Source organism: Hibiscus syriacus, unplaced genomic scaffold (assembly GCF_006381635.1).
Source record: "Hibiscus syriacus cultivar Baekdansim isolate YM2019G1 unplaced genomic scaffold, ASM638163v2 tig00110402_pilon, whole genome shotgun sequence".
In the NCBI taxonomy this organism is placed as follows: domain Eukaryota; kingdom Viridiplantae; phylum Streptophyta; class Magnoliopsida; order Malvales; family Malvaceae; genus Hibiscus; species Hibiscus syriacus.
The window spans coordinates 356,460-407,403 of record NW_024062722.1 but is presented as its reverse complement, the minus strand read 5'-3'; the positions used below and the strand labels follow the sequence as shown (position 1 = coordinate 407,403).

The 50,944-nt window shown below is 35.3% G+C and overlaps 7 protein-coding genes and 2 pseudogenes across 7 annotated transcripts; 2 read left to right on the top strand and 7 right to left on the bottom strand.

The window, feature by feature from the left end:
• Window positions 1–2,031: 2,031 nt before the first annotated feature.
• LOC120123625 (glucuronokinase 1-like) lies at window positions 2,032–3,260 on the bottom strand. The gene is made up of 4 exons (XM_039142473.1): window positions 3,040–3,260; window positions 2,786–2,902; window positions 2,483–2,673; window positions 2,032–2,354 (listed from the first exon to the last, which is right to left on the bottom strand). The coding sequence occupies exons 1-4, from the start codon at window positions 3,040–3,042 to the stop codon at window positions 2,111–2,113; spliced, it is 555 nt and encodes a 184-aa protein (XP_038998404.1). The 5' UTR covers window positions 3,043–3,260; the 3' UTR covers window positions 2,032–2,110.
• A 9,437-nt stretch (window positions 3,261–12,697) lies between these two features.
• Window positions 12,698–14,183, bottom strand: LOC120123687 (glucuronokinase 1-like). The gene is made up of 6 exons (XM_039142522.1): window positions 14,175–14,183; window positions 13,937–14,086; window positions 13,628–13,816; window positions 13,374–13,490; window positions 13,071–13,231; window positions 12,698–12,941 (listed from the first exon to the last, which is right to left on the bottom strand). The coding sequence occupies exons 1-6, from the start codon at window positions 14,181–14,183 to the stop codon at window positions 12,698–12,700; spliced, it is 870 nt and encodes a 289-aa protein (XP_038998453.1).
• A 7,242-nt stretch (window positions 14,184–21,425) lies between these two features.
• On the bottom strand, window positions 21,426–24,098 carry LOC120123611 (annotated as a pseudogene).
• A 2,328-nt stretch (window positions 24,099–26,426) lies between these two features.
• On the top strand, window positions 26,427–28,480 carry LOC120123614 (beta-1,4-mannosyl-glycoprotein 4-beta-N-acetylglucosaminyltransferase-like). Its single transcript, XM_039142465.1, is given in 4 exon segments — window positions 26,427–26,648; window positions 27,091–27,250; window positions 27,253–27,490; window positions 27,648–28,480. Coding segments are annotated over 4 exon segments (1,149 nt in total). The 5' UTR covers window positions 26,427–26,585; the 3' UTR covers window positions 28,336–28,480.
• Window positions 28,481–29,810: 1,330 nt separating this feature from the next.
• LOC120123676 (SUPPRESSOR OF GAMMA RESPONSE 1-like) lies at window positions 29,811–33,032 on the bottom strand. Its single transcript, XM_039142515.1, has 6 exons — window positions 32,983–33,032; window positions 32,660–32,792; window positions 32,372–32,558; window positions 30,880–31,361; window positions 30,344–30,652; window positions 29,811–30,261 (listed from the first exon to the last, which is right to left on the bottom strand). The coding sequence occupies exons 1-6, from the start codon at window positions 32,988–32,990 to the stop codon at window positions 30,208–30,210; spliced, it is 1,173 nt and encodes a 390-aa protein (XP_038998446.1). The 5' UTR covers window positions 32,991–33,032; the 3' UTR covers window positions 29,811–30,207.
• Window positions 33,033–35,200: 2,168 nt separating this feature from the next.
• LOC120123615 lies at window positions 35,201–38,481 on the bottom strand (annotated as a pseudogene).
• A 548-nt stretch (window positions 38,482–39,029) lies between these two features.
• LOC120123669 (serine/threonine-protein phosphatase 7 long form homolog) lies at window positions 39,030–41,065 on the top strand. The gene is made up of 3 exons (XM_039142509.1): window positions 39,030–39,736; window positions 39,812–39,899; window positions 39,988–41,065. The coding sequence occupies exons 1-3, from the start codon at window positions 39,069–39,071 to the stop codon at window positions 41,053–41,055; spliced, it is 1,824 nt and encodes a 607-aa protein (XP_038998440.1). The 5' UTR covers window positions 39,030–39,068; the 3' UTR covers window positions 41,056–41,065.
• Window positions 41,066–42,155: 1,090 nt separating this feature from the next.
• On the bottom strand, window positions 42,156–44,060 carry LOC120123633. Its single transcript, XM_039142479.1, has 4 exons — window positions 43,796–44,060; window positions 43,634–43,707; window positions 42,817–43,122; window positions 42,156–42,721 (listed from the first exon to the last, which is right to left on the bottom strand). The coding sequence occupies exons 2-4, from the start codon at window positions 43,645–43,647 to the stop codon at window positions 42,283–42,285; spliced, it is 759 nt and encodes a 252-aa protein (XP_038998410.1). The 5' UTR covers window positions 43,648–43,707; window positions 43,796–44,060; the 3' UTR covers window positions 42,156–42,282.
• Window positions 44,061–45,099: 1,039 nt separating this feature from the next.
• Window positions 45,100–48,029, bottom strand: LOC120123645 (serine/threonine-protein kinase D6PK-like). Its single transcript, XM_039142487.1, has 2 exons — window positions 46,912–48,029; window positions 45,100–46,057 (listed from the first exon to the last, which is right to left on the bottom strand). The coding sequence occupies exons 1-2, from the start codon at window positions 47,760–47,762 to the stop codon at window positions 45,181–45,183; spliced, it is 1,728 nt and encodes a 575-aa protein (XP_038998418.1). The 5' UTR covers window positions 47,763–48,029; the 3' UTR covers window positions 45,100–45,180.
• Window positions 48,030–50,944: the final 2,915 nt, after the last annotated feature.

The window sequence follows — 50,944 nt, the reverse complement described above, 5'->3', positions numbered from 1 at the left end:
TGAGGATCAAATTTTATCATATCTAATTCAACAGGTTAATGTCCAACTTAGACGATCATCTATTTTTTAACAAAAAAATGAATTTTAAATATATAAATAATCGAGTGATTATTTTATAACTTTTAATGATTAAGAGATTCAACAAAATAATACCGATCATTTTGTAACTTTTAATATTACGAAGATACAATTAACACCTATTCTCGGTCCGTCATGTTATGATATATGCGAAGATATTGACTTTGGAGATTTTGAGGATATATGCGTCATTTGAATGATTTAGATCAATTAATATTAAGGCAGCTAAAGTTTTCCTAATAAATTTTAGAAAATAAATTATGTAAAATAAATTATATTTTTGGAAAGTAAATTTTGAAAATTATTTTACGGTGTCTGGATAGTGCATGTAAATTATTTTTCATTGTTTGATAATTTTTTTTATAAAAACAACTAATTTTATTCAAAATAGGAAATATCTCAAATTACAATCAAAATTTACAATCAAAATCGTAAATTAAATTCATAATTAGAAAAATTTCCTATAATCATTTAAACAAAACTAGTAATGTGAGATCACATAAGAACAAAATATTAAAAATCTAACCAAGAAACTTGAATAAAGATGATACAAATAGATCTTATCGCATCGGCAAACGAACCACAAAAATGGATCAAGCTATTGAAATGTCACCGACAAACTGCAAATCATACTCGATCTACATGAAAAGCTATTCAGGAACACAAATCGGTTATCCAAATCCAATCTAAGAGTCTAAAGCAGAGAATATCACAAGATATTAGATAAGCACCATCTTGATCAGTCTTGGCGATGTCAAATCAATTCTTAGAAAAAAGATAAATAAAAAAGGTCAAAGAACCAAAAAATATGTCAAAAGGTAAAAGAACCGAAAAACATGCCAAAAGACATAAGAAAACGTGCCATAAAGGCAGATGAAAACGTGCAACACATGCAAACTTATTGAAAAAAAGAAAATAAAGAAAATAAAGATACAATATAGAAAAGAAATAGAAAATAAAGAATATCAACGGTCGACTCTCTGATCAACAAAGACAAAAAAGAGTTGAACGACACACTAATGAGAGAAATTTGGTTGGTAATTTTTTTTAAATTACTTATTATAAATATATAATATAACAAATAATATTATTTATTGAAAATAATTTATTTAATATTATTCATCAATATTATATTCTAAAAATTATTATTAAATTTTAATAATTTAATAATATTATTTATGAAATTGATAAACAAAATAAATAATATATTATTAATAAGATAATATTATTATTATTATTATAATAATATAATATTATAATACTAAAAATATAATATTATATTATTAAAATTATTAATAGTATATTTTAGAGATTTAAATAACGGTGGAATAAAAAATATTTATGATAAAGTACATAAATGGTTATTGCTTTATAATATTAAAAATTATAAAGTGATCTTTTAATTATAAAATATTGTTCTGTTGAGTACCTCGATTATTAAAAATTATAAAGTAGTCACCTGACAATTCATATTTTTAAACTCATCTTTTTGTGTTAAAAAATAAATGATCGTCTGATCTTTTAATTATAAGATATTATTTTGTTGAGTACCTCGATTATTAAAAATTACAAAGTAGTCACCTGACAATTCATATTTTTAAACTCATCTTTTTGTAATGATCGTCTAAATTTAATGTTAGTTTATTAATTGAAATATGATAAAATCTAATCTCAAATAACTATACAGTTCAAACAATTTTAAGATCAAATTTTATCATATCTAACTCAACATATTAACGTTCAACTTAGATGATTATCTAAGTTTTAACAGAAAAGAATGCGTTCGAAACATATAAATAGTCAAGTGACTATTTTGTAGCTTTTAATAATCAAGAGACTCAACAAAACAATATTCTATAATTAAATGATAATTTTATAACTTATAATAATAGAAAGATTCAATAAAGCAATGCCCTATAATATCAGGGACCATTTTTGTACTTTAATCTAATATCTATCATACCGCTAACAAGTTTTTATTTAAAAGTTCCATTACCAGTATTTCTATAAAAATGTTCTTTCATCTGTGATCCTACTTCGATAATGTCTGTAGATCAACATCATTCAAACACGAAGGAACAACTTGTATAGGTTCGATGATAAATCCGGCTTTCCGACATTTGTCTCCGAGACGCTTCACTTGCGACGGCCCGTCTGGGCAGAACACAACCACAGCCCCTCCGCTCCCGGTGAATTTCGAAGCTGCACCGACCCCCCGAGCCACCTCCACCATTTCTATGTTCAAATCACCTAAGCATTTGTCCCCGAACATGCGCCTGCATAAGATCCGCATAATGACAGCATTTAGCCGAAACATGGAGTTCTTTCCGATCTTTGGTTTCGAGTAATATGAACTTGAATGGAGAATCGTAAGATAGAGTATAATCGTCTTTCCGATCTTTACCTTCGGAGGTCGAAGTTGCGATTCATGAGTTCTGCAAGCCTTCGCCAATTCTTTTGGAGTATTACACTCTGCCCTTTTGCTGCTATATCAGCAACTTCTTTCATTGTTGATATAATAAATTCATCACCATCATGCCACCTCTGCCACACCGTGCTATGTACCTGTATCCGAATCGATATACCCTCATTTTGCTACTTCGGTAATAGACTCAGAATTCAGAACACCGTATGTCCGATTTAAAAGTCGTATTTATTATGTCAGAAAGTATATAAAAATCAGGTAAAATGTAAAACAAACGCTAACCTTTCCTGAATCGCTCGGATTCTCGGCGTATATGAGATGGAGAGGCGGTAGAAGAGTAACATCCATGGGTGTGTAGATGCCATGTCCCAACTTATCCATGTGTTCCTTGCTGAAATCCTGCAGCAGGCATAGTACAGTTACAATGAGCCCCTCAATTCATAAGTGATACGTCATCTAGAACCGAGACGAATCGGTGTTCGATATAAACGTCAGACGAGGCCTCCATAGACTTGGTTTACACGAAGAAAACATACCATGTAGACGAGGCCTCCATAGACTTGTGCCACTCTATCCTGAAGGCCGGCAACAATTCCGAGCTCTTTCTCTGCACCAAGGATAAGGTTGGGCCTGGTTTCTACTTTAATCAAATGCCGGACATTGTAAAAATCAAGAAGGCAGCCAAGTGCAGCGGCTACGATAGCGCTGGACCCCGAAAGTCCGGCCTGAAAATTGGTAAGTGTAAGCCATACATTGATGTAAGATTAACACAAGAACATTTAAAACAACATTATGTGTTCAATCTAAAGGGTATAGGAATTTCTCATATTGCTATTCCTAGCTACCTGGCGAGGGATATTAGTATCGTACGATAGTGTGAAGTTCTCCGGTCGGAGATTTATGCCGTTATCCTTACAATGCTTATAGAAGTGTTTACAGATCAACAAAACCAGTCGCACACCTCCGTAGTAGCCTTCGCTCCGCAACCGGCTAGACTGCAAGCAAAGCGAATGGTTGTTTTAGCTCATTCGTATCGGATACGAAATGTAGATATCTACGGCTAGAAATGCTAGTGAAACCAGACATAAATCATGGTGAAATTGGATTTTATCCCATTACTGCAATTAGAATCTCAGTACATACTAAAGTATCTCAAAAAAGAACAAGCAAAAGCATGTGATGGTTTGCATTCAATAATTTGTCAGACCAAAGATAACAGAGAAGACAAGCACAAATGCATGCATACATGTATTGAAATTAAAATAAGCATCTCAATAGTTTACATGCATGCATACATACATACCTAAATTCATACATATCTTGAGATTCATATTAGCATCAAAAAGTCGAACTACAAAACCAATTCCAAGCACCTTACCAAATAATGAAAGACATACATACATACATATATTGAGATTCATATTAGCATCAAAAAATCAAAACTACACAACCGACTCCAAAACACCTTACCAAACAATGAAAGACATACATGCATGCATGCATGCATACCAAATCCAAACATACATTTTATCAAACACATAGTAACCAAGGAGGTTTTCTTATATGATCTACAACTCTGTAATCATAATTAGCATCGGGTGCAAGAGCTACTTTCAGATCAGAATGAACAAGATCATTTTTAAGAAAAAAAGAAAGTTTAAAATCTAGAACTTTTAACTTTTTTTTGTTGCCCTCCCAGTTCCGACTAATTCGAACTGAACTGCGTCGCACACCTGACTTTGGTAAGTGAATCTCCCAACAAAAATTTTCTACATACACAATGATTTAAACCCGAGACTTTACTTAAACAATATCAAGTTACAAACCCATACAAAAATAATGAAATGTCCATTAACAAAAAGTGACTCTACACAAAGAATGATTTGGGCCACCAATTGAAGCGTCCTCCCGTGTAACCTATCACAATGTGCATGTTCTCAATAACAAATCAACCATATATAATGGGCAAGCCATGTTTTCTCTCTTCTTTGTGTGTGTATACATTCAAAAGTATAGCTTTGTTTTGGTTTGGATCGGACTCCGGCATATCGGACACACTCGGAGGCCCTCGGCACATTCTTCACAGGTCTAAGAGAAGAAAAAAGAAAGAGGGAAGAATTATGTTAGCATCTTCGTCTACGATGTACACCAAGAACAGACGAGAACAAGTGTGTCGAGATGTTTTACCAGATGTCCGCAACCGAATGCCGTGTCTTTCGAGTTAACAAAGCAGATTTGACAAAGCTGTTAAAATCATTTGCAACAGAAAATAAGTATTAAATATGCAGTGAACAATTTCAAGTCTTTGCTCCCTTAGGATTTCGGATCGGAAATCGAATGCTAAGGACATTTATTCTCAATAGAAGACGGAAGAATTATGCTAAAGGTTTCGTACCAGTCTATCATAAGTAGAACTTGGGGATGTGGTAGCTGAGCTGTCGGTATGACTATCCTCCGGATACGGCGGGGCACTCGGGGAGAAATCAGTATAAGTTAAACCGTATGTAGGAGGAAGTAAGGGCTCATAATATGGATTTCCTTCACCATAATTGGGAATATAAGAATCCCAAGCGGATGGATCCGAACGATGTCGATCTATCTCCTCCTTTGAACAAAAGGCCCCCATAATCTAAAATATCTGTGGAAATTCTCGATTCCTAAACCAAAATAGAACCGAAATCAAACTAATTAATTAAAAAAAAAAGGCGTAAATTCACTTGCCGAAAAAAAAGAAGAACATCGCCGTTTCATATCATCAAAAGAAGAAGAAGCTAAGAACCCATTACCCTACAAGAAGAATAAACAGAGAAATTCGAATACCTCTAGTTCGTGCGGGAGATCCAAATAATGCTCGATGGAAACGAAAAATCTGGAATGATTAAATTTTTTGAACTCGTTTCGTTTTTAAACGGGAAGTTCTGGCGCGTGTTTTCAAATGGGAAGTTTTCAAACGGGAAGTTCTAGCGCGTGTTTTCGAATGGGAAGTTTTCAAATGGGAAGGAAGTTCTAGCGCGTGTTTGTCTCTCACATTCCGCTTAGGACACTTGTCCATATTTTATTATTTTTGGGTAAACTACACGAATTAGTCACTTTTATTTATTTATATTCAATTTTATCATTGATTTTAAAAAATATATATAATTTTATCATTTATATTCTAGATTTATTACATCTTGATCAGTGAAATTTAACTATTTGAGTAAAGGATAGGGGTGTTTATCGAGCGAGTCGATCGCGAGTTGGGTAGTGCTCGACTCATGCTCGTTAAAAAATTTTTGCTGCTCGACTCGACTCGTTGCTCGTTAAGCTCGTTAAAATTATGCTCGACTTGTGCTCGTTAAAAAAATTTGATGCTCAACTCGACTCGTTGCTCGTTAAGCTCACTAAAAAATTTACCTTATTTTTTAACTAAAAATAAAATTTACTAATACTATATAAGGATATTAGGATTTGGTTTTTTTGTATTAAAATAATATTATTAATTAATAATATTTTATTATTTATTAAAATAATAGATTAGTTAACTTATTATTTTTTTATTTTTTATTAATATATTAATAATTATCATTTAGATTTATTTTTTGAAAGAAATAATTTTGAAGTAATTACTAAAAATATATTTTAAAAAATTAACGAGCTGCTCGCGAACTTATCGAGTCGAGTTAGACTTTTCTCGGCTCAGCTTGTTAAGGCCTCAAGTCGAGTTTGAATCGAACTAAATCAATTCAAATGTATTTTAATTAAGTCGAATTCAAACTGTTCACGAACTGCTCAACTCGTTAAAAACCTCGTAAAAGATGCTTCGGATGTGATAGAAGATGTTTTGAACTATATTCTTATCTTGTCTTTGTATTGGTGGATCCCAGATCTACCAGTCATGTATCTATTAATCCGAGAATCTAAGTTCGTTCTCGAACCAACTAAATCTGAGATTTTAGTCAAATTTTTTTACGGGATAGTGTTTTAACTAACCGGATTTGTAAAAGATGTCCTTTAATGATTCAAAAGATATTATTTTTGTGTCTTTAATTATTAAAATTTATAAAACGATCATCTATTATTCAAATTTTTAAATTCGTTTTTTTTGTTAAAAAATAAACGGTTGTCTAAGTTGAACATTGACTTATTAACTTAGATATAATAAAATATGATCCCAAAATCTCTAACGACTATACGGCACAAATGGTTCCAGGATCAAATTTTATTATATCTCATTCAACAGATTAATACCCAACTTAGACGATCGTCGATTTTTTAACAAAAAAATGAATTTGAAACATATAAATAGTCGAGTGACTATTTTGAAATTTTTAATAGTTGATAGATTCAACAAAACAATATCTTATAATTAAAAAAAATTATTTTATAACTTTTAATAGTACGAAGATACAATTAACACCTATTCTCGAGACATCATGTTGTGATATATGCGAAGATATCGACTTTGAAGATTTTGAGGATATTTGCGTCATTTGCAAGATTTAGATCAATTAACATTAATGCAGCTAAAGTTTTCCTAATAATTATGCCTGTCCATAAGGATTTAAATTATTTCCAATATGGAGGGTCTAAGCATCTTTCTTGCTTCTAAACTTTGGGATAAAGTTTTGTTTGTTTCACGGAAAATAAATTCTAGAAAATAAATTATGTAAAATGAATTATATATTTTGGAAAGTAAAATTTGAAAATTATTTTACGATATTTGGATAATGCATGTAAATTATTTTTCATTGGTTGGTATTTTTTTTATAAAAACAACTAATTTTATTAAAAATAAGAAATATCCCAAATTACAATAAAGATTTACAATCATAAACGTAAATTAAGCACGTAATTATGAAATTTTCCTATAATCATTGAAACAAAAGATTAAAAATTTAATCAAGAAACTTGAATAAAAATTTAACCAAGAAACTTGAATAAAGATGATACAAACAGATTTGATCGCATCGGTAAACGAATCATAAAAAGGGATCAAACAATTGAAAGACCACTGACAAACCGCAAATCAGACTCGAGCGACGTGAAAAGCTATTCACGAATACAAATCGGGTATCCAAATTCAATCTGAGAGTCCAAAGCAGAGAATATCACAAGATATCAGATAAATGTCATCTTGATCAGTTGTGGAGATGTTAAATCAATCCATAGAAGAAGAAAAAATAATGGCCAAAGAACCGAAAAACATGCCAAAAAGTATAAGAAAATGTGCCATAAAGACATATAAAAACGTGCAACACAGATAAACTTATTGAAAAAAAAAATACGATATAGAAAATAAGTAGAAAATAAAATATATCAACGGTCGACAACCAATATTAAAGTTGGTGCCGCCTCCGATAAACAAAAGAAGAAAAATAGTTGAGCGGTACACTAATGAGAGAAAATTGATTGTTAATTTTTTTTAAAATTACTTATTATAAATATAAAATATAAAAATAATATTATTTATTGAAAATTAATTAATATTATTATTTTTCATATTTTAAGATAATTTATTTAATAATATTCATCAATATTATATTCTAAAAAATATTATTAAATATATAAATTTAATAATATTATTTTATGAAATTGATAAAAAAAATTATTAATAATTTCTTATATATCATTAAAATAAAAATATAATATTATTTATTATTATAGTATAATTTAATATATTATTATAATACTAAAAAATATAATATTATATTATTAAAATTATTAATAGTATATTTTAGATATTTAAATAACGGTGGAATAAAAAATATTTAGGATAAAGTACATAAATGGTTTTTTGTTGTTTTGTAATATTAAAAATTATAAAGTGATCTCTTAATTATAAGATATTATTTTGTTGAGTATCTCGATTATTAAAAATTACAAAGTAGTCACCTGACTATTCATATTTTTAAAATCGTCTTTTTGTGTTAAAAAATAAATGATCGTCTGAATTTAATGTTAGCTTGTTGATTGAGATATGATAAAATTTAATCTCAAAATCTCAAACGACTATACAGTTTAAACAATTTTAAGATCAAATTTTATCATATCTAATTTAACATATTAACGTCCAGCTTAAATAATTGTCCAATTTTTAACAGAAAAGAACACGTTCGAAACATATAAATAGTCGAGTGACTATTTTCTAACTTTTAATAATTAAGAGACTCAACAAATTAATATTCTATTGTAACCCCCACAGACCGATAAGGGTAGCCCGATCCGATCCGGGAAGTCACATTAGGGCCACCGGAGCGACTCACTGTAAAAATAGCGGAAAATTTAAAACTTTTTATCGGAACAAGTAAACTTATAAAATCAGTTTTCGCTATTTAAAAATAAAACAGATTTTCAAACACGTATATAAATCAAAATACAATTACATGCCCCCTAATCACATGTACCATACTCTACAACAACGCCGGACGAACTCCCTTACTGAAGTCGATAGATGCACTGATACAATTCTTTTAACCTGAAAAGGTGAGTAATAGAGTGAGGTTTGGAAAGCTCAGTAATACAGAACTACCAGATGATGCTGATGAACGTGCAGATACAGATAAATATTTATTTCCTTATTGTTTCCGAACATTTATATATTTTTATGCTGAGCAGAGATCCTACTGATATTTCAGGTGGTAACGGACAATGAGCTTTCAATTCAGAGAAATATTTCGGATGACTGAGTTTAGGAGATCAGAATAGGTTATCTAATGTGTTCCCGCAAAACATGTGAAAATATACATATCTTTTCTTTTAAAACAGTGGCAATTCAAAACATATTTTTATTCAAAAACCATATTAATTCATCCAACCAAACACACAATAATGTGTAGGTTCCCCATAACCATACACCACCAACACACCAAGTAAGGCCCTGAGCACAAAGCAGAGGAGCCTGCAGTAATGGTAACGATAACTTCCTCCAACAACACCCTCCCATAAAACATTTATCAAAAACCATAGTAATCCCTCCAACCGAACACACCATAATGTGTAGGTTTCCCAGAACCATACACCCACCAACACACCATAATGTGTAGGTTCCCCAGAACCGTACACCCACCAACACACCAAGTAAGGCCCCGAGCATAAAGCCGAGGAACCTGCATATGTAATAACCTCCAACAATATCCCCAAATAAAACATGTTCCGTCCGTAAACGGATATATCAAAAATCAAAACATAATTCAAGTCAAGTATCATATCAGAATCCATGTCAGATATCATATCAGAATCCATGTCAAGTATCAGATCAGAATTCAAATCGAAAATCAGATAAAATATTCATGTAATTAGGGAACACACCAAAGTTTACAGGTATTATTTAGAGGTATTGTATCAGGCAGAGAAACACAGTTATTCAGTATGTCGATAGAATGTTGGAATTTAGAATCACCATTGGAAGAGTTCATTTAGCATTCAAGTCTATTCCAGTTACTTCGGGATTTTCCAGAGTAATTCCGGACGTTTCTGAATTTCAGATACATATTGTACTCCCGTTCAGTTCAGTTTGGTCTTCGTGGTTGATTTGTCTAACAAATATCCAATTCTTAGTACCGAATGCAATCTAGAGTTTAGTTGAGCTGAATACTTCCAAAATTATCATTGAGCTAAACTTGAGTAGACGAACATGCATTCAAGTAATATCTATGTCATTCAGGTACAGACATATTATTAAGGTTGATCGACTCACTTAAGTTATGTTCCATAACTTTTAAAGGTAGTCCAACACCTATGCTTATTTGGATTCCTTAATTAATCCAAGACATTTACTTATTATAGGCCATAAGGGTATTTTGGTAATTTTGGTGTTCAGTTTTGTTCCATTCATTTCAGAGCTCGAGGATATCCAATCATTCTTGAGCTTGGTGGTATTCTTGGGTCATTTCTATTACAGTGTTTTGGTCATTGTACAAATTCAATGTAATTTAATCATTTCATTCCGTCTGATCTTACTATTAAATTCAATCTTATCATTTATTTCAGTCCTTTCGAACAATTTTGACAACAGAACAAACCCCGACAAATTGTTCTTCAGGTATTTACTCATAACTCGGATATTTCCGGGCCAAGTTCCTTCTCAGATTTTACAAACGGAATATCAGGAATTTTCCTGTACTAAGTCAGGATCTTAACAATTAAATCCGTACTTAATCGAGTTAAGTACGAATCCCCTAAGTATTTTCTCATTCAGAGTCAACTTAGACTATTCTACCTCTTAAGGGTATTTCCGTAATTTCTTAACCAGATAATTTCGATATTAGCTCTTAACGAAAATAGTATAATTTAGAGATCCTATGATTAATTGCTTTCTTGAACACTCTCTGATCTTGAAACGGTTTTCTTAACATACTTCTAGTATCCTTCACAAACTCTCGTAAGATTAAAACCGGTTATCCATAATTTCCAAATAAAACTACCATTTCTATGCACATCAATATTTTTATCAGATCAATATGTCTGTAAAATCCTTTTATCTAACTTCCATATTCAAATCTTATCTTTTTATAACATAAGGGTATTTTTGTAATTTTACCCTATCGGGGTGTTCTCATAATTTCTCATCCAAGTACCTTTAACATTTAACCTTTGATAAAATAAATTATAAGTTGCAGATACAGGGCTGATTTCTTTATCACTAATCACAAACTTATAATTTAATCTAACAATTCCTCAATCTCTTATATTTGTCATTCGATCTGTAATCAGTTACAGAATTTCTACCACATCATATCGAGTGTATAAATTATTCAACTCCACAAAAGTGACCAACATTATCTTGTTCATGCATTTATCAATATCAACATGTTCCATAAAGCATAAAGAGGTGGTAAAATATTACCTCGATTTTCGTGCAATACTGATTGACCATAAAAATTCCATTCGAACGCCTTTGATCTTCAATTCAACTTCCAATAATTCCTCAGATACATATCAACATTAATTATATCAGAAACGGAGCTTAATTACGATAAACTTATCGAATTGGGTGATAAATCAGTGAATGACGGCTTACCGGGTTCGAATTTGGCGAAACGGACTTCGGATTCGGATTCAGGACGTCGAAAGCATAAAATATGACTTTTCGGAAATTTGGAATTTTCGGTCAAAATCGAAGTCAACGGGATTGACCGGCAATTTCGAGGCCTTCTCGGTCAAAGCCGGACAAAGTTTCGGTCAACAGTGGTCAACGCCGATCAACGGGTCAACGGGTCAACGGGTCGGGTCGGGTCAACTGGTCGGGTAAACGGGTCGGGTTATGACCGGTCAAACCGGTCAACTATGCACCAAAACATGTCAAATCGGTCATTTTTTTCTTCCCCACGCGCAGTGGCGGCGCGTGGGGGCGCGTAAACAGTGCTAAAATCCCGGAAAATTTTCCGAAAATTATTTTGAGCGATTTCGAGATACTTACAAAGCTCGGTTCACAATTTTGAACGGCGGAGAGCTCGATTTCAACAAATTGGAAACTTTGACCGCTTCACCTCCTCACGCGCCACCGTCGACGGAGACCAAGGATGACACCGGCGAACTCGGAACGATGCAACGAACACGATGGTGCGGGAGGTGTCGTAAACAGATGACCCGATCGTCGTGAATCGATGAAAAACCAACTAAAACCGAGTTATTACCGATGATACTTCCGACTGAAATTAACGACGAACGGCGATGATTCACTACGAAAGGTTTGAGGGGTTTTGTTCCTCGGCTGACAACGAACACGATGGTGGTTTCGGATCGTCGATCGGAGGTCAGACGGCGAGTAGATCGGAATTGAAAGGAGGGTAGTTGGAGAAGACAAAACTGGAAAAAAAATGAGAACCTGCGCACGGGGAGAAGAAATTTATAATTCATCCTATATAAAAAATGGGTAAACCAAGAGTTTAGCCACTTAACTTTCTATACTTCTTAAAACGGTCTTCCATCTTTAAAATTTTTACAATTTAACCCACTGTTTCTTTCAAAATACCAAATTAAATCCACCACTTTATAATTTATTAAATTTAGCCCCTAAATTGGGGTGTTACATCTATAATTGAATGATAATTTTATAACTTATAATAATAGAAGGATTCAATAAAGTAAAGCCCTATAATATCAGGGACCATTTTTGTACTTTACCCTAATATCTATCAAGCCGCTAACAAGGTTTTATTTAAAAGTTCCATTACCAGTTATTCTATAAAAATGTTATTTCATCTGTGATCCCTACTTCGATAATGTCTGTAGATCAACATCATTCAAACACGAAGGAACAACTTGTATAGGTTCGATGATAAATCCGGCTTCCCGACATTCGTCTTCGAGACGCTTCACTTGCGACGGCCCGTCTGGGCAGAACACAGCCACAGCCCCTCCGCTCCCGGTGAATTTCGAAGCTGCACCGACCCCCCGAGCCACCTCCACCATTTCTATGTTCAAATCACCTAAGCATTTGTCCCCGAACATGCGCCTGCATAAGATCCGCATAATGACAGCATTTAGCCGAAACATGGAGTTCTTTTCGATCTTCGATTTCGAGTAACATGAACTTGAACGGAGAATCGTAAGACAGAGTACAATCGATCTTTCCGATCATTACCTTCGGAGGTCGAAGTTTCGATTCATGAGTTCTGCAAGCCTTCGGTAATTCTTTTGGAGTATTACACTCTGCCCTTCTGCTGCTATATCTGCAACTTCTTTCATTGCTGATATAATAAATTCATCACCATCATGCCACCTCTGCCACACCGTGCTATGTACCTGTATTCGAATCGATATACCCTCATTTTGCTACTTCGGTAATAGACTCAGAATTCAGAACACCGTATGTCCGATTTAAAAGTCGTATTTATTATGTCAGAAAGTATATAAAAATCAGGTAAAATGTAAAACAAACGCTAACCTTTCCTGAATCGCTCGGATTCTCGGCGTATATGAGATGGAGAGGCGGTAGAAGAGTAACATCCATGGGTGTGTAGATGCCATGTCCCAACTTATCCATGTGTTCCTTGCTGAAATCCTGCAGCAGGCATAGTACAGTTACAATGAGCCCCTCAATTCATAAGTGATACGTCATCTAGAACCGAGACGAATCGGTGTTCGATATAAACGTCAGACGAGGCCTCCATAGACTTGGTTTACACGAAGAAAACATACCATGTAGACGAGGCCTCCATAGACTTGTGCCACTCTATCCTGAAGGCCGGCAACAATTCCGAGCTCTTTCTCTGCACCAAGGATAAGGTTGGGCCTGGTTTCTACTTTAATCAAATGCCGGACATTGTAAAAATCAAGAAGGCAGCCAAGTGCAGCGGCTACGATAGCGCTGGACCCCGAAAGTCCGGCCTGAAAATTGGTAAGTGTAAGCCATACATTGATGTAAGATTAACACAAGAACATTTAAAACAACATTATGTGTTCAATCTAAAGGGTATAGGAATTTCTCATATTGCTATTCCTAGCTACCTGGCGAGGGATATTAGTATCGTACGATAGTGTGAAGTTCCCCGGTCGGAGATTTATGCCGTTATCCTTACAATGCTTATAGAAGTGTTTACAGATCAACAAAACCAGTCGCACACCTCCGTAGTAGCCTTCGCTCCGCAACCGGCTAGACTGCAAGCAAAGCGAATGGTTGTTTTAGCTCATTCGTATCGGATACGAATGTAGATATCTACGGCTAGAAATGCTAGTGAAACCAGACATAAATCATGGTGAAATTGGATTTTATCCCATTACTGCAATTAGAATCTCAGTACTTACTAAAGTATCTCAAAAAAAGAACAAGCAAAAGCATGTGATGGTTTGCATTCAATAATTTGTCAGATCAAAGATAACAGAGAAGACAAGCACAAATGCATGCATACATGTATTGAAATTAAAATAAGCATCTCAATAGTTTACATGCATGCATACATACATACCTAAATTCATACATATCTTGAGATTCATATTAGCATCAAAAAGTCGAACTACAAAACCAATTCCAAGCACCTTACCAAATAATGAAAGACATACATACATACATATATTGAGATTCATATTAGCATCAAAAAATCAAAACTACACAACCGACTCCAAAACACCTTACCAAACAATGAAAGACATACATGCATGCATGCATGCATACCAACTCCAAACATACATTTTATCAAACACGTAGTAACCAAGGAGGTTTTCTTATATGATCTACAACTCTGTAATCATAATTAGCATCGGGTGCAAGAGCTACTTTCAGATCATAACTAAAAAATGCCAGATTCCATCGAAGCCCCAAAAATCTCAATCTGGGCACCCTCTAAATCACCCCGAAATCCCTTATATAACCAAAGAATCCATATTCGAATCCACCAAAAAAAAACAAACAAACAAAAGAGCCAACTTATCAGATCCTTAAAGACAAACACCCAACAAAGAAATCATCGAGAACAAAAACATGATAAGATTAAAAGGGAAAAAGAAATTACGAGGTGGTCAAGGGAATCAAAATGAACAAGATCATTTTTAAGAAAAAAAGAAAGTTTAAAATCTAGAACTTTTAACTTTTTTTGTTGCCCTCCCAGTTCCGACTAATTCGAACTGAACTGCGTTGCACACCTGACTTTGGTAAGTGAATCTCCCAACAAAAATTTTCTACATACACAATGATTTAAACCCGAGACTTTACTTAAACAATATCAAGTTACAAACCCATACAAAAATAATGAAATGTCCATTAACAAAAAGTGACTCTACACAAAGAATGATTTGGGCCACCCAATTGAAGCGTCCTCCCGTGTAACCTATCACAATGTGCATGTTCTCAATAACAAATCAACCATATATAATGGGCAAGCCATGTTTTCTCTCTTCTTTGTGTGTGTATACATTCAAAAGTATAGCTTTGTTTTGGTTTGGATCGGACTCCGGCATATCGGACACACTCGGAGGCCCTCGGCACATTCTTCACAGGTCTAAGAGAAGAAAAAAGAAAGAGGGAAGAATTATGTTAGCATCTTCGCCTACGATGTACACCAAGAACAGATGAGAACAAGTGTGTCGAGATGTTTTACCAGATGTCCGCAACCGAATGCCGTGTCTTTCGAGTTAACAAAGCAGATTTGACAAAGCTGTTAAAATCATTTGCAACAGAAAATAAGTATTAAATATGCAGTTAACAATTTCAAGTCTTTGCTCTTTAGGATCGGATCGGAAATCGATTGTGTTAAAGGTTCGTACCAGTCTATCATAAGTGAACTTGGGGATGTGGTAGCTGAGCTGTCGGTATGATATCCTCCGGTACGGCGGGGCACTCGGGGAGAAATCAGTAAGTTAAACCGTATGTAGAGGAAGTAAGGGCTCAATATGGATTCCTTCACCATAATGGGAATATAAGAATCCCAAGCGGATGGATCCGAACGATGTCGATCTATCTCCTCCTTTGAACAAAAGGCCCCCATAATCTAAATATCTGTGGAAATTCTCGATTCCTAACCAAAATAGAACCGAAATCAAACTAATTAATTAAAAAAAAAGGCGTAAATTCACTTGCCGAAAAAAGAAGAACATCGCAGTTTCATATCATCAAAAGAAGAAGAAGAAGCTAAGAACCCATTACCCTACAAGAAGAATAAACAGAGAAATTCGAATACCTGCTCCTTTAGGATTTCGGATCGGAAATCGAATGCGAAGGACATTTATTCTCAATAGAAGACGGAAGAATTGTGTTAAAGGTTTCGTACCAGTCTATCATAAGTAGAACTTGGGGATGTGGTAGCTGAGCTGTCGGTATGACTATCCTCCGGATACGGCGGGGCACTCGGGGAGAAATCAGTATAAGTTAAACCGTATGTAGGAGGAAGTAAGGGCTCATAATATGGATTTCCTTCACCATAATTGGGAATATAAGAATCCCAAGCGGATGGATCCGAACGATGTCGATCTATCTCCTCCTTTGAACAAAAGGCCCCCATAATCTAAAATATCTGTGGAAATTCTCGATTCCTAAACCAAAATAGAACCGAAATCAAACTAATTAATTAAAAAAAAAAGGCGTAAATTCACTTGCCGAAAAAAAAGAAGAACATCGCAGTTTCATATCATCAAAAGAAGAAGAAGAAGCTAAGAACCCATTACCCTACAAGAAGATAAACAGAGAAATTCGAATACCTCTAGTTCGTTCCAATAATGCTCGATGGAAACGAAAAATCTGGAATGATTAAATTTTTTGAACTCGTTTCGTTTTTAAACGGGAAGTTCTGGCGCGTGTTTTCAAATGGGAAGTTTTCAAACGGGAAGTTCTAGCGCGTGTTTTCGAATGTGAAGTTTTCAAATGGGAAGGAAGTTCTAGCGCTTGTATGTCTCTCACATTCCGCTTAGGACACTTATCCATATTTTATTATTTTTGGGCAAACTACATGAATTGGTCACTTTTATTTATTTTTATTCAATTTTATCATTGATTTTAAAAATATATATAATTTTATCATTTATTCTAGATTTATTACATCTTGATCAGTGAAATTTAACTATTTGAAGGATATGGGTGTTTATCGAGCGAGTCGATCGCGAGTTGGGTAGTGCTCGACTCATGCTCGTTAAAAAATTTTGCTGCTCGACTCGACTCGTTGCTCGTTAAGCTCCTTATTTTTTAACTAAATAAAATTTACTAATACTATATGAGGATTAGGATTGGGTTTTATTGTATTAAAATAATATTATTATTAATAATATTTATTATTTATTAAAAATAATAGATTAGTTAACTTATATTTTTTATTTTTTTTAAATTAATAATTATTATTTAGATTTATTTTTTGAATGAAATAATTTTGAAGTAATTATTAAAAATATATTTTAAAAAATTAACGAGCTGCTCGCAAACTTATCGAGTCGAGTTAGACTTTGCTCGACTCAGCTCGTCAAGATCTCGAGTCGAGTTTAAGTTCGAGTCGAGCCAACTCAATTTAAGTGTTTACCGAATTTTAATTAAATCGAGTTCGAACTACTCACGAGCTGCTAAACTCGTTAAGTAACTCTAGTAAAGGATACTTCGGATGTGATAGAAGATGTTTTGAACTATATTCTTATCTTGTCTTTGTATTGGTGGATCCCAGATCTACCCATTCATTTAACTATTATATATTAACCGGATTTGTAAAAGATGTCCTTTAATGATTCAAAAGATGGTGTTTTTACCAAAAGATTGAATTAATTACATGTTAGATACCGTTTCGTCAAATTTTATCGATCTAGTACCTTTTTTGACAAGGCGCAGATTGTCATCCGTGCCTTTACGGGGTTTCGTCCGAGCTAGCGCCACGTCCGCGCCTTATCCGAGCTGGCGCCACGTAAGGGTAAGGCGCGAATGGTGATCCGCACCTTTCTGGATTCTGACACGCGACTGTAAGGCTCGAATCACCATCAGCGCCTTCCATTATTGGTTCCAAATTTCTCGGCCTTTAAACTCTCCCATCGCCTATAAATAACACCCCTTCAACCGTAAACATCACCACATCAATTCCTTATATATTTGTTTCACCAGTTCTTTCGATCTTTTGTTGTAAGGTATTTTTTTAATATATTATATTTATTTTATATATGATTATTTGAAAAAAAAGTTATTTTACTAATTATTTTTTATTATTTTTTTGCGGTTGTAAAATTGAAAAGTGTGATCATACGTCGAAACATTTTTTTTATATTGTAATAATATAAAATTATATTATTTAAATTATTGTAAATATTTTTAATTTTTTATTCCAATGAAATTTAACATCCAGAAAACCGCCAAATAAAATGCGTCCCACGTCGAATTATCACAAGTACCACCTCGGTCCGGACCATCGCAAGGAAAACTATAACTGAAATCCTTTTTATCCGACATTAACTTGGAACCGCGTGCATCTAAAGTGTTCGTATCAAATCATTCTGTTAAAAATATCTTTTAAGAGAAACATAACTCTTGAGGAGCTGATAACGAAGATTTCAATGAATATTGGAAGTACTAGAAGACTGTCCTCGCTTCAGTATAGATTTCCAACATCGGTGTTTTCGCTAACTTATAAAGCGTTCGAACTATCGAACGATGATGATGTTGCAATGATGGTTGATCCTCAAAATCATTATTCAGACACCGATACATAGATGTATGCGAAATTTGTTGAAGTGTGTGTTGTTCGTGGTATGTCATTATGCTCCCACTATGGACTAACTCAACAAGTTGACAACCCAACTACAGTAATGTGTAATGATTTTAACGCCATAATGGGAAATCCGTATCATGGTGTCATCCCATTAAGTTCAATGGAGATACATTCATCAGCAATATCTTACGATCTGTACCGATGTGGCTACACAAAATAATAAATTATTAATTTATTATAATATAGTAAAAATATTCTACCTTCTTAATAGAATTTGATCGAGTTTGAGCTTTAAGAGATTTTGGGCTTTGAGAGGGTATGAAAGGATTTGAGAATTTGGTGTGTGTTTGAATGAATAATGGAATAGTATTTATAGGGATATGGGAAGGGTTTGGCCGGATGGGGTAATTAATGTGGGAGGTGTGAACGGTTGGAAATTAATTGGACATCTGCGCCTTACATGCACGTCAGAATCCCAGAAAGACGCAAATGGTGATACACACCTTAACCTTACGTGGTGCCAACTCGGATAAGACACGCATAACCATCTGCGTCTTTCATGATGTGGCACTAGCTCAGACGAAACCCTGCAAAGTCGCGGATGGCGATCAACGCCTTGTCAGAAAGGGTGTTAGATTGGTAAAATTTGGCGAAACTGTGCATGACAAGTAAATTAATTCCTGTCAGGGTGATTTTTAGGTAAAAACGCCTCAAAAGATACTATTTTTTTGAGTGCATCGATTATTAAAAATTATAAAACGGTCATCTAACTATTATATTTTTAATTTTGTATTTCTTTGTTAAAAAATAAACGATTTTCTAAGTTGACCATTGACTTATTGACTGAGATGTGATAAAATATTATCTCAAAATCTCAAACGACTATACGACACAAATGGTTTGAGGATCAAATTTTATCATACCTGATTCAACAGGTTAATGTCCAACTTAGACGATCATCTATTTTTTAACAAAAATGAATTTTAAATATAAATAATCGAGTGATTATTTTATAACTTTTAATGATAAGAGATTCAACAAATAATACCGATCATTTTGTAACTTTTAATATTACGAAGATACAATTAACACCTATTCTCGGTTCGTCATGTTATGATATATGCGAAGATATTGACTTTGGTGATTTTGAGGATATATGCGTCATTTGAAAGATTTAGATCAATTAATATTAAGGCAGCTAAAGTTTTCCTAATAAATTTTAGAAAATAAATTATGTAAAGTAAATTATATTTTTGGAAAGTAAATTTTGAAAATTATTTTACGGTGTCTGGATAGTGCATGTAAATTATTTTTCATTGTTTGATAATTTTTTTTATAGAAACAACTAATTTTATTCAAAATAGGAAATATCTCAAATTACAATCAAAATTTACAATCAAAATCGTAAATTAAATTTATAATTAGAAAAAATTTCCTATAATCATTTAAACAAAACTAGTAATGTGAGATCACATAAGAACAAAATATTAAAAATCTAACCAAGAAACTTGAATAAAGATGATACAAATAGATCTTATCGCATCGCAACGAACCACAAAAAGGGATCAAGCTATTGAAAGGTCACCGACAAACTGCAAATCAGACTCGATCTACATGAAAAGCTATTCAGGAACACAAATCGGTTATCCAAATCCAATCTAAGAGTCTAAAGCAGAGAATATCACAAGATATTAGATAAGCACCATCTTGATCAGTCTTGGCGATGTCAAATCAATTCTTAGAAAAAAGATAAATAAAAAAGGTCAAAGAACCAAAAATATGTCAAAAGGTAAAAAACCGAAAACATGCCAAAAGACATAAGAAAACGTGCCATAAAGGCAGATGAAAACGTGCAACACATGCAAATTTATTGAAAATAAAAAAAAAGAAAAAAGATACAATAAGAAAAGAAAATAAAGAATATCAACGGTCGACTCTCTGATCAACAAAGACAAAAAGAGTTGAACGACACACTAATGAGAGAAATCTGGTTGGTAATTTTTTTAAAATTACTTATTAAATATATAATATAAAATAATATTATTTATTGAAAATAATTTATTTAATATTATTCATCAATATTATATTCTAAAAATTATTATTAAATTTTAATAATTTAATAATATTATTTATGAAATTGATAAACAAAAATAATTTTATTAATAATTTATTATATATCATTAAGATAAAAATATAATATTATTTATTATTATAGTATAATTTAATATAATATTATAATACTAAAAAATATAATATTATATTATTAAAATTATTAATAGTATATTTTAGAGATTTAAATAACGGTGGAATAAAAAATATTTATGATAAAGTACATAAATGGTTATTGCTTTATAATATTAAAAATTATAAAGTGATCTTTTAATTATAAAATATTGTTCTGTTGAATACCTCGATTATTAAAAATTATAAAGTAGTCACCTGACAATTCATATTTTTAAACTCATCTTTTTGTGTTAAAAAATAAATGATCGTCTGGTCTTTTAATTATAAGATATTATTTTGTTGAGTACCTCGATTATTAAAAATTACAAAGTAATCACCTGACAATTCATATTTTTAAACTCACTTTTTGTAATGATCTAAATTTAATGTTAGTTTATTAATTGAAATATGATAAAATCTAATCTCAAATAACTATACAGTTCAAACAATTTTAAGATCAAATTTTATCATATCTAACTCAACATATTAACGTTCAGCTTAGATGATTATCTAAGTTTTAACAGAAAAGAATGCGTTCGAAACATATAAATAGTCGAGTGACTATTTTGTAACTTTTAATAATCAAGAGACTCAACAAAACAATATTCTATAATTAAATGATCATTTTATAACTTATAATAATAGAAGGATTCAATAAAGCAATGCCCTATAATATCATGGACCATTTTTGTACTTTACCCTAATATCTATCATACCGCTAACAAGTTTTTATTTAAAAGTTCCATTACCAGTATTTCTATAAAAATGTTCTTTCATCTGTGATCCTACTTCGATAATGTCTGTAGATCAACATCATTCAAACACGAAGGAACAACTTGTAGGTTCGATGATAAATCCGGCTTTCCGACATTTGTCTTCGAGACGCTTCACTTGCGACGGCCCGTCTGGGCAGAACACACAGCCCCTCCGCTCCCGGTGAATTTCGAAGCTGCACCGACCCCCGAGCCACCTCCACCATTTATGTTCAAATCACCTAAGCATTTGTCCCCGAACATGCGCCTGCATAAGATCCGCATAATGACAGCATTTAGCCGAAACATGGAGTTCTTTCCGATCTTTGGTTTCGAGTAATATGAACTTGAATGGAGAATCGTAAGAAAGAGTATAATCGATCTTTCCGATCTTTACCTTCGGAGCTCGAAGTTGCGATTCATGAGTTCTGCAAGCCTTCGCCAATTCTTTTGGAGTATTACACTCTGCCCTTTTGCTGCTATATCTGCAACTTCTTTCATTGTTGATATAATAAACTCATCACCATCATGCCACCTCTGCCACACCGTGCTATGTACCTGTATCCGAATCGATATACCCTCATTTTGCTACTTCGGTAATAGACTCAGAAGTCAGAACACCGTATGTCCGATTTAAAAGTCGTATTTATTGTCAGAAAGTATATAAAAATCAGGTAAAATATAAAACAAACGCTAACCTTTCCTGAATCGCTCGGATTCTCGGCGTATATGAGATGGAGAGGCGGTAGAAGAGTAACATCCATGGGTGTATAGATGCCATGTCCCAACTTATCCATGTGTTCCTTGCTGAAATCCTGCAGCAGGCAGAGTACAGATACAATGAAGCCCCTCAATTCATAAGTGCCACGTCATCTAGAACCGAGAAGAATCGGTGTTCGATATAAACGTCAGACGAGCCCTCCATAGACTTGGTTTACACAAAGATAACATACCATGTAGACGAGGCCTCCATAGACTTGTGCCACTCTATCCTGAAGGCCGGCAACAATTCCGAGCTCTTTCTCTGCACTAAGAATAAGGTTGGGCCTGGTTTCTACATTAATCAAATGTCGGACATTGTAAAAATCAAGAAGGCAGCCAAGTGCAGCGGCTACTATAGCGCTGGACCCCGAAAGTCCGGCCTGAAAATTGGTAAGTATAAGCCATACATTGATGTAAGATGAACACGAACATTTAAAACAACATTATGAGTTCAATCTAAAGGGTATAGGAATTTCTCGTATTGCTATTCCTAGCTACCTGGCGAGGGATATTAGTATCGTACGATAGTGTGAAGTTCCCCGGTCGGAGATTTATGCCGTTATCCTTACAATACTTATAGAAGTGTTTACAGATCGACAAAACCAGTCGCACACCTCCGTAGTAGCCTTCGCTCCGCAACCGGCTAGACTGCAAGCAAAGTGAATGGTTGTTTTAGCTCATTCGTATCGGATACGAAATGTAGATATCTACGGCTATAATTGCTAGTGAAACCAGACATAAATCATGGTGAAATTGGAATTTATCCCATTACTGCAATTAGAATCTCAGTAATTGTATCTCAAAAAGAACAAGCAAAATCATGAGATGGTTTGCATTCAATAATTTGTCAGATCAAAGATAACAGAGAAGACAAGCACAAATGCATGCATACATGTATTGAAATTTATACATTGAAATTAAAATAAGCATCTCAATAGTTTACATGCATGCATACATACATACCTAAATTCATACATATCTTGAGATTCATATTAGCATCAAAAAGTCGAACTACAAAACCAATTCCAAGCACCTTACCAAATAATGAAAGACATACATACATACATACATACATATATTGAGATTCATATTAGCATAAAAAAATCAAAACTACACAACCGACTCCAAAACACCTTACCAAACAATGAAAGACATACATGCATGCATACATACCAACTCCAAACATACATTTTATCAAACACATAGTAACCAAGGAGGTTTTCTTATATGATCTACAACTCTGTAATCATAATTAGCATCGGGTGCAAGAGCAACTTTCAGATCAGAACTAAAAAATGCCAGATTCCATCGAAGCCCCAAAAATCTCAATCTGGGCACCCTCTAAATCACCCCGAAATCCCTTATATAACCAAAGAATCCATATTCGAATCCACCAAAAAAAAAAACAAAAGAGCCAACTTATCAGATCCTTAAAGACAAACACCCAACAAAGAAATCATCGATAACAAAAACATGATAAGATTAAAAGGGAAAAAAAAATTACGAGGTGGTCAAGGGAATCAAACTGAACAAGATCATGAACTGGATGAGGCTTGATGACAAGACGATGAGAAGGCTCCAATCTAACAGTAGCCCAGAAATTCCCGATGCTGAAAGATATTGTTTTTCCAAAGTAAACATCGCTTGGATTCCCCAGCAATCCAACACGAGCGTAGGCTTTGCGTTCAATCACCATTGAAGTAGCAGTAATGCCTTCCTCAGTTGAATTCTATCTTTCTATTCAAAACAATTTTTTTTTTTTTGAGCGGTTTGTTTTTGTATTTGGATTTGCTCAGGTTTTACGCATTAATAGGGTCCAACGTGCTGGCACACGGGCCCCACTTCCAGTTGGATCTCAGTTAGGTTTTCCGCAAAAATACGATTCCTAACATTTGTTCTTATCTATTCGTTAAGGTGACGACGTGGTGTCACGTAATAAAATTATACGGTAAATTATAAGTTTAGTATCTAAACTATCAGTTTTGGTTCATTTTAGTATCTAAACTTTCATTTCTTTCATACCTATAGTTTAATTTTTATTTCATTTTAGTACCATTGTTCAAAATGTATCCTTAACTTTTGAAAAAAATTGGAAGTTTGGGTATTAAAACGGACCAAAAATGATAGTTTAGGTACTAAACACATTAAGTTTTTAATGGCGAGATATTAAAATGAAACAAAAAACTAAATATTAGGTATGATTTTGAATTTTTTTAAAAAAATATAGGTATTAAAACAGACCAAGATTGGCATTTTATGTACTAAATGCGTAGTTTACCCAAATTATAATAGATTTTAGGGTTACTTTTGTCTATTTAGCGAACCCAATTTATCATTTTCGCTTCTGTAATATTTTTGCATCACGAAGTTGTTTGATTGTATCATTCTAAATTTTAAACCCTAAACCCTAGGTTAAAATCCTAAATCTTAAACTATAACACTTAAACCCTAAATCTTAAACTCTAAACCCTAACACTTAAGCCCTAAATCCTAACTTAAAACCCTAAATGATAAAAAATATTTTAAACATTTATGCAATTAAACAATTTCAAGTGATAAATTGATGTAAAAATGTTATAAGAACGACGATGATAAATTGAATTTACTGCAGGGATAAAAGTAGCCCTTAAGCCATTTATAAAACACACACACATAACTTTAACTAAGTAGCATGAACTAAATTTCCTCAGTTAATGATTGTTATTCTTAGAGGTATCGGGTTCGAACACTAGCGACTGCAGCATGGGTGATTGGGAATTAATTGTCAAATGATTTAAGAATATTTAAAACATATACTACTTTATAATCACCTTAACTTAATGTAAAAAAAACCTTTAACTTAGTACAAATTTAGCATTATTTTCAAGAAAAAAATAATTTACTATAAAGGTAAATATCACGAAGATTATAAATACATGAATATATCATGTATCTTAAACCCTAAAATGTATATAAAATTTAGCATATTCTGCAGCACTCTCAATATTCTTATATAATTCATCTCTATAATGTATATCTCATAAGTTATAAATATTATAAAATGATTATATCTTACCACAATAATGATAAAGTAATCTTCAATCAACAGAATTACAATAAAATTTAACTTGATTTTAATTAAAATTTACGTCAATATCCAACATTTATAAATATATGGTTTGAATGAAATCTCGGTGTGCGACCCGGGTCGATCCGTTCTAGTCAAGGCGAAGCCTTGCGAACCGGGGGTTTCCCATAATATGCTGATTAGGGGTGAGCATTCGATAGAGTCGAGTTAAATTTTTTTGAGTTATTCGTGTTGAAGAATCATATTTTATAACTCAAATTTTATTTAAACTTTTTTTGAGCCGAGTTATTTAAGTTTTTTTTTTAATTTAATAATAAATATTTATAATATTATGATACTATTTGATTCAAATTTAAACGACTTTCTGTAACCATGTACAATGCATATATAATATTTCTTCATATTTGTTTCATATGTAATATACATATATTATATAAAGTTCAAGGATTCGACTCAAACTTAAAAACTAATCCACTAATTATTAAAATTTTGAATTAATCGAGTTATAATTCCAGTTATTCGAGTTCAATTTTAGAACTCGACTTGAAATTAAAAGTTTTTTGAGTCGAGATGAGTTTATAAAATTATGACTCGAATTTAATTCCAATCGAATCGAATTGAAAAAAAATATTTTTTAGTCGAGTCAAATTTTACTCACCCTTATATTGATATTGCAATTTAAAATTATGATACAGTAATTTAAAATTATGATCGAGATATGGGGAAGCATTGTTTAAAAGAATAGCCAATTTTAACAATTTTATGTTATAAATATAATACAAAGTATTCTCTTTATTCTTTATATATTTTTTTTTGTAGATTTATTTTATTTACTTTATAACAATTTAAATGGATCTTTAAATACTTGGCTAAACTTTAATTACTTAATTATTGTTCTTTTTCATTTTGATCATTATTTCTAATATCGGATCTAAAAATTCAGATATTAAAAAATTTCAGATACTTAAAATAGTGATTTATATCTGATCCAAAAAGGATATCCTCGGACCTATAATTGACGTTAAGAAGAAGAGGAAGAGAGAAATGAGTTGATTTTCTGGGTTTTCGTTTTTCTAGATTTTCTCTTCTTCAAAAGTTTAAGCTTTTGATGTAGACCAATTTGATCTGAATTCTGGGAAAACAATTTAGTGATTACAAAGTGATAATCTTCGTGGGGTTTTCCAGTCATGTCTGATGGGTACAATAATTTCAAGAAGACTGATGATCTTTGCGAAAACGTTTGTGGACGGGTAATTGTTTTTTCGTTTCGATTTATTTGCTCTGCTTTTTTTTTCCATCGTATTTTCTCGGGAAAATGTTTGCTGTTTGGTTTTGATTTCTGGGTTTTTTTTTTTAGATTCATTGAAAAATGGGAAAATCTCTTTTAGGGGCCTAATGTTCTCCCATTTTGTTTCCTTGAATCGTTTGATTGTCAATGTATTTGCAAGGATTGGAAAATGAACATGAGAATGGAAAATGATGAATTTTTATGCAGGGACGGACATACGATTCTACGTTAGGGGTGAATTTATAAAATTTTAGGGACTAAATAGATCATAGAATTTAAAATTTTCAGTCCCTGTTCTTGTGTATTTTATTTATCATGTTGGATGAAGATTGTAAAATGCTTTAGTACTGTGCTTAAACCTGGATATCTCTAATGATTTTTTTTCATTTTCTAATCCGCCGCAGGCATCCCGAGTGGCGGTGACGGTATCGAGATTGCGGTGTATGTTGCCGGGTTCCGATATCAGGACTTACATTTTCCTGCTCGTCGTCGTCTCGCGGTCGATTTTCGGCCTATATTTTCACGGACAGAAGATCACTTATTTCCGGAGACCACTATGGGAATCACCCCTAAACCTTTTATCGAACTGCCTCACTATTATCACGAGAATGTCACGATGGATACGCTCTGCCATCTCCACGGTTGGAAAGTCCGGGACTACCCTCCACGAGTCTTCGATGCGGTGTTGTTCAGCAATGAGATAGACATGCTCGCGATTCGTTGGAATGAATTGTATCCGTATGTTACGCAATCCGTGCTTCTCGAGTCCAACTCGACTTTCATCGGCCTACCAAAGCCGTTGAGGTTTGCTCGCAGCAACCCTCCACGAGTCTTCGATGCGGTGTTGTTCAGCAATGAATAGACATGCCGCGATTCGTTGGAATGAATTGTATCCGTATGTTACGCAATCCGTGCTTCTCGAGTCCAACTCGACTTTCATCGGCCTACCAAAGCCGTTGAGGTTTGCTCGCAGCAGAGAGGAATTTAAATTTATCGAGCCTCGCTTGACGTATGGTACCATTGGTGGGAGATTCAAGAAGGGTGAAAACCCTTTTGTGGAGGAGGCATACCAGAGAGTTGCATTGGACCAGCTTCTCAGACTCGCAGGTATAGAAGATGATGATTTATTGATAATGTCGGGTGTAGACGAGATCCCGAGTGCGCATACGATTAATCTATTGAGATGGTGTGATGATATACCATCTGTACTTTGTCCTCAGATGCGAAACTATTTGTATTCTTTCGAGTATCTCATTGACCACAAGAGCTGGAGAGCCTCGGTTCAGAGGTACAAGAAGGGAGAAACCAGATACGCTCATTTCCGTCAATCTGATCTCCTCTTAGCAGATGCCGGATGGCATTGTAGCTTCTGCTTTCGGCATATTAGCGACTTCATATTCAAGATGAAAGCTTACAGCCACACCGATCGAGTGAGATTCGCTCACTTCTTGAACCCCAAGAGGATTCAGGACATAATATGCAGAGGGGCTAACCTGTTCGACATGATTCCCGAAGAATACACATTCAAAGAGATAATCGAGAAGATGAGACCTATCCCTCACTCGGTCCATCTTCCCGCGTATCTGTTGAACAATGCCGAGAAATACAAGTATCTTTTACCCGGCAACTGCGTGAGAGAACATGGGTGAGTCTAGACAGAACAGCGTCCTATAAATGTCTTCGATTACAAGTTTGTCGGTACCGGAAAGGGGTCTGCTTTTGGTTCTTCCATTGACCATAATTCCGAATTATCCACTTACATAATGTAAAACTTCACACGTATACAAATCTTTTTACGAGCTATATATATATATATATATGTTGATAATGAGCATTAATGGACAGGTGGATTGAGTCATCATCTTATGCTTTAAGTGCAACCATAAACCAACCAATCTTCTGGGTCATTTCAGAATCAAGGAAATACAAAATTATGTGATACTATGAATTTTGACAGAAAATCACTCATTTTTTGTAATGAAATTACAAAATTGCCCAAAAGGAATGATAACATTGGTATTGGTTTCAAAAACCATGATTTTGCTGAAAAATGGGTCTTGTTTTTTCACGGTTAAAAATGAGCAACAAGGTTAATATTGTGGCATTAATCGGATGACTATTTTATAATTTTTAATAGTCGGAGACTCAACAAAACAACACCTTGTAGTCAAAGGATCATTTTTTAACTTTTAATAATCGAGGGACTGGATAAAACATCACCCTATAATCAATGAATCATTTGTGTACTTTACCCTTGAAAACACAGCCAAGAACTTTCATCAAGGCCTTGAAAGACCTAACTGAAAAAACAAAACAGATCGTGTGCATTCAAACAAGACAAGAATGGAACTTCAACATTCCACACACACTAAAGGAGTTAAATATCTTTAGCCCTGTAAACGAACTCAACTTCAACTAATTGTTCGTGAACCGTTCGACGGGAAGTTCGTTTATTTATTAGACGAACAAACATGAATAAGATTTTGTGTTCGTTTATTAAATGAACGAACACAAACAAAAGGGTTGTTTCGTTTATTTATGTTCGTGAACGTTCGATAATATGTTCGTTCATTTATGTTTAGCCCAATCTCTTTAGATCCATTTGAAATATTAAGGCCCAATAAATTTGAATCTAATACCCATAAATATTTTAAAATTCAATTAATTTTAAATACAAATAAAATAAACCCGTAACAATTAAATACAAATTAACTATGAAGTTGCAACTTATACTTATGAATTTTATTGATTATTGTTGTTGTGGTTTATGTTACTTTATTTTGTTCATTTATTGTGTTTGTTTACGATCGTTCGTTTGTGTTCGTTTATGTTCAATTACATCCGTTCGTTTATGTTCGTTCATTTGTGTTCGTTTATCATTTAAATGAACAAACACGAACAAGCTACATTCCTTGACGAACAAACACGAACAATAAATTTTTTGTTCGTTTATATTCGTATTCGTTCATTTGTTCGGTTAAAGTTAAACGAACGAACATGAACATACACCCGTTCGTGTTTGTTCGATTCATTTACGGGCATAGATATCTTACACTACATCAACTGTAAATGCAGAAGTTTGTGTTTCTTATATGTAGCAGATTGTAATAATGCCGTAGAAACAAATTTTAGTTCCAATACAACACCAAATGTTTCTGTTTCTTACATGTTGGTCCCATGGAAACAACATTTCAATCTTTCCTCATAACATAACCTTAAATGCTGTCTCAACTAGCCAGCCCCGGATTCGGAAATCGGACGCTTCTCGCTTCATGGATCGTACGTTTAAGCCTATAACACGATTTTCGAACTGGCAGATGCGGGATGAAACAAGCGTCAAACTGACTTGAATGAAGAAACCGAGGACGAACGAACGAATTAGCTATGTCCCCGAAAGCAAAACAAACGTTGTCTAGGCCTATGAAGTGCTCGACGTGGAAACAGCTTCGGTGAGACAATAAACGAGATCAAAACATGGACTTTGGTCGACGGGGATGCAGATTCTGCATCATATTAGTTCTTCATAATCGGTCTAACCACGAAAGAATGCTTTCCTGAGAGCCGAATTGTAGATCCTGCAGGCAAAAATCGATGCGAGATGATTGCATGATGAAATCTCGAGGAGGCAAACAAATCGATGTAGGAAAAGATGCTTACAGCTAGTGGTACATCAGGCGGTGTATCGAACTCCAAGTTCTCGAGCTCAGAAAGTCCGCACGCTACATCGTTATTTCCTTTCGTCTCGATTGTACCATCGGCATTAGAGACTCGGTTCTTTACTGAACTCGTTAGCAGAGTAGACGAATCCAAAAGCTCATTGCATAGAAGAAAATCATCCAAACCATCAAAATCAGAATTTTCGGCAGCCTGAGATTCTGCGGCCAGCCATGCCGGATAGTTCGAATTATCCTCACATTGAACAGAATCCTTAGGTAGATGAGATTCTTCTACACCAAATTTTGCTTCCTAATTCATCAAAATGAACTTCCATGAGATCCTTCATGTCTATTATGATGCAAGAGTTTGACATTTCATCATGCTTAATTATCTGGTTCATTTCAATGTCGATAATTTGTTTCATCCAAGCGGAGAATGAGAGGTTCATTTCAATGCGCATTGATAGGTGTGTGCGAGTGTGCCTGTGGCAATCGAAGCTGTAAAACATCGATAGTTCGATAAAGACAGATAAATACCTGGTGCATATTATCTTCAATGTCATCATATAGCATTGACTTAGATGGCCGAGGTGGATTAGGAGTGATTGTTTTCGGGGTCCTTGGACTAGTGCGAATCATCAAGTTATCCGGTTCTTCAGTTATCGGGCTGTCGTCATTCTTCTCAGTTTGTTTCTGCTGTTGATAGAAAATCTTCGAAACGACATATTCCCCGTCATGCTCGTCTTCTTCATCCCCTAGATGATACTGATGCATTACCCAATTCGACTTTTCGGGTTTGCACCCTTTCCTCGAACTTTTGTAGAGAACCATGATCTTCTTCCACCCCTTATGAACCCCGTTTTCTATAACGGGTTTGGTCTTTCCCGTCTTATGCCAACGAACATGCTCCTCATTCGTGTTATCTACATTGTGGATTTTCCGGCGCTTTCGCTGACCAGTTGCATACGCATTAATCGTCCGATGAAAGAAGTGGATACTACTGCCATCCTTCTTTGCACCTGCACAAAATCGAGACGAAGTGATGAGAATCAAACTTATGCACTATCTGTCATCTGGTTGAATCCAAATCAAGCTTGCATTATCGACTTTCTATTATCGTTAACTCCGAATTTCCCAAGATTAACCATGAACAACACCTCGAGAACTCAATGTAATCGAGGAGTATGTGTCACCTACAACCTTTGAATAACACGACACCGAATGCTTAACACTAATGATTCTATTTTCATCATAAGCACCTAATTCGACAGCAATGTGGAAAAACAAAAATATTGAATCCAAAACAAGCTGGCCATTATCGTAAACTCCGAATCTCGCAAGATGAACCAAGAACAGCACCTTAGGGCATAGTGTCATTGAGGAATATGTAGCCTACTTGCTTCGAGTAACATCAAATGCATAACACTGACAATTCTATATTCAACATGATCATGTAATCCAGTGAACCGAATTCATCCTACAGTCAACGGCAATGTACAGAATAAGAATATCGAACCTCATACCGGTCCCGAAGCAAGTTTCTGGTTTCATCGAATGTGTAATACCAACAGTCCTATTTCAATATAAGCATCTAATTTGCATATCGAATGCATAACACTAACGATTCTATTTTCATCATAACCATCTAACTCAACAGCAATGTGAATAAAGCTAAAATATCGAATCCAAAACAAGCTGGCTGTTATCGTAAACTCCGAATCTCGCAAGATGAACCAAGAACAGCACCATAGGAATAATGTCATTGAGGAGTTTGTAGCCTACTTGCTTTGAGTAACATCAAATGCATAACACTGACAATTCTATATTCAACATGATCATCTAATCCGGTGAACCGAATTCATCATATAGTCTACCGCTATCGAACCTCTCGTACCGGTCCCCGGGACCTCTAATTTGTAATACCATTAGTCCTATTTCAATATAAGCATCTAATTTGAAAAACTCAATTCATCCTACACATGACAGGAATGCAAAAACACCAGCATATTGAATCCACAAACGCATTTACCTGGAAGATTTTCCGGATGAGTGTAGCAAATCCCTTGACATTCGTCTAGCGTCGGGATAAACTCGTCGATAAACGGGTGTTCTTTCGAGTCTCCGACCCCGCATTTAGCTGCTAAATAGTCTAAAAGCTCTGCATCAGACGGGTCGAACTTCACTCCTATTGGAAGACCAGGCCATCGAGGAAAAACCTAAAAAAAAAATAGAACAACCCCAAAGACATTATCGACGACATTCACACACATATGTAAGAAAACCATAACAAACCCCAAAATTCGACCTTCAAACTTACATCACTGTTGTCGATACGGCAATGGCAGTTGGGGCATTCACGATTTGCCCCACAATCAGTGATTTCAATGGAAGATGAGAATGAAGCGTTCTTTACTTTCTTTGCAATCGCTCTGCTATCAACAAGCCAGCTTCTGCAAAAACAAATATGAAAATCCCAGAAAATAAGTCATGTTTTTCAATAAAATTCATCACTTTAGAATGGGGTTTTTTAGTTGAACCCAAAATCAGTTAACTCTACCATCATACATGGCAAAAGAGATTGCTTTAATCTCATGATCGGAGATTATTCAACTATTTTATCATTAATTTCTCAAACCTTACCTCTCCATTAACCCAAGGACAAGATGAAGAAGATGATGAAGAGAGTGCAAGCGAAGCTATTTAAGCTTTCTTTCTTTGCCTTTCTTGCTACACTAGATTAAGTAATCGAGCGAGAAGAAGCGGGAAACTTGCTTCGTAACTGGTATGAGAGGTTCGGAAACGGAACCTCAGCTTCGGTGAAACGCATAGTATGTGGTGAAATTGTTTATCACGTCCTCAGTTATAAGGATTGTATAAATTTAGTACTTCCTGTATTATATGGATCAACTCAATCTATTAAATGAATTTATTTTTCCTTGTATTAGTAAAATTGAACAGAATAAAATCATTATTTTATATATTTAATACTTTACTGTTTAAGAATGGTTTTAAAATTATTTTTTAATATGAAATAACTATAAATAAAAAAGGGTAAATTCTAAACTATCATTTTTGATCCGTTTTAGTACATAAACTTTCAATATTTTCAAATGTTTAACGTTAAATATTTAACATGGGTATTAAAATGAAACAAAAACTAAATGTTAGGTAAGGTTTTGAAAAGATTAAAAGTTTAAATATTAAAACGGATAAAACCTGATAGTTTAGGTACCAAATGCATAGTTTACCTCAAAAAAATTAGACCACAACCCATAATCATCCCTAAATGAAATGTCATTAGACCACATCAATACTGATGAAGGGATAACGTGGTAGCATAATGAATGTTCAGGGAGTAAATTGATAAAATAATAATAATAAAAGGGTCAAAATGAAAATTCCATTACATCGTAAGTGTAAAATTTGGTATTAAATCTTAGTAATGTAATGATTAAATTGATACATTTAATAGGTTTAAAGGTCACCTTTGTCCTATAATAAATCAAATTTATCATTTTCGTCCCTATCGTATTTTCACATCAATTTAGCCATCAAAGTTGTTTAATTGCTTCATTCTATATCCTTTCCCTAACTAAAACCCTAAATTATAAACCCTAAGTTAGTGTTTAGAGGTATTATAGTTATAGTTTAGGGTTTATGCTTTATAATTTAGGATTTTAAGTTAGGGATAGAGTTATAGAATGATACAATTGAGAAACTTCGAGGACTAAATTAATGTGAAAATTTGATAGGGACTAAAGTGATATATTGGTTCTACTACATAAGTAAAAGTTACCCTTTTTCCTATTTAATAATAGGGTGAATAATTTAAATTAGGCTATATAAGAAATGAAGTAAGATTTAATAAAAAAGGGATCAAATTGATATAATCCATATAATAGAACAACTTGACAAGTATTTTCACCCGTGATACGCAATAAGATGTATCTATTCGTGGGTCCCACAGTTGACAACACAATGACCCGAACCGCTTGGTTCGGACACTAATTTGAGTTCCCTGTCCGAATATTGTCAAGCCACTTGGCAGCTTCGGAGATAGGAGCTTCATGGCATTCTAGTAATTATCTTCAATTCTTACTTGCTTCCCAAGCTTGTTAATACAAACGTTAAGGTTGAAAGGTTTAATATAGTTTTTACCCCCTAAACTTGATAATCTGTTCATTTTGATACTTGAATTTTCTCCGTCTGCATTAGTTTTGGGGTTTGGCAATCTTTCTCAGCTTGGCACTTCAATTTATCATTTTCATTGAAATAACATGGTTAATATGATAACGATAATTTACGAGCTCGATTAAAATATTTTTAAAGTTTAGGGGCTTATGATAGAATTAATTATTTTCATTGAAATTCCACTGTTGCTTACGCGGTTAGTGTTGAGAGAAGAATCTTTTAGTTGGATGCTGCTTTGAAGCGGAGCATTAAAATGTTGGTAATTTTATTTTTGATTTTATAAACAAAAAATGAAAAATATATTATATTTATTTCTTTGAAATATATTTTTAATAAAAACCGCTAGAATTATTAAAAAATGAAAATATTCAAAATTACAATAAGAGTTTGTAACTATCATCGTAAATTAAATATATAATTTGGACATTTTCCTATAAAATCGAAACTAGCCACTTTAGATGATATAATGATCATACATGAAAAATATTGAAAACTCAATCAAAAGACTCGAACGAAAATAGAAACGAACAAATCTGATTGCATCGGCAAAACGAATCCCAAAAGGGAATTAAGCTATTCAATTACCACGGAGAACGTAAATAAGAGTCGAGCGTCGTGAGTCCATGAACGCAAAATCGCGCATCCAAATTTAATCCGAAAGTCTATAATAGGAAAGATCAACAAGATTTCAAATAAACACAATCTTGATCAGTCAGGGCGTCGTCAAAACTAACCCTAAAAAACATAAATAAAATAACTATCAAACGACCAAAGAAAAAACGAAAAACGTGGGTTAAAGCATCGTCGAGAGCATGGTTGGTGGAATTGATTCTTCGAACGAGCTCGATATTGTCCGACTCAACAGGAACGTGTCTGAACCCTTTACTCCACGCAATATTCAAGCCATCGAGGACTCCCCCAAAGTTCAGCTTGATATATTGGACATCGACCAATGTTGCGAGCATAGCCAGTGATCCAAGCTCCATTGCTATCTCTAAAAACTCTGCCGCTCGCTGATGCCATGGTTGCACGATCCACCGAAGCATCAGTGTTCAGCTTCACCAAATTGGCGTTCGGGTGTTGCCAATTGTGCTACTGACTTTGAGGTCGTCTAGCTCCCACTTTATTGTCTTTGCGGATAGCTTTTGCCCATGTTCAAGCCGATTTAATCATCTCCGGGATGGACCAGATTCGCCCCTGGAAGATAAAATTGCTCCTATGCTTCCAGAGTCTCCAAGCGAGGATGCCAAAGAGGTGATGCCACTGGTAATCGGCGCGGTTCCAACCTGCGTTATGGTAAAGGTTAGCTCGGAGCCAATCAATCAAATCCATAGAAAAGAAACTTAACTTCTCTGAGCTCGGAACCAGCTGCTCCCAAGCACTCCTAGTTGTATGGCAATCTCTGAGCACATGTAAGATAGACTCCTCGCTTCTATTACAAACCGGGCACAGGGTGCTTCAACTTAAACCTCTCCTCGCCCTTTCAACATTAGTCATAAGACGTCTGTGAATGGATAACCAGAGGAAATGTTTAACCCGCTGGGGTCCCTTATAATCCCACGCTATATCCCAGACTTTATCGGCCTCGTTCCACTGATCACTTTCAAGGTAGTGAAACGTAGATCTAACCGTACAAACTCCGGTCTGTTCCCAACTCCAAAGGGGGCGGTCTTCTCATAATCCATCGCTAGGAGGAGGGTATTCTTCGTCACTCTGCTATGGACCAGAGGCATCCCCAAGTAATTCCCCAGGTTATCAGTGTGTTGAAAGCCCAACTCATTGCAAATGCTAACCGTCAATCTATTATCCATGTTGGCCGAAAAGAACACTATGGTTTTGTTGTAATTGACTTTGTGCCTGGAAAATCTACTAAATTGGTCAAGAATGACTTTGAGAATCTGGACTTGCTGGTTCGACACCCTGCACAGAAGAACGAGATCGTCAGCAAAATGAAAACCGAAATTTATAGGAAAAAGATACCCAATTTGAGTTCCAAATAATTCAGCTCATTACCTCAGGAGCCATCCATCGGTACGTCCCGGTTTCAGCAGTCATCATTTCTGTTAACGACTCTTCTCTGGCTAAGCCGAAATCCGCTAGTTTAACTGTTTTATGGTCTTCAGTCAAGATCAAGTACTCTGCAAAACGAGAGAATTTATCAGGATCAAAGTCAATTTAACTAGACAATATTCCTTGGACAATAAATCATTATAAAATAATTACGGCTCGGTTGGTCTTAGTTAAACCGAGACTTGCTATACAGTATGAAACCATGTATCCAGCAAGTAGGAGCACAAAATTAGACCAAAAACAACTAGGATCGTATTTATGCCGCTATAGGTTTAACCACGCGAAACAATCTCATATCCCAAAGGTTAAGCCGTATTCTAATAAAGGAAATACCGTATGTCAAATATCCAGTGTACTAATCAACATATGCCAAATATACAGTGTACTAATCAATGTAGATTTTTGTTCAGTGTCTTGATATTCAAGTCAGACAACGATAAACGAAGACGCTTTATTTTTACTTTGTTTGAACAATTATCCGTCACCATGGAAGCAGGATCGGATCCAATGGAGGGTTGGCAGGGGACTAGGCCCCCTTAGCTCCTCAAAGCTCTCTTAATTCTAAGAATTGTCTAACACAAAAATGGTAAAAGGTAGAAGCCTCATTCGACCTCCCGAACAATTATAATTGGACTTCGTTTATCCCCGGTACTATGTTAGCCCTGCCCGGAATCACATCCTCAGTTGCAGTTCAACAAACATGGAACATTGACACACTGGTACTGAATTCATTATGTCCGATAACATGCTTCCTATCCGTCAAACAATCCGAAAGAAAAGAGATGAAATACATTGCAGACCACTCTAGATTAATTCCATAACAATTCGTCGAAATTGTAACTCAAATCGGATATATAACGGCACCAAGAACGGTTACAGTCATACCAGGTTTCAGGTCCCGATGAATCATCCCGTGAGAGTGTAAGCATTCCATCGCACGAGCTATATCAAGTGCGAACCCAATCGCCACACGCATGTCCAAGCACTTTGGCCGCATATTCAGAAGGTATTTAAGCAATGTCGCTCGGTCACAATCACCATGATAGGCTCCTTGCAAGCTCCAATAAACCGCAACACAAACAAAAAAAACTCGAATCTGAAAACTTCATGATTTGCAGATAATTCACAGTCACCACAACAACGAACATAACGACTTCGAGTATTCGACAACAGGAAACCGATCGAATCGTAATTAATGAATCGAATAACCTTCACAAGATTTTTGTGTTGAACTCTGGAATACATAGCAACTTCCCTTGCAAACCTCCCTTCTCTCCTTGCAATCTCTTCAGGAGTTTCCCCTCTTCTAACAACTTTAATGGCAACAGTCTGGTTTTTTATATTTAAATGCAATCAAAATGGATTAAAACATTAAGCATTTGCACAAATTATCAATGAAATTTACACCCAAAACAGTTCAAAAAGTTACATTCTAGTCCAAAAGTAGTACTAAATCGAAATAATCAGAATTCCAAGGAAAAACTATGACTTACTTTCCTTCGTAGATTTTAGCATGAGCACCTTCTCCAATCTCAGGACCAACAAAAAGCTGCTGAGGATCAATCAACCACTTAGACTCTATACTCAAATCTTGAGCTGCAAAAAACCCATTTCCAGATCCCATCTTTCTCAAAACATGAACTCAAGAACTAGCGTCTACTGAAAACCCCACATTTGAAGGTGGAAAAAAACAAAGTCTGGGTTTTTTTCCAACCTAATTTTCCCAGTTTTAAAACGATAAACCCATCACCCAAAATCACGGATTATAGATCCAAAAAACCATCAAGAACTGCCCTTTAACGGGGAGCAAAGAACATGAAGAGAGAGTTTGGTAGTGAAATATGGTGGATTGGAAGTGGTTACTGGTTACTCAGATTCAGAAAGATATTGTTTTCCACCATTTTTTTATTCAAAAATCAGGTAAAGGCGCGTCGCAGGAAACGCGCCTTTCAGACATTTTCTGTCAAACACGTTTTTGGATGATATTTTGCGGAATTATAGGGAAGGAGCGTCCTTTTCATTTAATTTTTATTAATTATTTAAATTTTCCGCCTACATCTTCTCCCTCTATAAATACTCTTCCTCTCCTTCGCTCAAATCACACTCAAAAATATTATTCTCTTCTTGTTCTTAAATCTTGCTTCAAGTAGGCTTTCCGAGAGTATTTAGGAGGTAAAAATCTAATTTTTATTTTATTATATTATATTTAGTTAATATTTTATTCTAATAACTATTTTTTTTATTTTTTATAGTTGTAAAATGGAATGTGAGATGTTACGATTGGATGCAAATCATATCTCGAGTCATTTTACTGATACGGTAACAATATTAAATTATGTTGTTTTAATTATTTTGAATATTTTATTAGTTTAAATTTTTTAGTATTAGTTTAAATTTTAATTCGTAGATTATTTGTTAATTAGGAAAATGATCGTATATTAGAATTGTTTATCCGTAACGCTAAGATGGACATACCGCGTCCTATCTGGAGGTATTTAGACGAGGCTGGATTTGGTTATATAGCCAAAATTGGAGGAGGTTGTAAACTTGAACCTATCCTTATTTCTGCACTAATTGAGAGGTGGAGACCAGAGACACACACATTCCATCTTCCGTGTGGGGAGTGCACCATTACGCTGGAAGATGTTTCTATGCATTTGGGGCTTCCGGTAGACGGAAATGTTATTTGTGGTGTGGCAGATGGTGATTGGCATTCGTTGTGCGAGGAATATCTTGGAGGTATTCCGCCTGAGTTCAACGGTGGTCGAATACCGTTAGCATGGCTGCAATCAAATTTTCAACAGTTGAATGAAAACTGTTCTGAGGATGAGGCTAAAGCATTTGCACGAGCGTACATATTACGAGTCATAGGAGGGATCTTGATGCCCGACAAATCTCGCAACAAAGTTCATTGTATGTGGTTGCGTCACCTTACTGATTTTCGAGTAGCCGGCACATTGAGTTGGGGTTCCGCAGTTTTGGCATTTTTGTTTAAAGAAATGTGTCGGGCAACAGATTATCAAAAAACTGCTATTGGTGGTTGTCTCCTTCTTCTCCAATCATGGGCGTGGTATCGCATGCCTTTTTTATGTCCGGTTGTGAATGAACCGTTTGTCTTCCCGTTGTTGTTAAGGTAATTCCAATGCTGAATTCGTATATAAATAATTTTGTTGAGTATACAATGAAATATATTTTTTATATTGAATAGATGGTCATCAACAAGGAAAAATCATCGAGCTATACCTGATGAATTGGAAGAAATTCGCTTACTCATTGACCAAAAAATTGGTACAGAGGTACGTATTTAAATTTTAATATTTAGATTTAATTATTGTTATATAGTTGGAATATTATTTTTTATAATAATTATATATTTTTTTTTAGTTTCAATGGACCCCTTATGCGACGAATGAAATAAGGGTTTGTCTCCCACCTAACTTGAGTGGACAATTAGATGTATGGATGACGGTTGTGCCTCTTATATGTTATGCTATTGTCGAGTGGCATCCGATTGATCGTGTGCTTCGTCAATTTGGTTGCGTACAATATATTCCTAGAGCGCCTATAAACCTCGACAATATGCATAACATTGATAGGCGGGGCAAAAAAGATGTCAACTGGGTGATGAAGCACAAAGAGTGGATAATGATGTGGGAGGATCGACATCAACGCATTCCCCCTCGGCAGTACATACATGAAACTGGTTATTCAGTTACGGACGACTATATTTCGTGGTTCAATATGAACGGAAAGCCGTTCTTACTTTCCGAAGAAGCACGAGGCGGGAGAATTCATCAGCGTCGAGAAAAACGTCCACCATCACAACATCATCGTCCCTCGACTCGTGGACAAAGAGCAAACACTTCCGGCTCATCCTCAGCTGCAGCACCGAGACCATCACAACATCCACCATCACTACCGGGTTATATTCCTAGCCCGCCAATATACATGACTACACCGCCGGTTCAGATACCACTGCATCACCCGCAAATGCCACCACAGTCGATTCAGATGCCACAACTGCCGATTCAGATGGCACCACCGCATGGTTACGTACAAACCCCTCAGGGTTTTATGCCACCTTTTGGCGGATATTATATTACCATGCCTATAAATCCAACGTGGGCTTCATATGCTGCTTATTCGGCGGGTGGTGCTCCACCACAGACATTTCCACCTCAGTATGGATCGCAGACATCGATGTCAATGTTTTCACAATTTTCGCAGTTCTCTATGGGCGGTGGGATGGTTAGTCATACACTTTCAGGGTCCTTATTCTATACAGGTCCTACATCGTCATCCATCCCTTATCAACAAAATGTAGCTGGTGACACTACTGCTGCTGCTGATGATGATGAGAGTGAAGAGGAAGAGCAACCTATAAGAAGAAATCATCATCGAAATAGACAATCACCGTCCCGTGAAACACATTCAAGAAAGAGACATCGATAGAATTGTTTAAATTGTAATGTTTTTATTTAATTTTTTTTTTAAAAAAATCAACATATGAAATGGATTATGTTTTTTTCATATGTTTTGTTTTTGTAATGTTTTTATTATTAGTGTTTTGTAGTTTTAGCATCTCTCATCAAAATTTAAAATTTAAGGTTAAGTTTTGAAAAAAATGGAAGTTTAGGTATTAAAATAGACCAAAATTAATAACGACATGATACTAAAATGAAACAAAAATTAAACGTTAAGTATGCTTTTTTTAAAAAATTAAAAGTTTAGATACTAAGACATATCAGAACTGATAGTTTAGGCATTAAATGAATATTTTACCCTTAATTTTTTATTGTTTGAGTATGCTTGAAAAAATAGTTTATTTATGTGTTTTAAAAGGTTATATTTTTATTTGATAATATTTGAAATCAGTAAACCTTCATTTAATTGTTTCTAAAAGAATGCGTCATTAGTCACTGCTTGAAAATATTAAAATTTCATTTAATCATATTAAGAAAAATATTAAATCATGAATCTTTGGAGTGACCCCAATATATAAAGAGAATTCTGTTCTCCTTCAATGATCTAAGTTCAAGTAACATAATTTATACATGTACATCAATTTAGATCCAAATTTTTATTTTAAAAAAATTAAAAGCCGTTTCTTCTTCCGAGGGATCACTCCGATTATGCTCGGACGAAACGTAAACGATCGGAGTATGAGATCGTAGGATTACGATGGTTAATCGATAATTCAACCAGTTAAGTAATGCAGGTTTGAATATCGGATTCGGATATCCAACAGTACCCGAACCAAAACCGCAAATCGTCATCCCTACCGGAAAATACAAGCTTCAATGCACAAGCATCCAGTAACCCTTCTGCAAATCATTGAAAGGAAACAATCTCTCCAAGCAAATCAAGAGATGATATTAGTGTTTCGAACCAATTCGACTGCGTTCTGTATCGGGATGAAGCAATCTCTCCAAGCAAATCAAGAGATGATATTAGTGTTTCGAACCAATTCGACTGCGTTCTGTATCGGGATGAAGCACACAAAAGCCTTAATCTGAACATATATCAACTGAAATACATCCCTATACCTGCTATTTGTATGAATCTCCTGGAGAAGTTTGTGGTTTGGAGGATTTTTTTATTAACTACCGCCTCGGCGACAAAAAACGAGGGTATAGAACACACAGGCAAACGGTAAAACGTTTGATTACAAGGATTCCTTCAGCCTGACCTTCTATAATAGCTATAAGCCACGGCAACGGTTGCAACAGCTCCGACCACAGCGGCTGCCTTAAGAAAGTCACGTTGCTCCCATGATTCTATCCAGCTTGTCAGTTCGCACATCCCGCTCTTTTCGGGCATATCTCTCGGTTCTTCACTTCTCTTTTTATCACTTGGTTCTGAGCTAGCAGTCATGCAACAGGTGAAACCATTGGCACCCTGACAACAACCACCCGCATTTTCCGTTGTGTTCCGAGCAGTCGTTTCTTCGTGCTTCTCGTTTTTCTTCGCTTCGGTCCCGTTCGGAAGCTTCTGTTCGCCTCCTTCGGTAGAGGCCCCCATTTGACCCCTGCAGATGTTGACATAGAAAGGAACAACAGCAAGCTTAATAGGGAATATGCAATGCGTCACACAATATACAGGAGTAACATAGCCGTACCTGAAACCGTACGAGGAAAAAGTCCGGATAATATTAAAATCCTTTAGAAGGCATAGAAGCATAATGACTCGGTAATGCCGGTACGGCGGTATTACCAGTTGCCCGTAATCTTTTCCTCGGAATAGGGGCTGAAGATAATCAAGTTCCCAGCATACTTGTGCCCTCCAATGTGAGAGCAAGCACTTACAAACACCTGATCCTTCAGTCCTCGCAACTCGATCTCTTCGTTCAGCTTTCGAATTAGAGCCGGTCCACAAACACAGCATCTCTTGTCAAGGTTACCATGAGCACACACGAAGATATACGAACCGATCAACGTCTCCTGTGCTCCAGAAGTCCATGCCTTGCCATTAACAAGCACATCCTCAACAACGCCATCCACATCGGAGCCCGTCAAACCCCTTCCATCAACATGATAAAAGAGCCTCCCATCACTCATGATCTTAGCATTCTCTCATCAAATTTCAAACAAAAGAAAAGAAATTGCAACATGGGTGCTGCCGTGCTGGGGTGAGGTCGCCCCCCCCCCAGAAATTTCAAATTCCTACATAATTTAGTTATTTTCCATCGATGATATAATTTCGCTCCCTAAATTTATAACATAAGTTCCTAAGTTGACACCCTAACATAAAATTCTGCATCTGATATGATCACATCTAACTCCACAATCAGCTTCAGAATTTTTCACACTTGTCCACTAAACCAAGTATTAATCATAAAAAACATGAAATTTCCCGATAAAGCAGATGTTTAATGGACGGTCGACATATGAGGAAAAAAAGCAGATTCATACTCGATAAGTTACAAAATGCAAGGTTCAAATCCATTTTAATTTCAGCAACCGGTTATGTAAAATGAAATTTAACAAAATTCAGAATGAAATTAGATCGAAAAAGAAAAAGGAAACCTCACTTGTATTTGATCATTTCAGGGAAAATCAGCACATCACCGTCAGATTCCGCTCCGTCAATAACCGTCAACAGTGTCTATATTGAAGAGAAAAAAAGCTATGATTAACTGAAAATTCGAACCCTCAAAAGCAAACGGCAGTTGGCCGAAACGACAGGAACGCACCTTGACCGGGATGTCGTTTTTCGAGACTTTAGAGCGGAGGAGAGGAGATTAGGGAGGCCGTCATCTTCGACACGGGAAGCCCAATCGGTATACGACTTGTGGCGGAGGAACAAGTGGCGGTCGTACGGATTGACGGTGCCGGAGAGATTACTGGTGTACATCTCATCGCGCGTGAATCCGAAACTCGCCGCATCTTCGGTGGAAACAGTGGAGAGGTAGCTAGAATCCGCCATTGAAGAAGAAGAAGAAAAACGTAGGCGACTGAAAGACACTCGCGGGGAACTCGGTATGTGAGCACTGAAAGATATTTAAAGACGCAATATTAGGCGGTACCCAATCAAGAGATCCCACGTATGCGGCTCAGCGCGTGCTGCTGAAGCGAGCGTGGGGTTGTAGAAATTCGTTATTTTCATCACATTTTTAAAGTTTGCTGACGTGGGCGTTTATAGTTGGGCATTCAAATTGTTCTTCGTGACGGACGGTAACTTGGTCACGAGATGTTAATCATGGAGCTAAAATGGCCAATTGTCCATCTAAGACGTCTTTTCCGTCCACTATCACAACCATCAAACACTTTTTTCAATGACAAAGCTTCGTATATATACATACTCCTAGGTATAAAAATAAGTCGAGTATGGCTGAGCTCAATTCAAAAACTTTAAAATGGAGTTCGATTTGATTTGAAAACTCGAGAGTTTAAAATTTTTAAGTTTAAATCGAACTCAAAACTATAAATTGAAGATCGTAAAGTTCGAAATGAAAAAAAAATCTTAAACTTAATTCGATTGAAAGTACATAAACGGTCCCTGACTTTTAAAAGTTATAAAATAGTTCTCTACCTATAGGATATTGCTTTGTTGAGTCACTTTACTATTAAAAATTACAAAATGGTCACCTGACTATTTATTATGTTCCAAACTCGTCATTTTTCATTAAAAATGACGACAGTTTGAGCTAGATGTTAATTTGTTGTATGAGATATGATAGTCGTGATTGTCGTCAATTTTTTTATCAAAAAATAATGAATTTAGAACATAATGAATAATTAGATGATCATTTTGTAACTTTTAATAGTAGATGGACTCAACAAAGCAATATCCTATAATCGGGGATCATTTGTGTACTTTACCCAAATTTGAATTGAATGAGACATAAGTAAACTTCAAATGCAAGAAATATTTTGAACCACAAAAGATAAGATCAGCAAATGCATTCGTCGAATCTATTCATTTGCAGTTCTTAGTGCCGTTCATGGAGCTTCAAGTTCAAAGATAAGTTTACAGCATATGCCACCAATGGAACTGAGCTTTCATTGCATGAATGAAACCTTTAAGAGTACCATTGGAGCACCATACAAACTGAGAAATGAGACATTATCACAATGATCAAAAGAAATCGATCTCTAAATAGTTACCCGAAGGCTTAACGTCTAAACCGGGAACCTTATTGTTCGTCGGTACCTTCGGGATGTCGGTTCGGGTGGCTGAAAAGTCCATCATTGCTTGCTTAGGCACTTCAGGTGGATTCGCACAACGAATGAGTGCCCAGTTTACGCTCTGAAAGAACGGATGTTGCTTAATTTCAGTTGCACCGCGCCTATACGCGAGCCGATGCTGCGGTTCCTTTACAAGTAAACCTCGGATCAAGTCCCTAGCAGCAAAGCTCACGTTAGGATACTCTGGAAATCTCAATGGCTGGCCAACAACATTGAAGAGTGTTGCTCGGTTCCCAGACCCCTTAAATGGTGTTTTACCAAACAAAAGTTCATATAAAAAGATCCCGAATGTCCACCAATCTACGGCACTTCCATGGCCTTCGCCTTTAATGATCTCGGGTGCCAAGTACTCGTGAGTACCAACGAACGACATCGATCGAGCATTGGTAGGCTCTGCAATGAGCTCAGGGAGAGGGCTCACTTGATGATTCGTTTCGTTCTTTACTTTGCTCTTCTTGTCTTTCTTTGCCTTGCTCGAAAAAAGCCGGGGTCCAAAACATGCAGGTTGGATACAATCCGGCTGCATTACACAGGTTGGTTCAATGCATGCTGGCTGAGCACAGTAGGCCGAATTCTTTGATTCCTGGTTCAAGTTCGAAGATTTGACAAGAGTCGGGGAGACGGCACACCGAAGAGAGAGGTCGAAATCCGAGAGCATTATGTGACCATCCTCTCGAACCAAAACATTCTCGGGCTTAAGGTCTCTATAAATAATCCCAAGCATGTGAAGATACTCCATAGCAAGGAGAACCTCTGCCACATAAAATCTGCAGAGAAACATAAAACAATAATGCAGATTACACATTAGTTAGTAGTAAACTACTTGGCTTTTAATCTTCTTTCACTGCAATACATTGATAACGGACTTCGTTTATCATCCGATATGTCGAACAACACAAGTTACTTTGAACTGCAAGAACATGAATACTTGAATCAACAAGATATCGATCCGGGATACGCAAATCAACACAGAGAAGACCTTGTTGACAACGAGAGTGAGGAGGGGTATAAATTCAATTCGAGATATTTTTTTCCATCAGAAGTCATCAACAACCTCTCAAATCAGTTACAATGTGGAAACAAGACTCTTAAGATAAAATTACTGGCAGGTGCGAAATCGAAAGATTTGACCATCATATCTATTTAGCTTGTCAGGTTACGAAAAGCTATAATTACTCTATATCTAATATCATTAGTCAGAACCATTATAAATCATCCTCAATTATGGGAGAGGAGGGACTTCTTTTTCCTTTTCCTCCTTCCCCATTCAATGTTTCCTTCCATAAAGAAACACCTACAGACAGCCATTTACTCACCGACCACGATTCTCCACCCAAACTAAAAAGGATAAACCGTCAACGGACGACGAGTCAAACTTATTCCCATCAACACGATATCATATCCGGACATGAGAATAGGTTTAAGACTCTCTAGGGAGCTTCCAAATTCGATACATACTCGTATTTGATACACACACTCGAATCCTATTTCGATTTGATTCAAGTCCGAGTAACACAGATTAACATGAAATGGATCACCTTTAAATACATACAACATTTAAATTGGGAATCCAACAATGGAAACTTGGGAAATAAAGGATAAGAAGAGAGCAATGGCAAACCTTGCAGCTTGTTCTGAGAAGTACTTTCCAGGTTGTCTTTGCCTGAGAGCATGCAAGTCACCACCAGGGCAAAACTCCATAGCCAAGCAAGAAAGCTTCTCAGTCTCAAAGTGAGTATACAAAGTTGGCAAAAATGGATGATCCAATGATTGAAGAATTTCCCTCTCAGTCTGAGCCCTAAGAAGCTTCTTTCTACTTGCCAAAAGTGCTTTATCCATAACTTTCATGGCAAAATAAGTCCTGGTTCCAGTCAATTCAGAAAGATAAACACTACCAATATCCCCACATCCCAATCTCCTCAACACCCTAAAGTGCTTAAAGTCCAAGTCCCCTTTCCTTGATCTCACAGCTTGAATTGCTTCCCATCTAATATCATTGGCTTTGTGTGGCTTGTAAATGGCACTGCTTAAACAACTTGAACTGCTCTCTTCACTGAAATCACTCCCGGTGCTCCCTCTGTAAATGCTTGTTTTCCTACTCACTTCACCACTGCAGCTCCCGCTTTCACTGAGTTCAGTGTTGGTGAAACTCGGTTTTCCATTGGAGATATTGGTTGAAGGGCTCTGACAAAAGCTCGATTCTGATTGAGATACGGTATCATCCAAGGGATGTTTTGACGAAGAAGAAGATTTGGTTTCCATCGTCAAGCTCTTCATCTGGTTAGCAGCAACAAGAACCTCGTTGTTTTTCACAATTGATTCATGATTCTTCTGCACTTGTGAATGCTTTTGATACCCTGTGGAGCCATTCGGGTGTCGGATGATCCGAACACCATTGTTGAGATCGGCTAAATGGGACGTTGAAGGACCTGGCTTTTGATTCTTTGCTGAAGAATTCACAAGTGATTCCATTGAGGTATTTCAACAAACACCGAGCGAACCCAAAGCTTTAAATCATAAAACAGCAAAAGCAATGGAGGGCAAGGTGGAATCTTGCATGAAAACCCAGAAAAAAAGACGAAAAAGAGGTGTTTTTTTTTTGAAGAGGAAAGTGAAACAGCTTTGGGTTTTGCCTTGTTAATGTGTTTAAGCTATGCCAGATCCGATCCAAACAAGGAAGATGAAGGAAAAAGAAGAGAAAAATGATGATAATAAATTTAGCTTCTTTTTTTATTATTTTCTTTTAGTTTTTCATTGTTAATAATGGAATCAAACAAGAAACAACATAGGCGTTTTTACTCAAAAATCACCCAAATAATAAATAATTATCTATCAAACAAGAAACACTATTTCTTTTTGACAGAGTGATAATATAATGTGTTTCGTGGACGAAAGGCGCAGATCATGAAACGCGTCTTCTTGGGATTCTGTCTGAGTTGACGTCACAATGAGAATTTGACATGTATCATCGCCTTTTATTAAATTACCACTACCCCTTTAATATCACCCAATCGCCCGTCCCCTCCCCCTCATTCCCTCATTCCCTCCCTCCCATAAATACTCTCTCATACAACACTTAAACCACGTCAAAAAATTTGATTTTCTTCCTTATCAATTCTTGTAGCAAGCTTTAAGTAAATTTTGCTATCGTTTTTAGAAATTATAAATTTTTTTATTATATTATAGTCATTTAATAATTTATTATTTTATTATTATTTAATTTATTAATTTTCTTATTACTTTTTGTAATTATAAAATGGAAAGTAGGTTGCAGCGTTTAGATAAGAATATTATCTCGAGTCATTTTGTCGATACGTTAATAATTTTAAATTGTGTTATTTTAATTATTATGAATGTTTTATTTATTTATTTCTTTTAGTATTAGTTTATATTTTAATTTGTATATTATTTATTTAATTAGGAGAATGACCGTATATTAGATCCATTTATTCGTAACGCTAAGTTAGAGATATAGAGTCGTGTTTGGCCATATTTATCTAAAGATGGATTCAGTTACATAGTGAAATATGAAGGGCACTGTAACATTGAATCCAACTTTATTTCTGCATTGATTGAGAGGTGGAGACTAGAGAAACACACATTTCATCTTTCATGTGGGAAGTGCATTATTATACTGGAGTATGTTTCCATACATTTGGGCTTCCGGTATATGGGGATGTTATTTTTGGTGTGACAGATGGTAATTGGCATTCCTTGTGCGATGAGTATCTTGGAGGTATCACGCCTAATTTCAACGGTGGATTTCTGGTGTGGCAGATGGTAATTGACATTCCTTGTGCGAGGAGTATCTTGGAGGTATCACGCCTAATTTCAACGGTGATCGAATATCGTTATCATGGTTGGCTATAAACTTTTAACATTTAAGTGAAGACTGTTTCGAGGAACATGTTAAAATATTTGCTTGGGCTTGCATATTACAACTAATAGGAGGGATCTTGATGCCCGACAAATCTCGCAATCAAGTTCATTGTATGTGGTTGCATCACCTCGAAGATTTTCACTTTGTCGGCAGACTCAGTTGGGGTTTCACAGTTTTGGCATCTTTGTATATAGAAATGTGTAGAGAAATTGATTATCGGAAAAATGCTATCGGTGGATGTCTTCCTCTTCTCCAATCATGGGTGTGGTATCGTATGTCCTTTTTATATTCGATCGTGAATAACCATTTAGTATTTCCGTTATTATTGAGGTAATTTCAATGTTGAGTTCGTATATAATTATTTTTTTGAGTATATAATGAAATAATTTTTACATTGAATAACTGGTAATGTACAAGGAAAAATCATCTTGATATACTAGATGAATTGGAAGAAATTTGAATACTCATTGATCAGAAGGCTGGTACAGAGGTATGTATTTAAATTTTATTATTTACAATTAATTATCATTATATAATTAGAATATTATTTTGATAAGAATTATATATATTTGTTTTAGTTTGAATGGACTTCTTATTCTACTCAATAAATGAGGCTTTGCATCCTACCTCACTTGAGTGACTTCTTATTGATCGCGTGCTCCGCCAATTTGGTTTCATACAACACATTCCTAAAGCACCTAAGAATCTCAACAATATGCATAACGTCAATAGACGGGGAAAAAAGGATGTCAACTGGCTGTTGAAGCATAGTGAATGGATAAAGATATGGGAGGATCGACATGAACGCATTCCCCCTAAGGAGCCGATTTATGTGGATCATTATTTGGTTATGGGTGACTATTATGAGTGGTTAAACACGAACGTGAAGTCATTCTTACTTTTCGAGGAAGCACGAGGTAGGAGTATTCATCGGCATAGAGAAAAATATCCACCGTCATAGTATCATCGTCCTTCGACTCGTGGACGAAAAGTAGTCGCTTTCGGCTCGTCCTCAACTGCAACACCCTAAACCATCATAGAAACCACCGTTTACACCGGTTTACATTCTCAGCCCGCCACTATACATGGGTACATCGCCGATTCTGATGGTACCATAACTATTTCAGATGGCATCGCAGCCGGTTCAGATGCCACCACGTAGGATTTTATGACACCTCCTGGCAGATATTATATTGTCATGCTTATAAATCCAGCATAAGCTTCATATACTGCTTATTTGGTGGGTGATGATTCACTACAGACACAGACACCTCTGGCTCAGTATGGATCGCAGTCATCGATATCGATTTTTTCGCAGTTTTCACAGTTTTCTATGAGCGGTGTGATGGCTAGTCATACACCTTCAGGGTTTTTATTCTATAGAGGTGTTACATCGCCATCCGTCCCTCATCAACAAAATGTAGCTGTTACTGCTGATGATGATGATAAGAGTGAGGAGGAAGAGCAAGTTATACGAAGAAACCATGATCAAAATAGACAATCATCGTCCTTTGGAACACATTTTAGAAGCAGACATCGATAGACGTGTTTAATTTGTAATTATTTTTTATCTAATTTTCTTTGTTTATAAGTAAATGTATTGAATTATGGATTTCTTATTTATTTTGTTTCTTAATGTTGTTATTATTTAATTATTTGAATTTTAACTTTTGTATTTAATATTTCTATTTAATTATTACAATTGTTTTTACCATTTAGTTTGTAATGTTTTTATTTAATCTTTACTTGAGTAGCCCGTTACTTGTTGATGCTC

Bases quoted from the DNA above. Each gene is read 5' to 3' on its own strand.
- LOC120123669 (XM_039142509.1), top strand. From the start codon at position 39,069: ATGGACATACCGCGTCCTATCTGGAGGTATTTAGACGAGGCTGGATTT. The intron at 39,737-39,811 runs GTAATTCCAATG...TATATTGAATAG, and splicing joins GTCTTCCCGTTGTTGTTAAG to ATGGTCATCAACAAGGAAAA. The intron at 39,900-39,987 runs GTACGTATTTAA...ATTTTTTTTTAG, and splicing joins ACCAAAAAATTGGTACAGAG to TTTCAATGGACCCCTTATGC.
- LOC120123633 (XM_039142479.1), bottom strand. The intron at 42,722-42,816 runs GTAATACCGCCG...GTACGGTTTCAG, and splicing joins GAAAAGATTACGGGCAACTG to GTACGGCTATGTTACTCCTG.
- LOC120123645 (XM_039142487.1), bottom strand. From the start codon at position 47,762: ATGGAATCACTTGTGAATTCTTCAGCAAAGAATCAAAAGCCAGGTCCT. The intron at 46,058-46,911 runs GTTTGCCATTGC...GTTTCTCTGCAG, and splicing joins TTCTCAGAACAAGCTGCAAG to ATTTTATGTGGCAGAGGTTC.
- LOC120123687 (XM_039142522.1), bottom strand. The intron at 13,232-13,373 runs GTTAGCGTTTGT...ATTCGAATACAG, and splicing joins ATCCGAGCGATTCAGGAAAG to GTACATAGCACGGTGTGGCA. The intron at 12,942-13,070 runs GTAATGATCGGA...GATCTTATGCAG, and splicing joins CGAAACTTCGACCTCCGAAG to GCGCATGTTCGGGGACAAAT.
- LOC120123625 (XM_039142473.1), bottom strand. The intron at 2,674-2,785 runs GTTAGCGTTTGT...TTACCGAAGTAG, and splicing joins ATCCGAGCGATTCAGGAAAG to CAAAATGAGGGTATATCGAT. The intron at 2,355-2,482 runs GTAAAGATCGGA...GATCTTATGCAG, and splicing joins CGCAACTTCGACCTCCGAAG to GCGCATGTTCGGGGACAAAT.
- LOC120123676 (XM_039142515.1), bottom strand. The intron at 32,559-32,659 runs GTAAGTTTGAAG...TTTTTTTTTTAG, and splicing joins GCCGTATCGACAACAGTGAT to GTTTTTCCTCGATGGCCTGG. The intron at 30,653-30,879 runs GTATTTATCTGT...TTGATGAATTAG, and splicing joins TTGAAGATAATATGCACCAG to GAAGCAAAATTTGGTGTAGA.